The sequence below is a fragment of the Solanum dulcamara genome, chromosome 3 (assembly GCF_947179165.1).
Source record: "Solanum dulcamara chromosome 3, daSolDulc1.2, whole genome shotgun sequence".
In the NCBI taxonomy this organism is placed as follows: Eukaryota; Viridiplantae; Streptophyta; class Magnoliopsida; order Solanales; family Solanaceae; genus Solanum; species Solanum dulcamara.
The window spans coordinates 81,554,119-81,615,066 of NC_077239.1; the positions used below are offsets into that span (position 1 = coordinate 81,554,119).

The window sequence follows — 60,948 nt, forward strand, 5'->3', positions numbered from 1 at the left end:
AGCTTCATACAGTTTAAGAGTTTTGGTAATCAGTGTAAGTGAGAAGTTGCTGGTAGATGTGAAAATGATCACATCATCTGCAAAGCTCAAGTGATTTACTTGAGGACCTCTTCTTTCCATCTGGAATCCTGTGTATAAATGATGGTGATGAAGATTGTTGAGAAGCCTAGACAGAACTTCAGCTCCAATGATGAATAAGGTAGGGGATAGGGGGTCTCCTTGCTTGAGTCCTTTTGTAGAGTGGAAGAAGCCATGCCTTGCACCATTAATGATGACTGAGTACCAATTGTTTGACATAATCCTCCAAACCATATCAATCAACACTTCTCCAAACCCCATTTTCCTCATGACCATACAAATGAATGACCAAGAGACCCTATCATAGGCCTTGGCCATATCCAGCTTTATCACCACATTATCCCCAGCCTTTGGTCTCTTAATATTGTGGATGATTTCTTGAGCTAACATTATGTTCTCAGCAATACTCCTACCTTTAACAAATCCAGATTGGTTATCTGAGATTAGCTGAGGCAATATAGGAGCAATTCTGATGCTTATCAACTTAGAAATGATCTTGTTAGTGAAGTTGCTGAGAGAAATAGGCCTGTATTCTGATAGGCTGTTGGGATGCTCATTCTTAGGAAGTAGAGCTAAGCATGCATGAGAAATAAACTTGGGAATACCATGTCCATTGAAGAAATACTGGACTAATCTCAGTAGGTCTTCACAGATGATATCCCAGCATGAATGAAAGAATTTCCCATTCATTCCATCTGGTCCAGCAGCTGATGTAGGGCTCATAGAAAATACAACTTTCTTCAGCTCATCCATAGTAGGTAAGGCTTGCAGGCTCTCATTCTGCTCCTCTGTAACCATCCTTGGAATGCACTTAAGAACATCTTCCCTGATCAGTCTCTCTTCTCCAGTGAATATTTTTTCAAAGTGTGCTGTGGCAGCTCTTGCAATATTGTCTTCACCTTGAATAGTATTGCCTTGTTCATCACTAATCTGATGGATGAATAACCTTCTTCTTCTTCCTCTGATAATAGCATGAAAATAGCTGGTATTGGCATCTCCATCTTTGAACCAATGAAGTTGACTTTTCTGCTTTAAGATAGCCTTCTCCATCTTCAGATATCTGATGTACTGAGCATTGATCTGATGTAGCTTGGACCTGTTCTCTTCAGTATTGTCACTGATTATTTTCTCTTCAGCTTGTCTCACCTGCTCTTCATATTCTTTTACTGAAGCAAAGATGTCCCCAAACTCATTTCTTGACCACTTACTAAGAGTATTAGAAACTCTTTTCAGCTTTTGTTGGAAGGTTCCCATTGGATTTCCTTCCACAGGATTATCCCAACATGCTTTTACAGTGCTAAGGAAATTGTCATTGTCTGTCCAGCAGTTTAGAAATTTGAAATACTTGATAACATTACCTTGTTTTGCCCTGCTTTCCATCAATAGAGGGCAATGGTCAGATCCTGTGGAGGCTAAGTGACTGACAGTTGTTACAGGCATGACTTCTAACCAAGAATCATTAACCATGGCCCTGTCAAGTCTTTTCCAAATTCTAGCATCTTTGTCCCTATTGTTGCACCAGGTGAACTTCTGCCCACAGAACCCCAGATCAGTGAGTCCGCATGCTTCTATCACACTAATAAATTCAAAGCTCTTGTTCACATTATATGGCTGGCCCCCCATCTTTTCTTCAACATCTGTAATAACATTGAAGTCTCCAATGGTGCACCAAGGCTTCTCCTTACTGGAGAACTGCAACATCTTGTCCCATAAGTCTCTTCTCATGTAATCCTTGCACTTTGCATAGACAAAGGTAATGAGGTAGCTATTAGGACAAGCCACATGATTGATCTCACAAGTGATCTGCTGCTCATCCTGGTCCAAAATGTTGCAGGCAATGTCTTTGTTCCAGAATAACCAGATTTTGCTATTGGAGTTGGACATAACATTATCCATACCTAGCTGAATTCTGTGGAACTGAATTTGAGATTTGTTGGAAAAAGGTTCCAGCACTGCTATGATAGACAGCTTATGAAAGTCTTTCAACCTTTGTAACCTATCAAGGGTCCCCTGAGTATCAATACTCCTTGCATTCCAGCAGATTGTACTAATCATCAGGGTTTCTGAGTTTTGGACCTAGTGTTGATGTTGCTGTTGACAACAACATTAGCAAAACTGCTGATGATACTTTGTTTAGTCTTCTTCTTTGTCTGCTTACTTTTAGAGGGTGGCTCCTTCTTTTCCTTGTCTTGCTGACTTTCCTTCTGCAATACAGCTGTCATTGTAGATCTGAATGCCTCCAGGTGATCTTCTTTTTGTGCCTCTTCCCCATGGTCATGGTCTTCCACATCTTCAGGATGAGTGACCCTATGTGCATCAGATGATCCCTGGGACTTAGCAACCAGTTGGACCTCATCCTCATGCACCTTGTCCCTGGATGGGCTGGAAGCCTTAATTTCACTCACAGCATCCTCATCCTCAGAGTCAGTCATTGGTTGATAATCACTGTCCTCTTCATCTTCCAGAGGCTGGTCATCAGAATCTTCCTCATTCTCAGACTCACACACAGCATACTCATCTTCTTGTATGTTGAGGGTGTAGGTGAGCTGAGGTAGATCAGTAGCTCTCTCAGTGATGCTTTCAGCTGGATTTCTGGGAGATGTAGGAATGCAGTGGGCTTGGAGAGGAATGATATTCATCCCCACCTGGTCATCATCTAAGACAATTTGTTGACACCCCTGCTCCCCTTGCTGTACTATCACACTGTCCATTTTGGGAGTTTGACATTTATCAGTTGAGTTCATTTCTTTTATTTTCTTTTTGATGGCTTCTCTTCTTTTCTTGCTCAGCTTATTCTTCTGAACAGTAGTACTTTTACCACTAGTACTGGGATGAGATCCCAGATCTTTGGCCATGGCACCTTTGCTAGCTTGCATGGTAAGTTCAACAATACTCTCATGCATAGCATGAGGGGGTACCCCTCCCCTATTGGTTTCCCCATCCTGCATGTTAGTGGGGTTCTCCTGTACACTTCCAGCCTTTCCTCCTTCAACTACCAGATCAGCAGCAACAATATTAATCTTTGGGAGGTTCAGGGGTATTGGGAGTGATAAGTCAATACCTGAGTTCCTTGCAACATTGTTCCCTTGAGCAATACCTGTTAAGATAGTACTTGTGCATTCAATATGGGGGGATGGGGTTTGTGGGAGAGATAAGTCAATACCTTGTCTCTGATTTGGAGTGCTTTCCTGCATTGTTGATGAACTCCTCACTATTGAGTTCTTTTGAATGTGTGTGTTCCCTGCAATTTGGTTAGTGGGTTGGTCTTGCATAGCAAGATCAACATGAACATTTGGAATAGAGATAGAAGTAGTAGTTTTACCTGGATTTACTTTGCTTTGCTGCACTGCAACATACTTACCTTTGGTTAATACTCCTGCAGCTCTTATTTCTTGGTTCAGCTGGCCATTAATGTGTCCTTTGTTCTGTTTCCTTCTCTGAGTTTGCCAAGCATTGTCCTCCTTGCTAGTCTTATTGTTCTGTGACTGTTGTGGTATATTGGATGTCAAAGGATTTTGGTGCACCTGTAAGTTGTCAGGTTGAGGTTGGTTGTGCTCTTTGCTCTCTCCCTGAGTTTGACTTGTATTTTTTGTTGTATTTCCAGAACTTTTCTTTTTCATTTGTTCTTCATCTCTTCTCTTGATATTACACACATGCACCTTGTGCCCCTGATGCTTGCAATACATGCAGTACTCAGGTACACTCTCATATAAAAGTTCCTGCCATCTTCCTATTGTAGGATCACTTTTGTCATGCCCAAGCCATACATGATGGGGTCTTTCTTGTGTAAGGTTGACCTGCACTCTTACCTTAGCAGTACTTCCCCTAGTCTTCTGAATAGAGGCTGCATCCATGAAGAGTACTTTCCCCACAGGAGCAAGGAGAGTGGTCAGGAACTCCTTATCATAACAGTGCCAGGGGAGTTCAGGAAGGGCAACCCAGACTGGGACAATGGGAGTCTCCTCCTCAGGCCTAAAGGTTGGAGTCCATGTTTGTATCCTCATGGATTGGCCTTCAATGGTCATTCTTTGCTTGGTCCACACAGTTGTGTAGTCCAATTCATTGTCCAAGTCAATATACACATGTCTGGCATTGAAATGGGCAATTTTAACACCCCCTACCAATTGAGTTTGGAGAATGAAGCTTCTCCTTATTAGCTCCACCTTAGGCATAGTGTTGCTGAATTTTCCAACAAGGGTATATTTACACTTTTCAGCCAATTTCACCATGAAATCCTCTTTGTCATAAATGACAGCTGGTAGGCCTTGTCTGGTGGTGTAAATAGGAGCAGACAAATTAAGAGGGATATCATTTTTTGCTTGGTTCAGCCTCAGTTTGGAAGCAAAGGTTTGGATGACTGTATATGGGGCTGGCTGAGGGACCTGTTCCTTTCTATTAGGGAACTGGTTCTTTGAGGGATTTTTAGTCATGCTTTCTATTGGCTGGGGCTGGTTACTAACAGGTTTGGGGCCCTGGTTAATGGGGTTAAGCCTATCAAAATTGGAGGAGACTTTAGGGAAGCTATTTTGAATACTTACAGGCTTATGCATTTGCATCATGTTGTTGGCCCTGTTTTGAGAGTTGGTATTAGGCTGGGGATTAGTATGCTCAGTAACCTGCATGACCATACTAGGAGCAGTACCAGGGAGTGCACAGGCTCCCCTGGAGTTCAACAAGTTAGCATCAACAATTATAGGATTAGAGGGATGCCCATCTGCACTATGCTTACCAATGTGATGGATAGACTCATTAACATTAGGCACCACATTATTATTCAAACATTGCACAAGATTATTAGGATTCTCAATATGCTTAGACTGTATTTGCATATACTGACCCTGCATATTGAGTTCAAGAGAGTGAGAGGACTTACCTTGTGCTCCTGTGGTTGAGCTGCTGCTGTGGGGGTGGTTCAATCCTTTTGGCATTTGATTCGTTTGATTATTTTGGGATTGAATACCATTGGCAAGGTACTGAGATTGATAATTTGCCAATGTAATCTCCTCAGTTCTAACATCACTGTGACTGTGACTATCTTCCTCAAGCAAGTCTTGACGACTTTTTGGATTTGAACTTTTCGGAGCTAATTTGGGGTCTGTAGTTTGTGTAGGAAGCCTCACAACAGCCTTAGGAACATTTTGATATTGTCCCCTCATCATTTGTCTCGCCGGAACTCCGGCGACCCCACTGTGGTTGTCGTCTTGACGACTTTTCAAATTTGACTCGATTGGTAGTGATTCGAGGCTTGCCACATAGCTAGGAAGCTTCTCAACACTGTCACGAACCTGTTGAACTATGCCTTGAACCAGTTGTCTCGCCGGAGCTCCGGCGCCCTCTTCACGTTCAGAATTCAAATTAAAATTCGAAGCTTTTGGTAGAGAATCGAGCTGGTTTTGGATACCTGATAGGTTCTCCTTATCCAACTTAGTGAGTTGGCATTGATTTTGAGATGAAATTGTTGCCTGAGCTCCGGTGCCAAAATCGCGGTCAGTGGTCAAATTGAAATTTGAGATTCCAAATTGATATTCGAGCTGGTTGTTTATGCCTGTGAGGTGCTCCATGTCCAGCTGAGTATTTTGACATTGAGTTTGGTCCTTTAAGCTTGCCGGAGTTCCGGCGCCGTTATCACCGGCGATAGCTACGCCGGTGAAACTTGTCCCATTATGTGCGCCATCGTCTGGGGAACAATCCCCAGTGCTCATATCCTCTCGAACATGGCCGGAACTAGGTCGAACGAGTGATGGAAACTTCGGCGGCGCAGTTAACTTCGCCTCTTCAGCCGCCAGTGAATATCTCGACCATGGATGATTCAACCGATTTGATTTTTGCATATTGTGTAGTTCTTGCAATGCTGATGATTCCCCAATTGTTTGTTCGATTCGAATCCGCCCAGCTTTCTCCAAATCGTTGATGTGGTGAACCCAGGCGAGTTGCTCCTCCGACAGTGCTACAGTGATCGCCGACTGATTTTGCACTTTGGAGGGGCTACGGGTGGAATTTTCCGATGCTACGACTTGCGTTGCATTCATGTCGTCGTTATCTTCGTTCCTATCTTTCGAACGAAATTTTCCTACGTCGGGAGGTGGTTCCCCTCCCATTTTCGTCTTGATGACAATAGTGCCCTTAGTTGAGAGCTTTGTTTCTAGAGAGATGTTAGAGAGAGAAAATTGTTACCATCACAATATCATTTAATCTTATGAACATGTCATATAAAAAAATAAAATTAAGAAATTATTATAAAAAGTTAATAATTAAAAAAAAGGAAAATATAATTAATTACGTGGCGTGGCGGCTAGGCAAAAATGTAATAGCCTTTGATAATTCAACTGATGAGTAACCGTTTGACATTTTCTACGTGCATTAAATCCTGGGGCCATCAACTCCTGCACGTGGTTAGAATTATGTAAAGATATTTGAAAATATTGTAAAAATAAGTTTCATAAAAATGAGAAAAAATAATTTTTTAATAAAAATAGGATAAAAATAAATTTTATAAAGTGATATTTTAATAAGTTCATTGTTTTCTTTCCGCACCTGACACCTCAATCTTCCTTCCTTGATCATTCTACTCTCTGCCACCTTCAAACCCCATCTCTCCAACCTATCTCATCTCACCCCTTATAGTATTCTGCTAGATTATATTTAAATATATCTATCAAATACTATAAAATAAGGAAGATTTAAACCTACTTATGTTTTAAAATAAAATTTTCATTCATAACAAACACACCCTAAGTCATAACATTTACTTTTTCTTTCAATTTGTTTGTCTGATTTTCACTTGACACTGACTCAACAATCAATAAAGAATTTTGTGGCAACAATATAATTATCGTTATATATCTAGCAATAATAATATAATATAGGTATTTCTAAATCAACACTTTATATAAATATTATAAAAAATTTAACAAGAATACAATAACATTAACTCAACTGCCACTAAAAAAAATATCTCTTTTAGTATAGTAAATGTAGTAGAATAAGAAGTTAGATTAAATTGTTTTTAAATTTATTAAAAGTTTTATTCTTTTTTAATTCGATTTAAATAGAAATGAAGTCACACAAATTGAAATTGAAATATCAATGAGATTAATATATAAAAGAACGTCTGGACTCACAAATGCCAAATTTAACAAAATCACTCACAATATTCTTCGGGTTCTTGTCTGTTACTTTATTTTGTTTCCTGCTCGATAATTAGTATTAGCATATTTATTTTGAACCTCAGATTAAAATTAGATTCATGTCATAAAGTTCTTGGACGGAAAACACTATCTAACAAAGGAAATTTTATATTCAAAGCTTGAATCTAAAATATCTGATTAACGATAATAGTCATTTGTATTTTTGCTCTTATTTTTTGTTGGTCTTTTAGTTATATATCTCGTAATAAATAGTTTCTTCGCGGATCATACAGTTATAGTTTAATGTCATAATTACCCACAAGTCATGCATGGGGCATGACTTTGATTTCTCAAGAACTTATGTTCCATAATTAGGTATAAGTTCAATTGTTAAAAGACAAAATTGAAGACTAATCTATTTGAAAATTAAAATGTGTAATTTTATAGATAGATAAAAAAGTATTAATAAGGTTTTGTAAAAATAGATATTTTATTTTACTTACTTATTTTATTATATCAAGAGAGTTTATTACTTTTTTCATATTACCCTTAGTGTTAAATAATTATATAAAATGATAGCAGTCAAATTTAGAGTTTCAAACCATCATTATTAATAAAGTTTACTAAAATATATCTTTAATTAAAAATTTCATAAAAGCTATGAAACGGGAAAAAATACCTATAGCTCCACCACAACGACGTAACTTGTTAGTGCTTTTACTTATGAAAATGAAATAATAGTTAAAATCAACATTATTTTTACCTACCACTTGTATACCAAGTTGTTCATTTTCTTTGGTCCATACAATAATTGCAACCCCGTACGTGTCCCCTCAATTATTTATGCATTCAAATCACTATAAATACTGCCCAAGAATGTATCAGTTTCTTCATCCCTCAATTTTCATTCTTCATAAGTACTAAGCTTTGAACAAAAAAAAAAGAATGGGTTCCAAGGCAATTCTGTTTCTTGGCCTTTTTTTGGCTATTTTCTTAATGATAAGCTCTGAGGTTGCAGCTAGAGAGTTGGCTGACACCTCCAACTGTAAGCATTTCTTTTCGTTTGCTCACTTTCTACTTTTCACTCTGAAAAAATAAGCCCCTCCTAGGGTGTGTTCGGTAAAAAAAACAAAAAATATTATTCTTAAAATATTTATATATAATTTAGACACGTACAAATACTATGGGTGGTAGGGATTGCATGGTGATGGTGTGGGGTGATGAGGACAGAATCGATATGGAATGTTACTTTCAGAGATTGTTTTTAAAGTTACACCGTCTAAAATTTTATACGTTTATGCAAATGTTAGGTGACAATCTAATGTTTTACTAACGCCATAGCTTGATAGTGACATTTGTTAGACATTCCTTTTGTTTCATTTTATATGTCTCAATTACCATGCATGAAGTTTGAGGATTGATATACCATAAACTTTTCAATCTTGTTAAACTAAATTAAAAATGTGTAAAACATATTATAAATATATTCTAAGAATTTTGTGATCTTATGTCATGTTGGAATTAAAAATTTATATAAAATATAAGAAGATAAATCATTTAGAAATGTAATAAAAAGAAAGTAGGACACATAAATTTGATATTTCAACTCAAAGACCAGTCACGTACGCGATAGTTTTAATTTTCATAATTCATCGATGCAGCGGTGAAATTGGATAACGAGAATGAAGTAGAGGTTGACGGATATCATTATGGCGGAGGCTACGGCAAACGCAAGAAATGTTATAGTTGCTGCAAAAAAACTAAATATGGATGCAAAAAGTATTGCTGCTCCTATGAAGAATATGTGGCTATGGGAAAAGTTAATTAATTAATTAGTGCTTAATTATGTGTATTATTGTTGTAATACTTTGTAATTAAAGTGGCAAGATAATAATAATCTTGCTACTTTTGTTTATGACCTTTTGCTTGTAACAAGTATGAATAAAGCCATTCATTTACTATGGATGGTTGGTCATGTAATGTTTTGTTGTACCATATATATCATATTGTATTTTAAAAAAAAATGTTTCCATAGTGTTTAATTTTCATTACTTATTTTTTAAGTAAATATTTTGTTATTCTTAATCTGGTATTCGGATTCAGACCCTTCTTAGTTATTTTTGTTACATAGCGTTTTACTCTTTCTTTTTTTTTTAAAAAAAAAATCATCATTGTATGGTGGCATGACCTTTATTTTAATAAAAACGAAACTCATCAGTGGGCACCTAAAGTTGGCACCAACTTTCACTTAGACACCTCAATTAAGCTTTGTTTATTTTAGACACCTCAAGTAAGGCTCCGATGTGTCATTTTGACACTTTTTGACAATCACCAAAATATATTAAGTGTGTGTAATGCACTCGCCTGACGTGTCAAAAACAGCAAATTAAATAAAGACATGTGGCATATATATATATAATAATTATCAAATAATGACTTTTAAATAGAAAAAATAACCAATAATTTGATGACACGTGATATTTTTTTTATCCAAATAATAATATTTTTAAAAAATAAAAATTAACAACTATTAACTCCACCCACCCCACCGTCATCTTCTCCAACCCTACCCACCCCAACCCCAACCGCTCCCCCACCCCGCCGTCATCTTCTCCAACCCCACCCACCCCAATCCCAACCCCTTTCCCACCCCATCAGATCTTTTTCTCCTTCAACACCCACCCAACGCTATCCATATCATCTAAAGAGGAAAAAAGGGAGCTATAATGGCAAACAAAAATATAAATCAAATTGGGTCAAAAAATCCGACGAACCTCCATTTTTTTCGATAAGATTAATACAAATCTAAAATTATTTTCTTTTAAATTGTTAAAGAATTTAAAACTTAAAGAATCCACAAACTTGATGAACTCTCACTTATTTTTTCTTATACATTTGAATTTCAAGTTTGATGTTCTTGAAATTTCTGACCACAAAGTAGAATTTAGTGTTTCAAGTAAACAGTGTCTCGTCACTTAGACACACCCTATTCGAAAGTTGGTACATCAATTTTCAAGTTGAATTGCTTCATTCTGACAGTACAAACTGCTGTCACGAATTGGGGGTGAATTCAACTTGTCAATATTAAATGGATTTTGGGCAAATGGGTGTTGAATAAAATGGAGAAAGATTGTGTTTTGTAAAAGAGATTTATAAAAGAAGAACACTCAATGAAGAAGAAAAAGAAAAAGAAGAAGAAATGAAGAAGAAAAAGAAGAAGAAATGATGGCAGAAATGAAGAAGAAGAACAAAATAAAAACTAAAGAAAAAAACGTTTTTCACACGCTTAAAATGAGTGCAGCACACGCAATATGTCAAGTCAACACAAAGTGTCAAAATGACACATCGGAGCTTTACTTGAGGTGTATAAACTAAACAAAGCCTAGTTAAGGTATCTAAGTGAAAATTGGTGCCAACTTTAGATGGTCATCGATGGATTTCGCCTTTAATAAATAAAGTTACAAACTTGAGGGGAGCTTAAGCTTGAACCACCGTTCCATATCGCAGCCAATATATAGTGCTTTATTCTTAATGTGGGATATTTTTCCAGTGCAAATCCAATTAATTATTCTCTTCATTTTAAAATAGTTGTCATGTTTTGTTTTTTTGAGAGTCAATTTAATTAATTTTTAAAGTTAAATTAGATTAGATTAATTTGATATTTTAAAATTTAGATAATCGAAAACTATAAGAAAAAAACTATTAATTGCATTTTTTCAAATATCAATATGTTAAAAAAATATATCTAAAAATATTGATCAAAATTCATATCGTTTGACTTTTAAAAAAAATTATGACAAATATTTTGAAACGAATTGAGTATTTCAGGCCTCACCAAGGATAATATTGAACATCAAAGGAAAAATAAATTTAATTTTCTTGTTATTTAATAAAGTGAGGACGACAAGAAGAAAAGAAAAGAAAAAGAAGAGAAAAGACAAAACAACACAGGTTCAGTTTTCTTCTTTTCGTTGTATAATCTTTTTTAAAACTATAATCACAGAAGAAATAAAATTAAATTAAAGCATGAGTGACAAAAGACTAATAATGTTATTGAGCTGAAAAAGTCAAATTTGTTGACTTGTCAAACGCTCCTCCGCCTAGAGAGTAAAGATAAGAATTCGATTACAAATATCTAGTGCAAAATATTAATATATGCTGCAAACTTTATTTGAAATATCCTATTACATATAATTGACTTGGTTCAGTTTTTTAGTAATTTTTTCCTTAATACCAAAAGTCGAATCAAATTATATCGATTTTAAATTTTAAAATCAAGCGAATGAATATCAGTTTTTTCTTTAATTTGATTCATTTTTTTTATTTTTTTATGAACGCTCTGATCAATGTTGAAACGGATTTTTAAGAAAAACTCAAAACATATAAAAAGGTAACATATAAATAAATTTTAATGATTCAATAGATGATACAGTATTATAGTAGTTTTTTCGACGCATGGGTGCTGGTTAACAGCCTTAGACAAAGATGGTTACATCATTGTTCATAGTCGCCACACCATCTAGCTATTGGTCAAGCATAAAATTTATTTTTTTCTTATGCAATCAACTAAATATCGTATAATTTGATTGAAAAGAATTTTATCTATGCAACCAACTAGCTCACAAGATCATGATTCAAGAAAATAATTCAATAATTCTCGTCTTGTGGTGAAAAAATATTTCTAATCTTATTAATATTAGGTTAGGGGAGAAATGTTTTTGGGGTTATTTATTATTTCTATCTATATTTTATGTATATAATATTTTCTAGAAGACTTTTCTTGAGTTATAAAGCAAATGAAGAGAGTTGTCCCCTCTTATTTAACTTGATATGTAGTACATTAAAAGAGTCATTGAATACGTCATTTAATTCTTTGAGTATTGACCAAATCCAAAGAGTACATATGCACCACTATTTCAAGATACATTTTAAGATAAGGCAGTCCTACAAGTTGAGAAAATTGTAAATACTTTAATGCATAATTATCCAAAAATATTTTAACATTTCAACGTATTATCGAAATAAATTATAATACCTATCTTAGTGTTTTTTTAAATCCACTATAGATCTTTGTTTTTAGTTTGTTTTGTCGGTCGATGTACGTAAGCCGCTTGGTCATATTGATTGATGTGTTATATGGACAAAAATTTTGTTCAAATATCGGGTGTGTTCGGTAGGAAGGTTCATCCCAATTTCCTCAATAAAAAATTATATTATATATATAATTTTTTTTAAAAGCATGAACTTTTTAATTTGAATATTAAATTATTATAATATCCTCAATTAAAAACATTCCCTAACTTAAATATTAAATTAATATAGTACCCCCAACCAAAAAACCTCCTAAATTTAAAAGGTTAAATTACTCAAATATCCTTTAACTAAATCTTCTAAATGAAATAATCCTTCAACTAAATATTCTAATTATTAAAAAAAAGTTCCTAACGTATAGCAACTATTCCAAACACACGCAGATAGGAAGGGATGCATTCTTTCGGATGACTTGCCGTTATCATATGACGAAAGGATGTGTTCTTTCAAATATGCTTCTATCAACTGTTAAATGGTTATATAAATCCGAGATAAATATGCCTTAATTTTCTCAACATTTGAAAAGGCTGGGATTATTGAATATTGAGATATATTCTAAGCAAGCAATAGTAAGTTTTAATGTTCCCAAGTGTACTTGAAAAATTAAAGGTTCTAATTATCCTTCAAGTATTCTTCTACTCTTCTTAATTTATTATTATTAGGTGTGGGCATGGTATGGTAGATACCGAATATCATACCGAAATCAAAATTTTTAATACCGTGATTTGGATTTTATGGTATTTGGTATGCATTTTTAACAAGTTTGGTATTCAGTATGGTATTTGGTATTTATAAAAACAATACTGAATACCATATCGAAGTATATAGTTACATAAAATTCATATATATGTAACTATATAATACTAGCAAACATATAAAATAGTAACTAATTATTTAGATGTTGAAATTTTGATTACTCTATCTTTATTTAAATGTTCTTTTTGGATGATTGTTTAACAAAGATAATTGTTTATACTTTATTTTGAATATTGTTTTACATGTATAAGGTATTACTATGATATAATTGAGACGTTTCTTGAAAGGCCAAAATCATAATTGGTTATTAGACGAATATATGTAAGTTGAAGACTTGAAGTTGATCAAACTATGGTAACCGATTTACCTTACCGTAAAATACTGAAATTGAACTTTAAAATACCGAACCATACCGAATTAATTTGGTATGGTAATGGCATAGTATTTTTAAAAACTGTAAATCAAAATTACCGGACCGAATTTTTCAATACCATACCATATCGTATCATGCCCACCCCTAATTATCATGGTGTTCGTTTTTCTTTTTGTGTTTTATTACGGGGTTTTATTTATCTCTTTCCTCTTGAAGTACCATGAACTTTATCATTTATTCTTTTAAAAATATAAAATAACTATTGTAAAGTATTTGTTGGCTGGAGTATTGCAAAGACAATTAAATTTTTTGTTATTGATGAACATGTAGAACTATAAATTACCTAAAATCAAACTGCATAGTATGAGATTCAAATGAAAACTGTCTCAATCAAATCAGTTCGCTTCTTTTGTTATTTTATGGAGTAATATTTTTTGCTACTTACAAACTGTCATCATTTGGATCAATCGTTGATTGAAAAATACGCCTCCACATTATATTTTTTTGTGGATATCACGTAGGCACAATTTTTACTTTTCTATTCGATTGCTTCTTCTTTTTTCCCTTCTTTGGTTTGAAACAAAGTTGCAATTACTTTATTAAGACATATTTTGTATTATAGATGAATATGTTTAGATACATAGCCTCTAATTTTCGTACAAAATTATAAATTTAAATTAATTTATATATCATGTAGTGGAGTTTATATCATTGATTACGTTATTGGTTAGGAGATCGATTGATAAATATTTTGGATGTAGTTATGAGCCTTTAATTAAAGAAAATAAAAGTTTTTAGCCTTCAAAAAGTTTGAGCAAACAGGCTCTTAATGGATTGTGTAGAATTATAAATAATAACGGTGATCAAAGTAGAAAACAATACTATTAAATAAAAGTTTCTTTTTGACGCAGCTGATAATGGATCTTAAATATATCATGTTTACTCAACTCGACAAACACGTGCAACGCACGTGTCGATAAACTAGTGTGTGTGTGTGTGTATATATATATATATATATATATATATATATATATATATATATATATATATATATATATATATATATATATATATATATAGATTTTGAATCTCCTAAAAGACTAAAAATTGTCTTTGTAGTTTAGCAGGTTCAAAATTCACTTTGAGATTTCAATAGTTCAAATCCTAGACCTTAAATAAAATCTTGAATCCACCAATAAGGAAAAAAACTTAATTATTTTATTGTGTTTGATATACAAGTAAAAAAATATTATCTTAAAAATCAATTATATATGATCTAGACAAATATTATGAAAAGAGTAGGAGTAGGGGTATGGGTGGGGGAAGGGGGAGATGGGGCTATGGTGATGGGATGAAGATGAAATATAGTGTGGGAAGGAGGGGAGCACAAATACGAAATGTCAATTGCGAGACATATTTTCACTTTCATCCGAGAAGTAATTTTTTTTTATTTTTAAGAAATTTATTTTTTTTAAAAAAAAATTCATATAATTTAACAGATCAAATATGTAGAAATTGAAAAATATTTTTCTGATATAATCCATTAATTTCAATCAAAATAAAATTTGAATTTATTATAACTTAATCTATTTTAATTCATTCAAATTTGATATAATCCATTTATTTAATACCCCCAGAAAATATATGTTTAATAGAGTGAAATCAAGACTGAATAATGTTGATAAGTCAACTGATAATAAGTGCCATTTTGACATGTTATGCTGCATTATTATTAGTTCCTATCACCCATTCTTTAATTGGTGGCCTAGAAACCCCATTCACATACGTAATTTTAGACTCTTTCAAACCATCTATGTGTGGTTCTTGCTTATTAGCGTTCCTTATTTATTTTTGGATTGGATTAAGCGGCAATCTTTATTGTGAAAATCAATTCTTGTAAATGTTGTCTTCCAATTAGTTTTATAGGAGCTTTCCAAATGTTGATATTGGCAAATGTCTCTGTGAACCAAGTCATATTCATAAAGATGTTGCATACTCGAGCTCGTCCCTATATATGATTTTGGGCTTGTCCCTATATATGATTTGCTTGCTTCATGATCATTATTATTTTTGCATGATTTGCGTAAATAGCAATTAATTGATCGATAAGAAATTTTTTTGCTTTTTTGTGAAGTTGAATTTCAAAAAATACGTTTGGTATTTCAAAATTTTCAAAAAATTAAAATAACAAAAAATAGTTCACTTTTTTCAAATTTTACAATGAAATATGATCAAATATGCTCACTAAATATATAATAAATTATTTTTAAATTTCAAATCCTAAAATAATATATTTATTTTTCGACGGTTTGCTTTGATAGCTTGAGGGTGGCCGGGTGAGTGGGAAGAAGACTTGGTCAACTGAATTGATAAGTTGAGTGTTCCACATTTTGCCACTTGGAATTATTAATAAGTCAACTAATAAGTCATTCATCCTTTAATTCAGCGACAATAAATAGCAACTAACGTGGCATTAAGAAGCTGTTACACTCTTCCAAACTCTATCTATTATCTACTCCCAGTCACTTTGACCCAAAAAAACAAATCACCTTGTTCTAATATTTTTTAATTCAATTTAACATTAAGGGTGTGTTTGGTATGTAAAAATGTTATACGAATTAATAATTACATATGATTCCTTAATATAAGGATGTAGGTGGGGTGGAGGTGATCGAGTATTTGTGTGGGAGTCATGTTTGAATTAAGGGGACGAGTGATCTGAATCTTCTCCTTTCAGTGAGACGGGGGGGGGGGGGGGGGGGGGTTGGTTGGTTATGGAAGTGGGATTGTTGGGAGTTTCATGTATTAATAAAATAAACAATCATTTACTATAAATAAGTAACATAATAGAACATAATATATTATATTACCGTGATAGTATTACAAATCATTACGTTAATCAATATAAATATATATAACTTAAATGCTTTTTATAAAAAAAAATCAGGATAAGATTTGTCCTACGAGTTGGGCAATATTTTCTATTTTAATTATTGCATGATAATCCGATAATACATCAACATTTAATGTACAATTTCCCCACGAGAGCCGTCATCTACTAATTTGCTGCCAAAAGGATTTTGGAGATCTTATATGATGTGTACAAAATATTTAGAGGAATTTTAGAGATTGGTGGTTAACATAAATTAATCTTAGAATAACGCCTAGGTAGAGGGTCGAAGTGCACTAATATTCGATTTTGAAACTATCAAGTCATATTTATAAAAAAATTGCAAGTTTATCCATTTTAGAATAATTTCAGGTATGCGATGTTAGAAGTTTTACATAGCTGAAGCTTCTTTTTTTTAATCGAATGTCCTCAAAGGGATATATGATTGAAGTTCAGTCATTTTATCTAAACTTTATCTAGTTTCGAAGTTTAGCTAATTTTATCTAAAATTCATAGACATATGATTGAAATTCAACTATTTTGCTAAATTCTAGCTAGAAATGCATAAACTTCATTCATATTTTATCTGAAGTTATTTCAAAGTGAATAAACACGCCAACAATAACACTGATGTGATTATATAAATTATTTTTAGGTTAGAGAAAATATATAACTTAAAACTCGGTAATATTAATGAGCCCAATGTGAATTCTTCACTCTCTAAACCTGCCAACAGCACATCCAATAAATGCACCCCTCACAAATCCAAATAATGTCCTTCCTCTACCATTTGTAATGCATTCAAAGCTTACTATAAATAGAGATCGATTATACATAAGTTTCTCCATCCTATAATTTCAAGTATCATAAGCTAAGTTTTGTGGGAAAAGAAATGGATTCTAAGGCATTTATGTTCCTTGGCCTTTTTTTGGTTATTTATGTAATGATAAGCTCTGAGGTTGTAGCTAAAGAGTTGAGTGAGACTTCAGAAGAGAAGTGTAATAATCATCTCATTACTTGTTCCTTTTATAATTTGGTTGTGTTTGGCCATTAGGAAAATGTTTTTCGTGAGAAATAAATTTTTAGGAAATATTTTTCTCAAAAATAAATGAACTTGTTATGACACTTTTTTTAGTTTCTTTTAAAGAATTATGATAGCTTTATACATTGGAAAACACTATAATTTGAATTTTCGTATATATGTTTTATGTATGTTTTTATAATCATTAAAATGTCATGATATATTTGAGATTACAAATTTAAAAAATAGATTAATGCAAGTACTTAAGGAGTATATACCAAGTATGAATTAGAATAACACTCTTTGTTTACACAATTGATGCAGCAAAGAAATCCAATAACAAAAATGCAGTACATGAAGACCAATTTGGTGGCTACCCTGGCGGCGGATACCCTGGTGGTGGTGGTGGATATCCTGGCGGCGGATACCCCGGTGGTGGATACCCCGGAGGTGGTGGCAGATACCCTGGCGGCGGTCGCGGTGGTGGTGGATACCCTGGCGGCGGTCGCGGGGGTGGTGGATACCCTGGCGGCGGTCGTGGTGGAGGTGGATATCCCGGTGGTGGCCGTGGTGGTGGTGGATATCCCGGGGGCGGTCGCGGTGGTGGTGGATATCCTGGCGGCGGTCGCGGTCGTGGATATCCTGGCGGCGGTCGCGGGGGTGGTGGATACCCTGGTGGTGGTGGTGGTGGAGGAGGATACTGCAGCAATGGTTGTTGCAACGGCAATAACTATGAGTGCTATAGGTGCTGTTAATTATGTGGAGCAATATATATAAAACTTTTGTAATGGCAAAGATGTAATACTAGTGATTAATACTCTTGCTACTTTAATTTCTAGAACTTCTTGTAAGAATTATGAAATAAAAAACCATCATGTATGTAATGTTTGTTAATTATATATACTATAGTGTGTGACAATATTTTTCATAATTTGGTGTTTCTTCTTATTACCTTTTTTTCGATCAAACACATTTCGTTCTCTCTAATGTCACGATTCAAAATGGGCAATGAGTGACACCATACTTAATCTCCTAGGTGGAAGAACCAGCGATACAAACTCCAACTTATAAAGGTACGATAATAATGCGAAATCTTAAGTTATGAACGTAAGAAATAGAAATACACTAGGATCTATTACATATCATTCTCAAAACCTAAAAATCATCACATCAAGGGCATCTAATCTCAAAATATCAAGTCTAAGAGTATCAAACACTAGAATAGATAAATAACATAATGTGTCCGAAAATTAAGGACACCATGCCATGACCGAAAGAATCCAACACAAGCTAGAAGGAGACTGGCTAGAGCTGAGGGCGAGTCGAAGTCGATGATACACTCGCTGCACTCCACAAAATAAAATAAAGAAAAATACAAGTAGGGAACAGTACGGGGCAACATGTACTGAGTAGGTATCATCGGCCGACTCGAAATAGAAATCAATATGCATAAAGTAATAACAGAAAATCAACCATAGCACTTAACAAGTGGCAACCAACAAGATCAATATCAAGTGACAACACGATGAACAATTACATAATCAGTCAATAATATCAAGAGTATATATGAGGACTCAGGCCTCCACACCACAATCTTTTGGGAAATGAGTTATTTGAGATTGAATAGTATTAAGTCATTTTAATATATTTTTCTTTAATATTACCGTGCCGGAACGTGACACCTGATCCAATAATATCGTGTCAGAACGTGACACCTGATCAAAATGTACCGTGTCAAAATATGACACCCAATCCAAATATACCGTGTCGGAACGTGACACTCGATCCAAATGTACCGTGCCGGAACGTGACACCTGATCCAATAATATCGTGTCGGAACGTAACACCTGATCCAAATGTACCATGTCGAAACGTGACACTCGATCCAAATATACCGTGTCGGAACATGACACCTGAATGAAATATACCATGTTGGAACATGTACCTGATCCAAATATACTATGTAAGAACGCGACACCCAATCCAAATGTACCGTGTCGAAACGTGACACCCGATTCAATAATATAATTAATTTTTTATTCTTTATCATGACTTTCCACTTCATTAACAATATTTAATTAAGTCTTCTTTATTCAAAGTAACACTTTGATAGAGCAAGTTCAAGATTATGAATTTCACGGTCTTGAGATTTCAGACCATTCACAACAACATATCAATCAACCAAAACAAAACAAAAAATTCACAATATTACTCAATGACTATCAATCACTATTAAGAATCTCTCTATTATATAGAATAAATCATAACCTACTTCAATCGAAGAACAGAAAGTCAAGCAAGTTAATTCACCAATGGTTTTTCTTTCTTCAATGCCTCACATTTTCAATATATCAAGTATACAATATTCGTAAGCAAACGAATTCATAGACATCAATAATATATATATGTTTAACCTACACCCAATAACTCACCCAACTCTATAATCAATTTCCTAAAACTCAAGCATAGAGTTAAGCCTCAATTCCTCCAATATCATAAATCTAATAATTTTCATATAATACAATACATCTAATGTTTAATTACTTATCTAAATATATTAAAACTTGAATTAAAATGAGATAACCAAAAAGAATAAACTCCAAATTACACGAAACTAGTACCTAACCTAACTATGCAGGACTCTAAACCTAATCTTAAACATATCATCTACACCTAATTATTACTTCATGACTATCCAATTGGCTCATGATGACACCCATATACTATAAGTATTTTGTCGCCCCAAATCCAAAATTCATAACTGTATGTATATCAATTCAATTGTTCTTTTGGTACTTCAACTATCCTTTTCACTCTTTCGCAACAAACATTAATATATTATAATATGACCCATTCATATTCATTCATTAATACTAAAGCTAGCAGAGGTTACCTGAAGCACTCGTTTCGACGCCACAGCCCGCAGTAAGCTTCTGGCCTTACCCTTTTTTTAAAAAAAACTCTTATGTATTAAAAGTGACAAATACTCTTAACTTATTTTAATAAATATGGAATAAGTGGTATAGGGTATTAATTAAATTATCAATTTAGCCCATCAATTAAATTAGTTATCTAAAGTTACCCTTCAACTAAATAATCGTAGTTATCGAATAGTTCAAAATACCCACTGAAAATTTACAGAATAAATTTATTATAAAATAAAAAGCTCTAGTACTCAAAACGACACAATGAGTCATTATAGTAGATACCAATTTATCCACCGTTCGTCCCCGAACGGTCAAAAGAGAAGCGAGAGTACAAAAAAAGGTACCTGACTCGACGAACAGATATAGATATCTTCCATGCATATCCGCCTCAGTCTCCCAAGTGGACTCCTCAACCAGACGATTTTTCCATTGGACCTTTACAAATGCAATTTTTTAGACCTCAACTTGCGAACCTCCCTGTCTAGAATATCTACAGGCTACTCCTCATAGGAAAAAATCTCTTTACATAAGACCGAATCCCAACAACAATGTAGTTTTCATGATCATGATATTTCATCAGTATAGACAGGTGAAATACTGGGTACACTGCAGACAAATCTGGATGTAAAGCCAAATCATAAGCCACATCTCCCATACGCTTAAGAATTTCAAATCGATCAATATACCTCGGGCTAAACTTACCTCTCTTATCAAACCTCACCACACTCTTCATGGATGAAACCTTCAACAACACTTTCTCTCCCTCCATAAAATCCATTGAATCCCACACTCTTAATAGTAACACAACATCATAGGCACGCCGGTCATTTACCTTACTCTCAAACTGTCACCAGTATCAAAGTCTGCTTAGCAACACATTATCGCCTTCAAATATTTCAAACTATGGCTCCCTTTCTTTTCATTTAAGCATTCTATGACAGGCATGGGTCACACCCAAGGCTAATAGCACCAATTTCAAATCTGATATCACTTTTCCATCGAGGTAGAGTATTGAATCACACCTAATGTCAACTTCACGCATTTTTTCACATACCAATTTTCAACTACCATTCAAAGTATTATATACCTCATGCAAAAACTTATAGAGATTTTTGGTCGCCCAAATAATTTTGTATATTATGAGCAGGGAACCTCTATTTACCATCAAGTGTCTATGTAACGCATCATAACAGTCTGTGTAATTCCATCTACAGAGTAGTTTCAATCCCCTCAAAATTCTCAATAACCATGTAGAACTATAGGTCCATCCCGTAGCGCCCCCATAAGTCATCTACCATAATTCAAACAATCCAAACCAACATAAACACACAGCATCTTCCACACATCACTACTTGTCACTCAAATTAAAACCCAAACTTTGTAAAAATCGGTGATAAACCCTTAGTAAGTCTTTGCCGAACTAGTTCACATTGCATGGTCATAGCTGAACTCAAAGGCAAAAATATATACTGCCTTCCACTCCGAACAAAGGGTCTATATGAGATGTCTTATTCCTTCACTTTCTTAAATTCTTCGCATGACGCAAATTTCAAATACCTTGAACTCCTTAATATACCAAACTCTTGTTCCTTTCGCTAACTCGTTTACCAATCTTATTCTTTGACCAACAAACCATGATATTTTACCTCATTCTCTAAACCAAAACTTTAAGTGAAACCCTCTTTTAGGTGTTTTAACAATCAAAAGTAACCAAATTTACGATCCAAGCCATGCACAAGCCTTTCTAAATGCTCAATACCCGATGGAATCAATCATTTCTTACCTTATCAACCCATACCTTGACAAAACATATTACCACAAACATAGACTCACAATGAAAAATTTAAATTCTGATCCCAACTCTATCACCTAATTCCCTTATCTATCAACATTAGCTCATACCTTGAAGATCTTTATGAATTCACGTATCTTAGCTTATCATTGATCGTTTCTCCATCGACCTTACTATATCCCTTGTTAAAAACCCTACTGCACCAGTTACCAAACTCGAAACCACAAAAGAACTTATCACCACACTCAAGTCGAACGTCTATAGACTTCTTTCTCAAATGACACATAACATTATCACCATAACCAGAGAAAAACAAATGGCACCATGTGTCTCTGAATCCAATTCTCCACTCTCTCTGAAGATACATCTTTGGCCTTGCAATTGGAGTAATTATTCTTGTTCTAGCCTCCTTCCAAAGGTTAAACTACATCCCGCTAATTCTTTTCATTTATGATTCTAGTTCCTTTCAATTCTATTTGAGCGGTGTCTCAACACATCCTATAACTTTCCATACGACCGCGCTACTTATCAAATAGTAGCAGACCACAATCTTAGATACTCGCAATTTGTTATTACCATACCGTATCTATTTAACCGAAAATTATTGTCATATAGTTGCATCACAATCACAATCTATCACGAACTCTTGTTACCATCAGTAGCCTTTGCCATCACCACAAGTCAACTTTGTCATCGACATGACATCTCAAACCTAGCTATACCAATCAAATCCAAAGGACTAACCCAATTTTATACGCCTATTTTGACACCCGTGAAGTGTTCGATAAAATGCCCTCTAGAGACACATTGCCAACGGCTTCAAAATCCACTAAACAGGTATTATCTCAAGGTTTTTTTTCTCTGGCTTTCTTTTTCAGATCCAATTTTTACCTCCAGTAATGTAATCGAGATTTAGGTGGGCAATTCTTTAAGACCCTGTAAGTTGAATTACTGAATGTCTTTGTTCAACATATATTTTCATAATTACTCGACACCTTACTTCAATTATGATTTTGTATGAAAATATGATTTTTTTTTCCGATATAGCTATTGATAGAAATGGAACAAACGACCTTGAAAAATCGTGATCATTCAATTGTACAATCTACATTTCTACAGTTAGACAACAATGTCTATCAAATATTGGTTATAGTTTAGTCATTTTGAGTTTAGACTATATTACGTTTAAATCTTTCAGTAATTTGTTCGATTATTATGATCATCTGGACATACTTGTGATTTCGTGATGATATTCTAACACTTTTTCCTAAGCATAATTGAGAGTTTTGTCCAACTATTTCTTTTTTGATTACTGTCTCAGCATTTCATTCGACTTTAAAAGCAGAAGTTAGAGTGTATGCTTGATTATGGGCAATGTTATTTCTCTTGAATGTATTCCTCCTATTTTTATTGAATCCTTACACATTTGAAGTGAAAAACTTAGCTCATCATAGACACAAATCAATGTGTTGGTCTTAGGGGTTGACAAATAAATATTTCCTTGTAAAGATTACTTAGGGCCGCTGCGAGCTGGTGCAAGGTTAGTAAAATCTAAAGCCATCCCACTCACCTCTATGATGTTCTCGATCGTAGCTATATTTTCCTTGAGAAGTTTGTTTTCTTCCCTCAGTGGTTATGTTGCATTCTCTATAGCCAGCAATTGTATTTTTCTTCTTTTTTCCCTCCAAATTTTTGGCTTTTCTCCTATTTTCCCATTTGTTTGCCGTGAAAAATGAAGAACACAAGCCGTTTCTTCTACCTCCCTCTTTTCCACGTCTTTGTCTCTTCAGTAAATTGCATCGCTTTAGAGTTATAGTACCCTCAAAAGTAGAAACAAGTCTCTATGGAGAAACCAATAAGAAAGTGATGAAAACAGGGTTCCATAAGAGCACCTGTCAAAGCATACATCTTAGGCAACATCAATGGAATTTCTCTGGTGTTAGATGTCCTTTCCAGCGATGTTTTGTGTCATTAGACCTTTAACATGTATTCTTCTTCTTCCGTTTCTCCCAATTGTCTTGGGTTTTGTTGGGTAATTTATTGCTGGAATTTATCGAAATTAATTAAGATAATCATTTTGACTTATTTGAAGAAAGTATTGGGCAGAAAAGTGTAGTCTATATATTTCCTCTCATTTATTTAGAGTTGGGTAGTCACACAAGCTGAGTGAACGAGCATCCTCTGATTCACAATATTCACAGGGTAAACACTCTTACCTTCTGATAGCAATTTATTTTTTCCTTTACTTGCATGAAAGTGAATGTTGTATCTGGTTCACATTGGATGCATATTATTTTATGTGAATAGTAATATTTTATATGTTCTTGAATGTGATATGGTATTAGTGAGTGATCTGTTTCAGTTGGAATTAGCGTAACAACGGTATAGTCCTTTTTGTGTTTTGTGTTTAATTTATCGTCCCCCTTTTTGTAGTTGTTTCATGCGCACTTAAACTGTTTATCAGATTCTTTTGGGAAAGAAAGATTCCTAATGTTGGTTATTACTATATCTTATGGCTAAGATATCTTGGTTCTCCAGGCCGACTTCTACTTTAGATGTTCCCTAATGTTTAATTTTGTCTACGTTTAGTATTTCTTTTGAGTGAATTTAAAAGTATTAGTAATACACCATTTCTCATATATCTAATCATTGCTTCTGTGAATTTCACTAAAATGTCGTTTCATTTTAGTAAACTTTACCTAAATCCCATAATGGAAAAGTCTAATTACTATACATCCCTCATTGTATCAAAATTACCCGATATTCCCTTTTTTTTTAACTTTTCTGATACATTAGTTTTGTATCTGATACATCAATTATCTAATGAGTAATTAATGAAGATCATCTATTTATGGATAATATCTTAATATAATGGATGATTGGTTCTTTAAATCAATTATTAATCTAATTAATGGGATTAATTTGGTTAAAAAAATAACGGTTGTGAAGTTGAAGATTCAAGCCAAAAAAACAGAGCATAAATTCAAACCAACTTCGATTTCAATTTTTTTCAGTTTTGGTGATACATAAGTTATGTATCTGATACATCAATTGTTAAAAAAATCAATTGTTATGTTCATGAAGATTCAAGCCAAAAAATAGAGCGTCGTCTCGAATGGAAAAAACAGAGCATCAATTCATACCGAATTTGATTTCAGTTATTTTTTCACTTTTGCTGATACATAAGTTATGTATCTGATACATAACTTTAGCTATAAAATAGTTAATGCACATCAGCTATTTATGGATAAAAGATTGGCTCTTTATATCAATTATTGATCTATTAAAGAAGGCGACAGTTATGTACGTGAATTTTAAAAATTAATGTATCGGAATCATTAAATATTGAGAAATGAGAATCTGATACATGTGCATGATGTATCATAATAAATAAAACTTGATTCATGTATCAGAATTCACAAAATGTGACACTTATGAATATTATACTCGATACAAGTTTGATACAGTAGAAATATAAAACATAAACTTTGATTTTATATTCGATTTTGACACCAGAGAAAAACATAGTAAATCTGATGTATGAAAATATTAAAACATATTAAATCTGATACATTACAGTTTATGTATCAGATACATTAAAAGAATCAGAATCACCTAAAATGTTTACTATAAAAAAAAACTACTGGACATCAATCAGTTCTCCTTGGTTTGGAGAGATGTCTCTCCTAGTTTTTTTTGGATCGTCGTTATCGCTAACATAACCATCCATGGCCTTCTGACAACAATATCTCCACCTATTGATGATTCAAAATCATCAAGAAAATTAGCCCTATATGCCGTTCCGAATCTCAATGGGTGGGACGAGATCTTCTTGATGACGTATTTCATTCCCTGCATTGACATAAAAATGCTTAAATACAACTTGAACTTTATACATAAATACGATGTATCATATGCATTAAAATATCTGATGCATGAGATGAGAATCTGATACATACAGAAGATGTATCAAAAACAATTATATATTATATTCTGATACATAAATGTAGAAGTATCAGAATCATTAAAACTTGAAACATCAAAAAATGACACTTACACATGATGTATCAGAAATAGTAAATCTCCAAAAAATTGCATTTGAAAAAAACATTATGTATCTGATACATAAATGTATATGTATCAAAATCATTAAAACTTGAAAATAACAAATACTGAGACTTAAAGATGATGTATCAGAAATAATAATTCTCAAAAAAATTGCATATGAAACAGACATTATGTATCTGATACATAAATGTAGATGTATCAGAATCATTAAACTTGAAATAACAGAAACTGGGACTTAAACATAATGTATCAGAAATAGTAAATCTCAAATAATTGCATTTGAAAAAGACATTATGTATCTGATACATAAATGATATGTATCAGCTTCGTTAAAACTTGAAACAACATAAAATGACACTTAAACATGATGTATCAGAAATAGAAAATCTCCAAAAAAATACATTTGAAAAAGATATTATGTATCTGATACATAAATGTATATGTATCAGAATCATTAAAAATTAAAACAACAGAAACTGACACTTAAACATGATGTATCAGAAATAGAAAATCTCCAAAAAAAATACATTTGAAAAAGACATTATGTATCTGATACATAAATGTATATGTATCAGAATCATTAAAAATTAAAACAACAGAAACTGACACTTAAACATGATGTATCAGAAATATAAAATCTCCAAAAAAAATTCCTTTTAAAAATACATTATGAATCTGATACATAAATGATATGTATCAGAATCATTAAAACCTTCACAAAATTTTCATTCTAAAACAAAAAACTTAATTGACCACATACCTTTGGGAGATTAGGGCGTGTTGTAACCCTTCAATCTTGTTGTTTATTTCTTTGGGTGCATGTTTAACTGTAACTTTCGACTTCAATTTCTCACGTAGCTTATTCATCACTGTTGGATCGTTACGATGTTTGGATCTAACTTCGTCGTAACCTTCCCAAGACGAATCAGAACCAGGAGAAACAAGAATTCGTTGATTTTTAGTGGACTGTTTGAGACCATGAACAGATTCCATTGAAGGTATGAGAAACAAAAACAGAAAGATTTACAGAAGAAAACAAATGATAAAAATTTAGAAGATTTTTCAAAGATTTTCAGAAGAAATCAAAATATACAAATTTTAGGAGAAATCAGATTGAATGAGGATGAAGTAAAATTCCATATAAGGAAAGATTGAAATATACCTTATTTGGAACCTTGAAGAGTAACAAATTAACTAGAGCAAATTAGGGCAAGAATAAAGGAATAGGCGGATGTATCAGAGAGGTATAGAGAGAGAAAGGAAAAAGAGGGAATTTGAAAAATTTTTGGTATATATGGGAATAAAAGTAAATATATTAGGGGAATATGTGTAAAAGGGTAATTTTACCTTCATTTTATCCTTCACATCTATTACTATCATCTATGTTCTTTTAGCCATTTAAACTTGGGTGTTGTTGGATTAGTGGGCTCAAATTTTATTATGAGGAGTATAAAATATCAAATGTCACCAATCTTTTGACAAACAATAGTAGAACTCAATTGCTCCATTTACTTGATATCTTAAAGTAAAGTCGAGAACAAAAATCAAGAGCCATATACTTTTGTGTGAGTTTAATCGGCTTACGTATGACCTTTGCTAATTGGATTTTTGAGAGCCCTAAAAAGATTTCCATTCCTTGGTCTGCAGAAAGTTTTTTATTTTGCTTTGTACTTACATTAAAAATAAGAAAATTTGAATGCTTCAAGGCTATCTTGATAGGAGTTTCAGCTATAATTAAGTTATATCCCTCCAATGTTATACAACAAGGGACACACTAGAAGCACTATTACAAGTTAGTTTTTGGATATATAAAAACCTTGAGATAAATTTGTTGGTGCCACATGCTTTATTTCTGCTATGTAGATGTATTTTATTTTATTTTAGAAATGATGTAATTATAACGTTTATTACTAATATAACGAATTTCTGAGACAAGTGTTCATTTCTGTCTAATTGTCTTTGGTTCTTCCTAAATATGGTCTGACTGCATCCTTTGGTTCTTCCTAAATATGGTCTGAATGCAGCCCGGTGATACAAATTGTCCAAAGTCATGTACATTTAAAAAATGTAAACTTTACCTAAATCCCATAATGAAAAAGTCTAATTACTATACATCCCTGATTGGTTCAAAATTACCCGATATCCCCTTTTTTTTCAACTTTTCTGATACATTAGATTTGTATCTGATACATCAATTATCTAATGAGTAATTAATGAAGATCATCTATTTATGGATAGTATCTTAATATAAGGGATGATTGGTTCTTTAAATCAATTATTGATCTAATTAATGGGATTAATTTGTTTAAAAAAAGAACGGTTGTGCAGTTGAAGATTTAAGCCAAAAAAACAGAGCATAAATTCAAACCAACTTCGATTTCAAATTTTTTTTCAGTTTGGGTGATACATAAGTTATGTATCTGATACATCAATTGTTAAAAAAATCAATTGTTATGTCCATGAAGATTCAAGCCAAAAAACATAGCGTCGTCTCGAATGGAAAAAACAGAGCATCAATTCATACCGAATTTGATTTCAATTATTTTTCCACTTTTGCTGATACATAAGTTATGTATCTGATACATAACTTTAGCTATAGAATAGTTAATGCACATCAGCTATTTATGGATAAAAGATTGACTCTTTATATCAATTATTGATCTATTAAAGAAGGCGACAGTTATGTACATGAATTTTGAAGCCAAAAGTCAGAGCATCGACTCCAAGGAAAACAACAGAGCATCAATTCAAAGCAAACTTCGCGTTTCATCAATTAATCGATATGAATATCCCGATACTATTGAGATATTCTGGAGTTTGGCAATCCGATATTACTTATGAACAATACAAAAGTGATGGAATCGTTGTCGGTGACAATGTATCTTACTCAAATCTAAAAGCAGCAATCGCTGCTGAATTGAGTGTGGATGAATCAGAGAAAGAACTTGAAATCTGATACATAGTTGAAGGTAACTCGTCGCCAATATATATTCGTAATGATATGGGTGTTAATCTTTACATAGAGTTGAAGAAGAAAGAGCCTGGTTTCGTGAATTATCCCCTGTGCATATCAAGCTTTGATATAAAAAGATGTGAGATAAAATCATTCGACAGTACATCTGGAGCAATCGTTTGTGCCGAATCAAATGCGAATGAGTCCCACAATTTTGGTTTAGAAGAATCTGGTAATGTTGCAAATTGTTATATAGCAGAATTGGAGTTGACGAACTACATAGATGATACAAATGGTGCGGAAGTGAAGGAGAATCAATTCTATAAGGATAAAGCAACTCCTTTGGGATACAAACAGACAAAAAACTTAATTGAACACATACCTTTGGGAGATTAGGGCGTGTTGTAACCCCTTCAATCTTTTTGTCTGTTTCATTGGGTGCATGTTTAACTGTAGCTTTCGACTTCAAATTCTCACGTAGCTTATTCATCACTGCTGGATCGTTACGATGTTTGGATCTAACTTCGTCGTAACCTTCCCAAGACGAATCAGAACCAGGAGAAACAAGAATTCGTTGATTTTTAGTGGACTGTTTGAGACCATGAACAGATTCCATATGTATAATTGAAGGTATGAGAAACAAAAATAGAAAGATTTACAGAAGAAAGCAAATGATAAACATTAAGAAGATTTTTCAAAGATTTTCAGAAGAAATCAAAATATACAAATTTTAGGAGAAATCAGATTGAATGAGGATGAATTAAAATTCCATATAAGGAAAGATTGAAACAGTACCTTATTTGGAACCTTGAAATTGATTAACAGTTGAAGAGTAACTAATTAACTAGAGCAAATTAGGGCAAGAATGAAGGAATAGGGCGGATGTATCAGTGAGGTTTAGAGAGAGAAAGGAAAATGAGGGAATTTGGAAATTTTTTGATGTATATGGGAGTAAAAGTAAATATATTAGGGGAATATGTGTAAAAGGGTAATTTACCCTTAAAAAATTGATACTATATTGTGCATGGAATTTCTAATTACATATTATGTAAATATAGCCTCAATAACTTTTAATTAGATATACTACAGGCTACAGCACAATCTAATTGTAAGGATAGTAATGCGGATGCCACATCAAAACGAGAAAACACAAGCATAAAAGACTTGATATGATCGTAAATAATGAACATATCTTTTTAGTTAGAAAACTTTGCATTCTCTATATGTAATTTTTTATTTATTTATCTATTTCCTTATTCCTATTTCATGACTTATTATTCTCCATAATTGTCATCTCTTTCTTTCTTTTATAAATTTGTGCGAAATTAATTTCTCAAACCAATTTTTCCTTCTTATTGTGTAGTACAACATATGTTTTTTAATGTTTAAATTGTTATTTAAAGTGTGCTCCATTTTTTATATAGTACTATAATGCACTTTATTAAAAAAGGTATTGGATCGGATGTTTCATCTTTCATTTTCAAGTGAGTAAAGGTTGAAATATTTTCATTTATTAAGGGTGTAAAAGAATTTTCATTGCCAACGTAGTTTTGCAAATTTTAATAGGTCATATTTCCATAGTAATAATTTATGTTCGAATCAATAAGAATCTTTTTAGTAAAGATTGATTTTTTTATATTCCATTAATTATATAGTCATATTGTTTTTAAATGATATTTTTCTACTTATTAATAAGTCAACTAATAAGTCATCCATATTCTATCCTTTAATTCGCGACAATAAATAGCAACTAACGTGGCATTAAGAAGCTGTTAGACTCTTCCAAACTCTATCGATTATCTACTCTATTCACTATGACCCCCCCCCCCCCCCCCAAAAAAAAAAAAAAATCACCTTGTTCTAATTTTTTTTAATTCAATTTTACATTAAGGGTGTGGTTGGTATCTAAAAATGGTATACCAATAATAATTATTATATATGATTCCTTAATATAAGGATGTAGGTGGGGTGAAGGTGATTGAGTGTTTCTGTGGGAGTCATGTTTGAATTAAGGGGACGAGTGATCTGAACCTTCTTCCTACAGTAAGAGGGGGAGGGAGGAAGGTTGGTTATGAAAGTGGGATTGTTGGGAGTCGGGGGTCAATGTGGGGTGTCTGGGGGTAATGGGATGCAACGTGCTATAAACGAGAGAAGTCATTTAAGTATAAGTTTCATGTACTGCTAAAATAAACAATCATTTACTATAAATAAATCACATAATAGAAGATAATATATTATATTACCTTGATAGTATTAAAAATTGTTATGTTAATCAATATATATAACTTAAATGCTTTCTATCAGATTTTTTAAGGTAAGGTTTGTCGTACGAATTGAGCAATAATTCTATTGTAATTATTTCATGATAATCCGATAATACCTCAACATTTAATGTACAATTTCCCCACAAGAGCCGTCATCTACTAATTTGCTGCCAAAAGGATTTTGGAGATCTTATATGATGTGTACAAAATATTGAGAGGAATTTTAGAGATTGGTGGTTAACATAAATTAATCTTAGAATAAAAGTTAACTATTTAGCAAGCCTAAGCCTAGATAGAGGGTTGAAGTGCACTAATATTCGATTTTGAAATTATCATTTAAGTCATATTTATAAAAAAAATTGTAAGTTTATCCATTTTAGAATAATTTCAGATATGCAATGTTTGAAGTTAGGCTTGACAAAATCTAACTTCAAACAAAATGTTTGAAGTTTTACATGGTGGAAGCTTCTTTTTTTTTAATCAGATGTCCTTGAAGGGATATATGATTGAGGTTCAATCATTTTATCTGAACTTTAGCCATTTTCAGTCTGAAATTTAGATAATTTTGCCTAAAATTCATATACATATGATTGAAATTCAACTATTTTGCTAAATTTTAGATAGAAATTCCTGAACTTCGTCCATATTTTATTTGAAATTATTTCAAAGTGAATAAACACGCCAACAATAACACTGATGTGATTATATAAATTATTTTTAGATTGATGAAATATATAACTTAAAACTCGGTAATATTAATGAGCCCAATGTGAATTCTTCACTCTCTAAACCTGCCAACAGCACATCCAAAAATGCACCCCTCACACATCCAAATAATGTCCTTCCTCTACCATTTGTAATGCATTCAAATCTTACTATAAATAGAGACCGATTATACATAAGTTTCTCCATCCTATAATTTCAAGTATCATAAGCTAAGTTTTGTGGGAAAAGAAATGGGTTCTAAGGCATTTATGTTCCTTGGCCTTTTTTTGATCATTTATGTAATGATAAGCTCTGAGGTTGTAGCTAAAGAGTTGAGTGAGACTTCAGAAGAGAAGTGTAATAATCATCTCATTACTTGTTCCTTTTTTAATTTGGTTGCGTTTGGCAGGAAGGAAAATGTTTTTCGTGAAAATAAATTTTTAGGAAATATTTTTTTGAAAAATAAATGAACTAGTTATGACACTTTTTTTAGTACGTTTGTTCTAAAGAATTATAATGGCTTTATACATTGGAAAACTCTATAATTTGAATCTTCATATATATGCTTTATATATGTTTTTATAATCATAAAAATGTCATGATATATTTGAAATCACAAATTTAAAAATTAAATAGATTAATGTAAGTACTTAAGAAGGAGTATATACCAAGTATGAATTAGAATAACACTCTTTGTTTACACAATTGATGCAGAAAAGAAATCCAATAACAAAAATGTAGTACATGAAGACCAATTTGGTGGCTACCCTGGCATCGGATACCCTGGTGGTGGTGGTGGTGGTGGTGGAGGAGGAGGAGGAGGAGGAGGATACTGCAGCAATGGTTGTTGCAACGGCAATAACTATTGAGTGCTATAGGTGCTGTTAATTATGTGGAGCAATATATATAAAACTTTTGTAATGGCAAAGATGTAATACTAGTGATTAATACTCTTGCTACTTTAATTTCTAGAACTTCTTGTAAGAATTATGAAATAAAAAACCATCATGTATGTAATGTTTGTTAATTATATATATTATAGTGTGTGACAATATTTTTCATAATTTGGTGTTTCTTCTCATAACCTTTTTTTCAATCAAACACCTTTCCTTATCTCTAATTAATTAAGTATAAGTGGAAACATAAAAATAGACGATTATAATCAAATATTAATTAAATCGTTCAATTTAAAGAATAATGAGTCAAGATCATGTTATTAATTGAAAATTTTATATAAAAAAAAAAGAGAAGTCACACACATAGAACTTAGATTTACTTCACTACCCTATATTAGTTATTCTTCCGTCACTCAATAAATCCAAAATCATTGATGAAAACTAATCGAATAACTTGATTTTTGTGAGGGAATAACAGGGTGATAAAGATCGAAACAGGGTGTGTATACTTTGGTATATATCAAAATCAAAAATTTCAACACTTCAAGACTGCTAAAATGCAGATCAATTAGTTGTACGTGTAAAATGTTAATGTGATATATAACTAAAAAATTCTTAAAAAATTGAAGTCATAAGTTTCTATTATTGGCAAGTTGAAATTAACAAAGTATAAATACCAATTTTCTATAGCATATTTTATCGAAATCAAACTTAAAAATATCGAATTATACCAAATTAGTTAATTTGATATGGTAATGTATATAATATTTTTGAAAATCAAGAATAGAAATTTTTAATACCGTAATTGGTATATCCAATTTTGACTATAATCTAAATCCTTAGTAATATAAAATGTCACCATATATTAAAGTAGGTAATCCCACATTACATTAATTCTCAGTAACGCGTGAAAATTTTCATGTTATTACTCACGGTATAATAAAAATGTAGTGAACGACTATATAATAATGTTAAAACTTAGAACAATCATTACAACTTTACAAGTAAAATAATGCAATCTTAAGCACATTACAAATCAGATACCTCCCAGAGAGTTCAAATTCTTATAATAATGTTTTTTTTTTCAATGAGTCACAATTTTAGGAGATTCACAGGTTTTTCACTGAGAAAGTGAATCTACCATTCAGAGAATACCAGTTGTCCAGCTTAGATACTATTGATATAGCTGTCGGAGAAGGGGAACTTCAACTAAGAAAGAAAGAACAAGGATTGCTTAAGTATGGCCATTGTGTTCGAATTCTAAACCAATGATGCACTGCGAAGGAGTGTCAAATCAAAATATCCAACAAGTATTAACCCTTCATGAAAAGGAGGTGATCCAGCCGCAACTTTTAGTATGGCTACCTTGTTACAATCTCACTCAAGGGACGGACTATTAGACAAAATACGAAGCCGTTTTCTTTTTACAATTCTATCGTTTCTGCTTCAGCTTTTGATTCGGCTTTAGCTGCTTCATCTATATCTTCACACATATTCAAATGATCCTAATTCTGTTTGAGGATAACTGTAGTGTGATGGTTACATAAAGGAACTCCAATTCGATCCGCCCCACACAGCGACCGAGAGGCATCTACCTCATCTCGATCACAAGAAAAGGTTCACTATGATGGATGTAACCATGATTCATATTATCGATCGTATGAATTATCACAAAATAGATTAATCCTTTATTTAAACTGTCTAGATATCCTTTAAAAAACACTTGAAATTCTCCCCTTAAACGTTAATCGTCATCTCTTAACAAAAAACATCAAATTTCTCCAAAACTCATATTGCGTATTTTGTATCGTAAATAAGAGTGGACCAGTTAATATATATGTTAACAGGCTAATTAGCAGTACTCTTATGGATGAATCCGACTCAATAGTAATTTTTTTAACAAAATAAAAAGAATGTTTTATATTGTGCAGTATTAATGGTGGTTGGTTGGGTGGTGAGTGTGATTAATACATTTTGTGATAAGCAGAGCTAACAAACAAGACTTTTTGTCAACTCAATTGATAAGTGACTGTTTTACATTTTCCACTAGCATTTATTCGTCGGCTTTAGCAAAACTATGTACGTGGCTATTAGAGGCTGTTAGTCTTTTCCAAATTTTCTACATCTATTTATTTTTTTCTTTTTTTTTCACGTGATACTCTTTTTTTTAATTCAATTCTACATTAAAAATATGTTCGATTCGAAAAAAAATTAGTGTTCCAAGAATACTTAATATATATAATTAGGCAAACACTTCGAGGTTGGAAGGGGGGTGGATGAGGACGAGGGGATAAAAGGAGGGGGGTGTTGAGAGCCAGTCGGAGCATAGGTTTTGAGGGCGGGGTAGGGTAGGATAGGGGCTAGGGGTGTTCATGATTCGGTTTGGGCCGGTTATTGATTAAAATCATAACCAAACCAATTTAATCGGTTTTTAAATGTCTAAAACCATAACCAAATCAAGTAAAATAATAACCACCGGTTTGGTTATTGTCATTTTGATTCGGTTTTTCGATTTATGACTAGCCGGGACAATTCAAATATTCTCTCTCTACATTCTTCAAATTTCTTATGAAACTCTTTTTTCTCACGACCCACAAGGACGAATTTTGTTGCATATTGAGAGAAAGATATGCTGATGACAAATCAGGTGGACTTGGACATATTCTTTTAAGATATGGACCTTAAAAATAAGTAGATCAAAATTAAATTAATAATTAATAGGTATAAAATATTTTTAATTATTTATGAAAAGCTAATATTATACATATAAATAATTATAAATTTTATGTATATAATTATCGGTTTGGTTCGGTTATTTATTCGGTTATTTTTTACTATAACCATAACCAAACCAAATATTATCGGTTTTTTAAATTTAAAACCAAACTAAATCAAATGTCGATTTTTTTATTCGATTTGATTAAATTTTCGATTTAATTTTGATTTTATCAAAACTGTGAACAACCCTAGTAGAGGCGAAGGTGGATATCCGAAGGAGACAATCAACATAAAATGACACTTATGAAGTTTGATTTTTTTTTCGAGGTAAGTCATTTTGTAAAAGAATTTAATAAACTTGCTTTTCTTTGATAAAATATTTTCTGAAAACTCTGACTATCTAGGTACACTTAAGAGTCACATGCTTATGCCTATTTCAATGCAAGATGGTATTTTAATTATTGTATGCTATAAATCCAATAATACATCAACATTTATTATACAATATCCCCACAAGAGCCGTCGACTACTTTGCTAACAAAAAGATTTTGTAGTCTTATAATGTGTAAATTTTAGAAACTGTTGGTTAACCATTAAAAGATAACTAATCTAGGTTGAGAATACACTGAATATGTTATTATTATTATTGATATTAGAAGATTGGACATCAAATTTAAAGTCATATGGACTAATTTGAATTAATTTTAAAGTGAAAACGGGTTTGTAAAAATTTGCAAATCCTTGTGATCTATCAATCATTTATACACTAACGTAATGTCCTAATAATTCGTCAAAACTTGTGACAAGATCTACTTTATGTAGAGAAATATCAGTTTGTTACATGTCAGTTTAACTTAGATATAATGCAACAACTATATACTAATTGTCACGTGTATGAACTCAAGTGTGAAATCTTCACTAGATTTTCTTCAGCTGCCGACTGAATATTGGTCCACACTCTACGCATTTCATAAATGCATGTCTAGGGCACGGATCTAGAATACTGGATGTGAATTCTCGAAAATTAAATAATTTTTACGTAAACATGTTGTCATAAAAAAAAAACATCAAGTACAAAAAAAATTACTTATTGGACACTTAATAACAAAAAAGTTATTGATTCAGTAGCAGAATTGGAACCTATTTATTAAAGTTTTTTATTATTATTTGAAATCATTAAAAATTCATAAAATTTAAATGTTGAATACGTCTATGCCCTCACACCTACAAATAATACTCTTTCTTCAATTATTTTATCCATTCAAATCTTTCTATAAATAGAACCCAAGAATCTCTCAATTCCTTCATCCTTTAATTAACTCAATTGTCATAATTAGAGAAAGAAAAAAATGGGTTCCAAGGCATTTCTGATTCTTGGCCTTTTTTTGGCCATATTTGTAATGATAAGTTCTGAGGTTTTAGCTAGGGAGTTGGCTGAGACTTCCACCACTACATCAGAAGAGGACTGTAAGTATATCCATTCATAATAATTTGCTCATTTTATTACGAAATTTCACATATATTTACGTGAATTATTACTTGTGCTCTAGATGCTAGCCTGACCAACTTTTACTAAGTTTTAAATTTTATATAATCTGGGATAACCGGTCATACAAGTAAAACCTCCTTTAAATTAACTTTGAATATAGAAGGAAAATACAGTAATAAGTAGCCCATGCTGAACATGATGAAATTTTGTATGTAAATTATATAGTACTCCATTTTTATCTTCTGAACGACTTTGATAAGAAATTCTCCACATAAGTTATGGATTACAGAATTTTATAATGCACAGTTGGTATTAAACAGAAATACTCCTTCCGTTTAATTTGTTTGTTTAATTTTGATTTAACACGAATTTTAAAAAAATATTGAATTTGTTGTGGTCTTCAACTAAAAATATGCAAAATGTACCAAAATATCTTTTATTCTTCTAGTCTTAAACTTACCAGCAAAAAGGCTAAAATCATAAAATTGCCATTTTAAATAGACTAAAAAAAGAAGAAAAACAAATTAAAACACATGCATGCATTGCAGGGAGTAATATATAGTTTTTGAAAAAAAAAAGAAGTTAAAAAATAACATTCTTGTTTACGTAATTGACGCAGCCAAGAAATCCAGTAACAAAAATGAAGTTCATGAAGTCCAATTTGGCGGATACCCCGGTGGTGGCGGCGGATACCCAGGTGGTGGTGGCGGTGGATACCCTGGTGGCGGATATCCTGGAGGCGGCCATGGTGGTGGTGGTGGATATCCTGGTGGCGGCCATGGTGGTGGTGGATACCCAGGCGGTGGCCGTGGTGGTGGCGGATACCCTGGCGGTGGACGTGGTGGTGGCGGATACCCTGGCGGTGGACATGGTGGTGGCGGATACCCTGGCGGTGGACATGGTGGTGGTGGTAGATATTCAGGAGGTGGTGGACATGGAGGCCACGGTGGACGTGGTGGTGGTGGCCGAAAGTGCTGTTCTTAGATACTTAAAGGTGAATAGTAATATATAATCACCTTGTACTTAGTGGCAAGATGTAATAGTAATATATAATCACCTTGTACTTAGTGGCAAGATGTAATAGTAATATTCTTGCTGCTTTTTCGATAGAGCTTATTGTAAGAATTATGAAATAAAAGCTATCATGTTATGTTTGTTAATTATACTATGGTAGTGATAATACTTTCCCTTATGATGTTTTTTCTCATTGCCACAATTTAAACAAACTCCTCCCCTTTTAATTTCCTTCACTTATGGACGGAATTCATTTTCCATACAATTATTTTAACTTTAAACTTTATATTACTTATACTTCAACTAATCAATCATCATTATTATCAGTATCTAATACTCAAAAATTTGATCATAAAATAAAAATATGAAAATATTGTTATTAAGGGATCTCTATTGTTAATTTTATAATTTTTTGTAAAAGCTTTTTGTTATTCATCGATTAATCGTCAGAAAATATTTTTTAGGATATTGCCTCATGGCAACCTGCCTAGCCTCTTTTAAATCCGAAGCCAACTCCGGGCAAAATCCGCCTCCATTAAATTTGAATTCATTGGAATCTTGTCATTCCACCAATTAATTCTACTTCAAATTCTGAAAATTTAGTGCCCATTAATTAGCTTTTTTTTGTCTCGATATATATATTTCTTTATATTGACCACTTTAATATGCGCATATTCTTTCTTCATTTTTATTACTATATTTATTAGGTCTGACTTTTAGAATGACTCTCCATCCTAACTTACTTTCATCTGTTTGGACGATTAAATAATCTGATTTTAAGGATATTTTTAAATCTGGTATATTTTTAACCTTTTCTTTAATTTGTTGTACTAATTTAATATCTTCTATATTAAAATGTTTTTGACCCTTACTTCCTGTTTTTGCATATAAGGATCCGGTTATCTTCCCTAAGTCTTGGATAAAACTTTTAGCATAATTTACAAGACCTAAGAATTTTTGAAAATCCTTTGTATTATCTAACTTCAGCCAATTCCGTTAGGATAATAGTATTTATGCCATTAGAATACATAAATAGAATAAGATTAAGACAAAATTGGATATACGAAGAAATACAGTATAGAGGTGAGCTTAGACAATCTCTGAAAAAGTTAAGCAACACTTGAACTGGATAGAAGGACAGTTGACCAAACCAATATTCCAAATACCACCTTTTGTCTCATACGTATTTGTATCCAATTTATTCGACTATCACAATATCCTATGTCACTCTCTTGACTTTGTATTTCACACCTTAACGCACTAAGTAATTCTGGGTTTACCATTCGTTCTTGTCTAAAGAAATTATATTTTTTATCAAAGCTATCTAGTATTCTTCTAATTTCTTTTTTAGTTTTACAGTTGTTCGTCTGGAAGTATATTTTCGATATAGGTGTTAATGTCTAGATCTTATGTCGTGAAACGATGGATGTCTCTTCATGAATAATTTTTTGCTCTTGCTTTAAGCTGTATAACGAATTTATATTCTAATCTAGCTATTATATTGATTAACTGGTCTAATCTACAGTTATCTTCTTTAGTATGATTTAATTTTTTTATATTCCTAATAAAAAATTTATAATTTATTTTTAGTCTCTTTAAAAGCCTTAATATTTTTTAAAGGTCTTCTCATATCGTGTTCCCAAAAACTTCTCGCTCTGATACCAATATAAAATTGTTTAGATAAACATGATGATTTAGATGTAAAACAGAATGATTTAGATGGAAATTATCAAATATGTTTCAAATCCTACTTAGTACTCCCTCTCTCGTTAGTCTTATCATGTTTTATCTGTGATGTATATCTCGAATTTTCTGACTTAGGGAAGATAGTCGGACCCTTATATGCAAAAACAGAAAGTAATGGTCAAAAACATTTTAATATAGAAGATATTAAATTAGTACAAGAAATTAAGAAAAAGGTTAAAAATATACCAGATTTAAAAATACCCTTAGAATCAAACTATCTAATCGTCCAAACGGATGGAAGTAAGTTAGGATGGGGATCCATTTTAAAAGTCAGACCTAATAAATATAGTAATAAAAATGAAGAAAGAATATGTGCATACCAAAGTGGTCAATATAAAGAAAAGGGAAATATGAGTAGTATAGGCGCCGAAGTATTAGCAATAATATATGGGTTAAATAGCTTTAAATTATATATCTTAAATAAAGATGAAGTATTAGTAAGAACAGACTGTGAAGCCATAGTTAAATTTCATTAGACAATAAATAGTAAAGCTAGTAGTAAAAAAAGATGGCTTAACTTTGTGGATATAATATCAATATATAATAATATTGTGTTTGAATCTATTAAAGGAAATGATAAAGATTTAGCTGATAAATTAATTAGATTACAACTTAAAACTAACTAATGTAATGTTATTTCAGCATGAGACCAATTGGCCAATCGTCATCCGACAAAGGCAAGGGCATAGTCCCACCAGACTCGCACACTTAGACTCTATTAGGTAAGATAATTTTTAGGCCTCAAGGTTCAGTTAAGATGATGAAAAGAATTTACTTTGGTAAGTTCAATTTAATTTTCTATCCTCAGTGTAATCTATCATTTAGAATAATGCCAGATTGTACCTTGGACAAATCCCATAAATGTTTAGTAGACAATTTATGGATAGCCTATAACAAGAAAGACACTAAATATTTTATTGCAGCTACTAATACTTTATGTCAATACTTTTCTGATAAAAGTAGAGAGAATAAATTTAAATATTATATTGTTATACATGAAAAGACAAATGATGTTTTTCAAACTTGGATCGAAGTAGTAGACTCCATAAATGGAATTAAAAATCCACTTATTAAAGGTTTCATAATTTTAATGAAGTTTTAGACTATGCCAGAGGAATGTTTGGGCCAAACTACTATATTTCTCCAGCCCTCAGACAAAGCCCAAACCAAACTCTTCAATACAATATCCAGAAAGATTCAGACAAAATAATTTTCTGCGATCACTATTTTACTATGACTGAGGCCTTCAAAAGACTCAATGCAAAAAATGAGACCCTCATTCAAGAAAATATGAGATTAATGAAACAACTCGAGACATTCAAAAGTAAGACTGATACAAGCACTCGGACCTAAGACTGATACAAGCACTCAGACCCCAGAAATGAGTTCTCTATCTCACTCAAAAATGGATGAGAAGGGTGTGCATTTCTCTCTAAATGCTAAGAAATCTACTGTATCATATAACAATACAACTATTCTGGCTCAAACGGTAGCCGATAAAGACTCATCAAACCCGTTAATGGCTGTCACTTTACCAAAAAGTGAAGACGAGGGGTGTTCTTCCTCACGAAGAAGACTACCTAAATCCTTTCAAAGAGACAATTTTAGAAAAAGTGTGGTTTTAAAAAAGAAAAAAAAATGATGATAAATAGAAGCTATAATTAAACAGACTTTAGAACAATTCTTTCAAAATCAAGGACAAGATAAACATGTTATAAAAGAAAAATCCAAGTCCCAATGCAGATAGAGTAGTTCCCAATTCAGACGAAGGTAATAGTCCTATTAGAGTTTCAAATTCAAACGAAATTAAGCATTACGGACCGACTACAAGAAAAGCAAAGCAGTCCAATTAGGACTCCAAGCTCAGAAGAAGGTGAATATGGAAGCAATATTTATTTCCAAGATGCTCACGACCCATATGAGGACGATGACTTTAGAATGAGTTTTGACTCCATTGCTCTACACAATTTGGATACTTAAGACAAGAGATAAAATGATATCAGAAATAACAAAAGAAGACAAAGACAAAGATGATAAGATGATAAGATCAACTAAAGTTGCGATAGAAAGAAGAAGAGACATATGTGGCTATGCTATTATGTAAAAAAGTAATGTATATAGTTCGAATGTATATAGTTTGCCATGTGGGTATGCCCACTAATGTCTTGTAAGAAGTGCTGTCAACTTTATCACTATCCTCCAAAAAAGGAAAAAACTATTGAAGTACGTGTCTGTAGATAGATCAAAAAGATATTAATAATGCATGTGGTGATGGGGCCCGCAGACCACCCGACTTGCATTATTAAGAATCTTATCTTAAGTGTGTCGGCCATCAATAGCTGGGCCACGTAGCTTGCTTTAAAACCTTTTGTTTCTCATCTCTTATGCCTATATAAAAGATAGTTGTGTGAGTTAGAAAGACGGAAGATTAGAGAAAAACACTTAGAGAAAAAATAAGCCTACAACCTTCGACCTTCATCACCTCCTTTCCCTCTATGTCCATTACTCCTATACCCTATTTCCTTTGATGTGTAATAAAGCTTGTATAAAAATAATAAGAGTATGTTATTTATAAGCTTCAAGTTTTCTGCAAAGTTCTTTGGGGGTTTTCGAAAGAGCAACCTCTCTCAGTTAAATCATGTAAGTTTTATGATATTTTATATCCAAATTTCTCCCCAAAATATGTTGTTACTTTAATTTACTATTTTCTTATGAAGCTACTGTACAGTTTAATTACTCTACCCTTAGTATATATTTAACTTCTTAATAACAATCATGGATTAACCTGTAAATTCCTAAGATTCTTGACTTTGAAAGTCCGCCTAATGAATAAAGGATGAATTTGTTGCCAGATATATATCTGGGGTATAGTTAAAGAAGAAGTTGTTAAGAACATGGGTTTAGAGGAAGAGATGAACAGGATAAGTTTTAAAAAAATAGTTAAAACGGAGAAATTCGGGATATACATCACGGAAGCAATACTTATTTTCAAGATGCTCAGGACCCATATGAGGACGATGACTCTTATATGGATAATTATTGAAATACTTAATTGTTCTAATTTTATTACTGCACTTCTTTGTAGTGCTACTAAACCACTATTTGGATCTTCTCCAGTTAATAGGACATTATTTTATTTGTAAAATTATATGGGTTTGGTCCTAGGTTTATTAAGCCTTGAAATTCTTGGGGTAGGTCTGTTTATATGCTTCACATACTACTTTAGATGATTCTCCTAGAAAAGTTTCAAAGTATTTATACATTGTCTCTACGTCTGTTTCATGGTAATTTTTTATAAAGTCTGCTACTACTATTCCCTTCCATAAATCAATTACTGTATTTCACATTTGTGGATCATGGGCAGCTATAATTAGTATTTTTCCTTTATTTCCTCCTTCTTGTAGTCTAATGGGTTTTTCTATTGGCATTCTTCTACTTGCTGGTTTAATATTTTTATTTATTTCCGTATCAGGTCTAGACCATGCTTTTCGGGGTAGATTTTCTGTATTATAACTTATAGTTTGAGCTGGAGTAGTTCTTTGAAAAAGGCTAGCACTAGTCGAACTAGCTGTGTCCATTAATTATGTACGACTAATTGTTATATCGAAAAAAGACGATTTAAAATTAATTTCATCTTTATAAGAAAAAATCAATTTTAGTAAAAAAAGAGTCGCCACTTAATTTTTTAAAGAAATTAAGAAAACTTAATTTAAAAGACTCTAACAGATTTAAGTCTTAAAAATTTAGAGAAAAAGGGTACGAGGTTCATATTACTATTTTAAGAAGGTTTTAGCACTTAAAATAGCCGCTAACATGCGGTTATCCAACGATTTGAAATTTATTTGACTAACTTTGGGAAATATTAATTTAAAAGAAAACGAAGACTTTGAAATTATTTTTATATATAAAAAAAAAATAACAAAATTGATAAAACTTAAATATTTGATTATAATATACATGTATATATATATATATATATAAAGAAGTAAAAGTTTATCAATGACTAAGTAAATATAGAAAATTATTTTAAGAATAAATTAACATGAATTGGTTTATCTTTAGGGGAATCTAATTAGGTTAAAACAAATTAAAATTAATAGCTAAGAAAATCATGAACGACATGAATTAATTAATTGTTACAAACCGAATCAATAAAATAATAAATAAAAATAAGTAATGAACATATAAAAATATGGCCCGACACTTAGTTTCTGTACGTCTGGACTAAGCTGTTGGGCCACCTGCGTTTTGGGCTTTGGGGCCAATTCTGATGTATATCACAACTGTATATACACTGTATATTAGTGCATACAACCAACAGTTTTCTTGTATATCAGATATACATAAAATTGCATATCAGTAAATTTTGCTCCAGCGCCTGTAGAAATACTTAGTAAATATGTTAATAATAAATAATATAAATAGTAATAATAAAAATAAAAATAATAACAATAATAATAATAATACTAATACAAAAATAAAAAACCGTCTTATGAACATGGGAGGCCTTGGAAAGCAACGGTAATTTCTTCATCGGCCATTTCAACTTGTAATATATAATATATAATGTAAACTTAAATTAAAATTTTCGTCTTTAAAATGGAGAGGCCTCGAAACCCGACGGAGAGATTTTTCATTGGCCAAAATAAAGTCTGTTACATAAGTAGTAGGCATGTAATCATCCCTCCAAATAATAAAAAAAACTATTTAAAACTTATTTTAAAGAAGTGGGTACTAACTTTATTTAAAGTAGTAGTAAAATAACTTTATTTAAAGTAGTAGGGTAATGACTTTATTTAAAGTAATAGAGTAATGACTTTATTTAAAGTAGTGGTGAAATAACTTTATTTAAAGTAGTAGGGTAATAACTTTATTTAAAGTAGTAGGGTAACAACTTTATTTAAAGTAGTAGGGTAACAACTTTATTTAAAGTAGTAGGGTAATAACTTTATTTAAAGTAGTGGGGTAATAACTTTATTTAAAGTAGTAGGGTAATAATTTTATTTAAAGTAGTGGTGAAATAACTTTATTTAAAGTAGTAGGGTAATAACTTTATTTAAAGTAGTAGGATAACAACTTTATTTCAAATTTAATAAAGGGAGACAAAATTAATTGTGATAAATGCCAAAATAATTACTACATGCTAGCAAATTTTGTAAAAAAAATACTATAATTATTTCCTAACAGTCAAATATTTCAATCAACAAATTATGCCTGATTAGCAAAATATTAAACATTTCCCAAATCTAAATCAAGAAAATAAAATATCGGTTATCAATTAGCTAATCAAATAGATACCCAAATTAAAAGATATGCATTTAGACAATAACAAATAATAACAATCTCACCGTAAAAAAAAAACTTAATTAAATACAAGAATATACACATGAACATAATTAAAATGTAAGAACATGAATATGAACACGAAACCTTAATTAAATACAAGAATATAAACATGAACATAATTAAAATGTAAGAACATGAAACCTTAATTAAATACAAGAATATAAACATGAACATAATTAAAATGTAAGAACATGAAACCTTAATTAAATACAAGAATATAAACATGAACATAATTAAAGTGTAAGAACATAAATATGAACATGAACATAAACATAAACATGAAAATGAAAATGAATATGAACATGAACATGAACATGAACATGAACATGAACATAAACAACAACAACAACAACAACAAAAATAACATAAATATGCTTTGCAATCTTAATCAATTATGAATGAACAAAAAATCTTTGAATCTCGAGTTTAGCAAATCATTTGGAGCAAAAAATAAAGAATTAAAGTGATGTAGTAACATGTGAACAATATGAATCTTATAAGCAAGAAAATAACAATAATGGTTAGAGTAATTAATCAGCCCAACATTTGTTATGAAAACAAAATCAGTAAAAAGAATCTAACATGAGAAAGATCTAAATCTTCCAAGCAAGAAAACTTATCAAGAACACCAAACACAAGATGTAATCAACCCAACATATACACAATAATCATAAAAAAAAAGAATGAACTTTTAGATCTAAAAGAACACAACATATACAGAAAAATAAAGTTAAACGAAACCATACCAAAACGGATTTGTAAAGATCCGTCTTAAACCTCTCGTCTTGTTAGTCTAGCGGCGGCTTGGTGGCTTTTCCTGCGTGTTTCGTCGGAGCTCTCGCCGGAGACGAGTGGAAGAGAAGTATTCGGTGGTATGTAAGAGGAGAGAGATTGAGAGATAATGGGAGAGCATGGTGAGGAGGGTAACTTGTCTTGTTTTCTCTTCTTTTTTTTTTTTGAGAAGATGAAGAGAGTGTAGAGAGAGAGAGATAGTGAAGAAGTGAGTTTTTTGAGATAGAGAGAGAGATAGTCAAGAAGTGAGTTTTTTTTTAGAGAGAGAGAGATAGTGAAGAAGTGAGTTTAGAGAGATGGATAGTTGTTTGATAATGGAAAAAGAAAAGAAAGGATATTTTTTATTTATTTATTTATTTTTTTAGAAAAAACTAAAATTTTCAAAAATACAAACCATAATTAAACTAACCTAACTAAAATTTATTTAGTAGTAAAAAAAAAATCTTTTGAGATAATTTTCGAATAATAACATAAATAGTAATCAAAGATATAGTTATATAGAAATATGTATGTTATACTAAAATTTATATAAAGATAAAAATAGTTAAGAATAATATGAAAAATATATATATATACATATATTATTATTTTTTTATTTTTTTTTATAAAAGCTAATTATTTCAAAATGTTCGAATTCAAAAAAACTCGATAGCTAATTTGCGTTGTGGATGGTCAAAATTGGGTGTCAACACTAATTATTAATAAGTTGTCTTCGTTTTCAGAGGTTATGTATAGGAATTCTGATTCTCCTGTTCTGTGTGCTAAATTATCATCTCTATCTTTACATATTCTAAAATGTTCTATAATTTCGATTATATCCATTTGCCCTTTTTGGAGACAACTTATTATATACGGATACATATATATACATATATTTTCAATTATTGATCTTAAAAATTTCTACAATAGATTCAATAAGTCACTAGTGACGTGATACTTTTTTTTCCATGGTAAAAGACGCATTGAGCCAATTGAATTTGTAACCTAACCTATGTCAGAATTATTCAATGTCTTCTCAATATATTAATTATTTAAATAGCATTTTAAATTTTTAATAGAAGTGTTGAGTCCCTAGTACATCGTTGAAATGTGTAATCATCCTAAAACTTCAATTGCCAGAGATAATATATTTTTTATTATACTTAGTTATAAAATTTTAACACATTCTCACATAAAAAATTGATTATTTCTTTTGTTGATGAAAAATATGGATTTTTAATTTTTTTGGATGATGGGTGGTTACAGTAAGACTCAAACACGATATTTTTGCTTGATTTGATATTATATATGTGATAATTTCATCTAAAAATATAAATTATTAGAGATAATAAATTTTATTTACTTAATTATAACCTCGATTAACATTAACAATTTACACAATATAATTTTACACGTATAACAATCTCGTATTATTAACGCGCTATTAGAAATAACACAATTTCGAATTCTTCTATCACATTTTCTTTTGAAAAATGAAAAAGAATTTTTTTTTAATAGCTTTAGCAGTAATGAGAGGTGGTTGGGGTGGAAGGTCTAAGATGACTTTTTCAACTCAATAGATAATTAAATAGTATTTATCTTGATTTTAATTCGTAGGCCAGCTGCTGTACTAGGCTCTTTCATTTCAATAAAAGTTTATCTCTATCCGATATTTATATTAATTTAATAAAAATATTGAATTCTCTAGTTAAATTATTGTTTATACTAAATGAATTTTGTTTTAGTCAAAATTATTGAGTTCTAGTGAATTTATAAGTGTCACTATGCCTTCACCACCAATTATTTGATATTATTTTGAAGCTTGACTACTTTAATTTTATGTCAAAAAATTTTACTTTAAAAATTAAAATATTAAAATATATCTATCAAAATCGATTTTATCTCAAGACTCGAACCTAAAAGTACTATTAATTAATTAAGTAGGATGAGGTACATATCCTCCCATCGCATATTCTTTTGGTGTTTTTTTTCCTACTTATATGTACTAAGGAACAACATATAATCACATTATAAAATAGATAAATAGAGTAAAAAAATGAAAAGAAGAAAATAAGAAAGACAAAAAGGAATAGCTAGGATATCGCGTTATTTAGTCCTCATATTTGACGGTAACAAATATTAATTTTTTTTGTGATTCACGATATTATATTTATCTTCTTTATTTTAAATTTTTTGTAACAATTCTTATAACTTAATTATTATTAATATAAATTTTATGTTCGATCAAATTTCCCTTCCTAATATTTGTCATGTTTTATTTTCTCGAGAGTCAATAACTTGATTAATCATTAAAGCTAGATTAAATTAATTATTTTAATATTTTAAATTTTAAAATTAGATATTTGAAAACTATACAAAATATGATATACGTTATATATCAATATGGTTAAAATATATATATATATATATATTTTAAAATATTGATCAAAATTTATATAGTTTGAATTTCGAGAAGCGAAAAGGCAATAAATAATTTGTAACCGAGGGAGTAGCAAATTATCTAAATATTTTTTGTCAACTCAATTGTGAATTCAAAAGTAGTGGAGACTCTTCATGGCTCTCAATACTTGCCAACCAAGCACTCCATAAATGCATATCTTTCTATTCAACCAATTTATGCATTAAAATCTTTCTATAAATAGTACCCAAGAATCTCTCCATTTCTTCATCCTTTTATTTTCAAGTAACATAAAATGGGTTCCAAGGCATTTCTAATTCTTGGCCTTTTTTTGGCTATATTTGTAATGATAAGCTCTGAGGTTTTTGCTGGAGAGTTGGCTAAGACTTCAACCACTTTAGAAGAGGACTGTAAGATTATTTTCTCCTTATATTCTTTCTCTTTGAAATATATTGAATTTCTAATAATTAAAATTATTCAACCTTTCTAATTAGTGGTCTATTAACTATATTCACTAATGCTAGTTTGATCATAACTTACCAAGGTTGTCATTTCATGTGTCCTAAACCTATCAAATATTATATATAATTGTGCTTGTATCACTTTTTTCAGTTTTCAATCTAATATCTGATACTCATATTGGATTCGACTAAGTTATATACAATACTATATATACAATCAATCATAAGGAAGCACCATCGGGTCATATTTATCTGTTGTACTAGATAAAATATCTTATTTTCAAATTATATATATATCCCACAATTTAAGGATGTTTATGTAGATATCATTTGAGTAATTAATAGTGTAAAAATCTCATTACCACAGTGTATATATTTAAATATATTACTACTAATATAATTGTTTTACAAAATTAATTGATGCAGCAAAGAAATCTGATAACAAGAATGCATTAGTACATGAAGCACAATATGGCGGGTACCCCGGTGGCGGATACCCTGGCGGCGGTCATGGTGGTGGTGGATACCCCGGTGGTGGGTACCCTGGTGGCGGACGTGGTGGTGGTGGATACCCTGGTGGCGGACGTGGTGGTGGTGGATACCCTGGTGGCGGACGTGGTGGTGGTGGACGACATGGAGGATACTGCCGGTACGGTTGCTGCCGCCGTGATTACTACGGTTGCTATAGGTGTTGCTCCTACAAAGGTGAGGCCATGGACAAAGTGACTGAAGGCAAGCCACATAATTGATTATATTAATTATGTGGAGCAATATATATGTATTTTAAACTTTTGTAATGGCAATTATGTAATATATAGTAATGCTCTTTCTACTTTAGAGCTTGCTATAACTAGTAAAAATGTATGAATAAAAGTCATCTTGTAGTAATGTTTGTTATGCAATGGAATTACTCTTTCAGTTTCTTTTTACTTATTTAGTCTGAATAGAAACAATAATTGATATAGGTGTTTGTATGTTTTTCTTTTGAATTAGTAAAAATTAATATATTTTTAATATAGTAAACAAGTAATGATGAATGAGAAAATATAAAAACCACGTTATCATCAATCCAAGATCGAGCCAACACTTATATTAGCCCCTGTATTTTTCAGTAAATTAAACTTTAATATATGTTATATTGCTTTTTTATTGACTTGACCACAATTTATAGCTAATTGGTGGTTAAAATTTATCCTTTAGCTAGAAAGCTTTAGCTTTTGTAGTCTTAATTTCTTCTTAATATCAAATTATTAATAAAGTGGGTTTTATTTTTAATTATAATATAGTGGGAATCTTTTAAGAGGTTCAACAAAAAGGCCAAAGTTTAATTTGAAGTCTTTGGTTGTTAAAATTGGCATATATATATCTCCCATTTACATGATATGATATGAACTCGAATTCGAAATATATGATTAAGGATCAACGGATTCCAACCACTGATAGCGATGAATATAACATGTTAGTTACGCTTTATGAGTTTATTGAAATTCAATAGCCTTGGCTTGGAACCTCAGACAATGTATATGTGTTAAAAAATTACTTTCTATGTCTCAATTTATGTGCATAGTTTAACTTGACATAAAGTTTTAAAAAAAAGAATTTTTGAAATTTGAGGTCTAAAACAAACCTTAGACATTTATGTAATTATAAATTATTTTATTGAGGGTAAAATGAGAATTATAAAGTTGCATTCTTTCTAGTTATGAAAAGGTTTTATTCTTTTAATTTTCAGATGAATTAAAAAGAAAAATATGCCACATAAATTAGGACAGATGGAATATAAATATGTACAAATAATTGTTTACATCAGTAAATCAAATGAATTGTGATAAAATTCGAACTCGAACCATAAAGTTTAAATCCTAAATTCTGAAAAGTATTTACCTCTTATAATTCAAATATTTTTCAAAAAGTATTCTTTAGAAAAAGACATATAATATTGTACGTAAATAAAAATGTACTATTTTGATAATATACAATAACAACAATATATATATTTAGTGATCTCACAATTGGGGTTGAGAAAGGGTAGCATACACCACAATCTTATTCCTACCTTTTGAATAGCGAAATTGCGTCCGATAGACCCTCGAATCAAGTAAAACATATCCACATCAAATATGAAATAAAATATAGTGAAGAGAAGTAATGCTAAAAACAAAGTAGAAAAGAACAGTAGGAACAACAAATAATGTGATAACCAAAACAAAGAAAACAAAATGTAACAATAGAATCATGAATAAGATAGTAGAAGAGTAATAATAATAACTATACTAATAAAGGAAACTAAACGACACTCGACTAAGTACTAATTTTTTATCCCAATATTCTTCGACCTTCTTAACCTCCTAATAATGCTATAGGTTGATACGTATCCTCCGTGAATTACGTTTATTTAAAAGCAAGTCTAATGATGCATATTAAGTGATATAATATTTCCATCTTTTTGACCCCAAAAGAAGAAGGTCTTTCATGAAATCTTTCTTTATATCTTGAAGAATTCAAAGTAAGTCCTCAATATTTTCCCCTTCTTTTCTGATTGTCGCATGGAAGTATTATTGAGTTCTACAAATAGGGGAGAAATGCATGTCTTTTCTCATCAGCAAAAAAAAAAAGAAAAAAATTGAAATTCCAAATAGCTTGATTTGTTAATCAAAATGGTTTCAAAAAATAATATTTTCGTTTGCCTTTCTTTGGTTATTCTACTAATAATATCCTCCCAAATTGTTGCAAGGGAGATGAATTCTGAGGCCCCTGCTCCACTTACCCAAGGTTAATTCACTGTCTCCATATACTAATTATTTTCAAATTTCTAGGAAAGTTATTTAAAGAAATTAAGTGTTTACTTTCTTTAAAAAAAAAAATCTCTTCTCTGAAAAATATCAGCAATCTCTTCCCTCTAGCAAATTAGTTGTGTTTTGTTTTGTCAAGTCTTTATAATTGTTGCAACTTGCAATAAGTCTTGGTCAACATGTTTGTTCTCTTTTTAGTCTTTTAATCAACTTTGTAGTACTGTATGTACTTTTAATTGTTGAAATGATCAATAGTGTTTATGTACGGCTATTCATGTTGGGCTTGGTTTAAAATTTAAAAAATCATCTTAGTTACCTTTTACTAAAAAAAAAAAAGTAATATTCAACCTATATGCACAGTACAATTTTCTGGCGAAAGACGTTTAACTGGCCTGTCTCAAGCCTACGGGAGAAAGTATAACCAATTTACAAGGAGTTGTTAGTGTACAAATGACTCCACAAAATTTCCAAACCAGAATGAGGCTGCCAAGGAGCATCCAAGAAAATTGTGCATATCATTGAGGAATAGAACTATGCAGCTGCTTCTGGTAAAAGTGTGGTGCAGCCTCCGTTAGCCAAGAAGGATCGATAGTAATGACATTTCGCATTTACTGACGATCCGTTGAAACGAGAGAATGGTACACAATAAACTTCGGGTTGACCCTGTTAATTATGAGAAAAACACGTTATAAAACTAGACATGTAAGTGATGTAATACACTTGTACTCAACTAATTAAGTTTTATATCCTCCCTATTTTTATTTGAGACTAACAACGGAAATGTGAAAATGTTAATACAAGATCCATGTTGAGTAGAAGTTGTCATCGAGTAGGGGCATGAAACGAATTCAGCCGTGCTCTTGTTGAGCAAAGTTTAAAAAGATGTTCAGTGTACACGCACGCAGGCACATATAGCAGGAAAGATGGTGACGAGAAAGACCCTGCCCACACCATGCTACAATAGGATGCAAAAAAAGGGAATGTTTTTCACAATTATGCATTTGACTCGACAATCATAGATCTTCCTAGCTCCTAGGGTGTTGGTTTAGTGGTAAGGACAAAGTACGGGATGTGTGGGTCAGCCATACTCCCTGGAGTTCTAAACTTGTGCCCCAACTGAAGTTGGGCCAGGAGCCCACATGGGATTTCTCCAACTTGACCAACAGACATGCCTAGTATTCTTAATAACTTAGATACTTGGACTACCGAAACCAGTTATAGAAATATTGATAGCTATAAAATGGCAATAAATTGCACACATGAACGTAATTTCCTCATCTTATGACTACTAAGGGAAAATAATTCTGATGTCTCGGTAATATCAGCAAACCAATCAAGCTATCATAGTTTAATCGAGACATTAAAATAGATAAATACCTGAACAACACAGATGAAGGATGAATATACACTTCTTGAGAAGTTCTAACAGTCTTGTACATCCCATTGTGACTGAATGGCTGTTTCAAAGATCAGCAACAGAAGTTATCAAATATGCTCATATCAGAAAAATAAGGCAGAAACGGAAAGACTGTGCCTTTTAAGACAAAAATAGCTACATGTATCAAACTTCATACTCACTTCTAAACGGGCAGCATTGGCAAAAAAACCTGCCGTAATTGCCTTCCTAACTGCCTGCGAAATGACTAAATTTAGTTACGCCTATTACATCAACCAATGGCGTTGCTCCTAGACTTTTTGTCTTTCTTATAAAGAGAACATTGTAAGAAAAAATATCAAGCTTTTGCAAATCAGGTCTATACACAAAGCAAAAGTCATTTCAAGAAAGAACATTGCTCATATTCAGTTGGAACTTGTTCTAGCATTGCAACATCTTCAGCTGGGTTTTGAGTTTTGTGTCGTTTGCTCTTATATTGTAAATCTACTCCTAAGTTATAAAGGATAGTAGATCATTCACTTGCCTAAGTCTTTAGCTTGAGTCGGATTCTAGAGTTAATTAGTCGAATCATCTATGTTTTAATCAAACTTCTTTTCACCATTTGTTTGGTGTTCTTTTGGGTAGAGTTGCCTAGGAGTGTCAACTAGAGTTAGTTGATGTTGGACGTATTAGAATTACTGCTTGTTTCTTCTCTTATCTCTGAGATCTGAGTTGGTGGCTAGAGTTAGCCATGGGGTACTGTTGAAGTCTATATCAGGTCGTGTTAGTTGGTGTAGTGAGCAATAAAGTTATTATTTTGAGTCTTGTAATAGGGGTGTTACAAGGGAGAAGGGATTAAGAGTTTAATTTGTAGGTTGCAAGAGTTTGTAATATGAAGTTTTTCTCCGTTGATGATAATTGAGTTGCATTGAAATTCTGTGAGATAAGTCATGATTTTTCCTCCCTTGAGGAAGGTGATTTTCATGTAAAATACCCGTACTTTTATTTACTGTTCTTATTATAGTAAAGAATTAGATCGAATGTTAGTTGTCAGAAAGTACAAGCCATCACTTTGTACTAGTCAACCATTTTCTTCTCTCTTTTTCCATACCTAGAAAAAACTGAGGATGCCTAATTAGGAAGGGTAAGAGAAAAATATAATAATTGGTAAAGGAAAAGAAAGATACTAATTCCATCTACTATTTGTTTTATTGTTGGAGTCTACGGCCAAGTCTCCTAATAATGTCAAGTAAATGACAAACGAAAGAAAGAACCACGAAAGATGAAAAGGGACAACACGTGCAGTGGATAAGATACAAGTAGAATAGTTCAAAGAATTTAAGTCAATTGATTTGGAATGCAGCCGTAGAATAGTCAAAAGAATTTAAGTGTCATTCAATTGATTTGGAATGCAGCAGTAGAATAGTCAAAAGAACTTAAGTGTCATTCAATTGATTTGGAACGCAGCCGTGCAAGTAAACAATGGGAGCCTTTTAAATTTTCTGCTCTTAATTAAAAATATGTATCACGTAAAATGTTTAAAATAAATTATTTATATATAAAATTAATATAATTTTTAGTTGATAATTTAAAAATTCACATAATTAATATATGTATAAATTCCGCAAGAAATATATTATTTTATGTAGAATAGAAGATAGAATAACTAATACGTATAACTAATACATGAATAACTAATCCGTATAAAAATAATACGTAAATTTTCTCATAACTGACTAATTAATCCATATATTATTAATATCTTCATAATTCTAACCCGCTACTAAACAACTCCTAATATTAAAATGCTTAATAACACCAACAATAGATTTAATTAGAAAAAGAAATATTCTCGTGAAAGCCATTCAACTACTAGAACTATTCAATAGACACAGAATTATTCTAGTGAAACCATTCAAGAAAAGTAATTAATTATATTATAGTAAGAATAAAAAAATCCATTTACTGGCCTTAATCATCTCACTCTAAAAATTCTTTATTAATGCTTGAAAATGAAATACCATATAACACGATGAAGTGAAGATTTAACAATTGTGTTTCAATTGGTACCAATTTGCCTATGATGTATCATTTATTGTGTTTATTATGAACAGAGTATTTGTTCTTTCTTTTTCATTTACTTGACATTATTTATTAGTAATTAGAAGACTTGGCCGCTGACTCCAACTAAACCAAATAATTGATCATCTTTTTCTCTTACTTTTCCTTACTCATCCTCAGATTTAGAAAAAAAAGGTGGCTGATATTCTTCTAACTGCATGTTAGAAACTGTATTGTAAAATATTAAAATAGTAATAATAATCTCTGAAAATAAAAAATAGAAACTGAACAGAAACTGAAAATAAGAACAATATTTGAAAAAATTATGTAAGAACAAATATCGAGCCCACTGAATGCACAGTGTGTCCTTAAGGAAATTATTCCCCTCAACGTATCCGATGTATTGGAATCTTTCTTCCCAGGATAGAACGATTTACTCACTAAAATAGCGGTACAGCAAATTATGGTGACTGCAAACCACTCGAAGGCAGTATATCACACGGGATTTTAGAATGTGTAGAAAAGAAGAATAAGAAGATTGTTTGTCAGAAAATTTCGTTCAGAACAATTCTGAGGATCAACAGAAATATATAGCATGTTTGCAACTTTTCAAAAAAGGTACCTGTTGGGAAAAAGTCGCAACTTTAAGGTTTGCAACTTTTCAGAAAAAGTTGCAACCTTTTTTCAAAAAAACCATTGAAACGAAAAATGGTAGGAAATGTTTTAAATTAATCTGGGAAAGAAAGAAACTGGTCGGGTCACGGGTCAGAATTTTTCAAATAATTAATTAACTAAATTATAATAATTAATTAAAAAAATTAAAAGAAATTTGGTCCAAAAAGATTATCAATCAAATCATTTGACTGAAGCCGAGCCGAGCAAGCAACGACGACACGAGGGGAGACCCTCTTCTTGACCCTTTAGAAAAATGAAGGAGTGCTTCTACTTGTAAGTAGGAGACTTTTTCTTTTCACCACTTATGTGGGACAAATGCTTATTTCATAAAGTAAGAAGTAACAACTCATTTTTCCCTCCACTGTTTTTTCCTCCATTTCCCATTCAACTTATCAATTTAATCCAACACTGCAGTCATCAATAAATCTGTAGAAATTGTTGGAAATCTACTCGTTCAAGAAGGAACGCGCTTATATTGGTTGAAACTGGACATCGATTGGCTCCAGAGAGAAATGAGACACATAGACGATGCAAAGGCCAAGGAAGTTGAAGGCGATTCAAGGATGAAAAACTTAATAAAATATATTCAAGAACTGGCAGGTGTTGTGGAGGATCTCTTAGATGACTTCCTTCGAAAAATCATTTCATTGAGGTTAAAACGACAATTATAAAGTTGCATTATTTCTAGTTATGAAAAGGTTTTATTCTTTTTTTAGATGAATTAAAAAAAATATGTCACATAAATTAGAACAGATGAAATATAAATATTTACAAATAATTGTTTACATCAATAAATCAAATGAATTGTGATAAAACTCGAACTCGAACCATAAAGTTCAAATCCTAAATTATGAAAATTTCTCTCCTCTTGTAATTCAAATATTTTTTAAAAGGTATTTTTTTAGAAAAAGACATTCATTATTGTACCAAAATAAAAATGTACTATTTTAATAATATACAATAACAACAATATATATATATATATATTCCGTGATTTCATAATTGGAGTCTGAGAAAGGGTGGCATACACCACAATCTTATTGAGTAGCGAAATTGTGTTCGATAGATCTTCGGTTCAAGTAAAACATATCCACATCAAATATGAAATAAAATACAGTGAAGAGAAGTCATGTTATAACAAAGTAGAAAAAAACAGTAGGAACAACAAATAATATGATAATCAAAACAAAATGTAAGAATAGAATCATGGATAAAATAGTAGGAGAGTAATAATAATAAAAACGATATAAGAAAAACTAGACAATACTTGACTACTTATTAATTTTTTATCCCAATATTCTTATTCGACCTTCGTACCTCCTAATAATAGTATAGGTTGATACGTATCCTCCGTGAATTACGTTCGTTTAAAAGCAAGAGTACCAAAATGTAACCAAAAAAAAAAAAAGCCCAATGATGCATATTAAGTGATGTAATATTTCCTTCTTTTTTTACCCCAAAAGAAGAAGGTCTTAATTTCATGAAATCTTTCTTTATTTGTTGAAGAATTCAAAGTCCTCAATATGGTTTCAAAAAATAATATTTAATATGCATCAATAGGGGATGGATGGAAGTATTATTGAGTTCTATAAATAGGGGAGAAATGCATGTCTTTTCTCATCAGCAAAAAACAAAAGAAAAAATTTGAAATTCCAAATAGTTTAATTTGTTAATCAAAATGGTTTCAAAAAATAATATTTTTGTTTGCCTTTCTTTGGTTATTCTACTAATAACATCCTCCCAAATTGTTGCAAGGGAGATGAATTCTGAGGCCACTGCTCCACTTACCCAAGGTTAATTTACTGTCTCCATATACTAATTATTTTCAAATTTCTAGGAAAGTTATTTAAAGAAATTAAGTGTTTACTTTCTTTAAAAAAAAATTCTCTTCTCTGAAAAATATCAGCAATATACAAATTTCCTCCTTTATTTTAGGTTAATCTATAAATAAATTTTAAAAAATAGCATTGATAAGAGTCAAAATATTCACTAATTATAGGAGTCAAAATATAAGGAAAAGAATATGCGAAGAACTCAAGGGTATTCAAAATATATAGTATAGTACATTAAAAAAATATTTGTCTTATACAATTTAATTTCCCTGCGAAGTAGGGATATCAACTAACACACCTTAGACAAGGGTGGATCCACCACTAAATACAAGTGGTTGATCTAAAGAGAGGTGAGGAGAATCCTGCGCCAGAAAATTGCATTGTATAAATAGAAAAAATATAATTTTTTCTGTTATATAAGAACAATTTGAATAATCGTGACACAAAAAAAGACTTTAGTATAGATAAAGTGGTAAAGGTGGTTTAAAAATTGTTATATTTCATGTCCAAATACTATATAGGGTTGCATGCCTTATATAAATTTATGATTCCGCTACTGACTAATATGAAGCGCTACATACACTTTTTTGATGCAGCAATGAATGGAAACTACACTAGTGAGGCCAAGGGAGTGCGCCATTTAGTGAAGAGACTTGGTAAAATTTTCAAAGTTGGCAAAGAGATATATTGTAATCGTTGCTCATCTTGTGATGGCCTTTGTCACTATTGTTGTCGCTAAAGCTAAGATTAGAAATTCGCAGCCTCCTCTTTAACCTCCCTACTAGGAGACGGGGGTGTCTGAAAATACCTTTTTAAGTCTATATGAAAGTCCATAATTAAGACTTATGTACTTGTATTGGTGTGAAAATAGAGGAAAGTTATGAATAGAGTCCCTATTCACTCTCCCTCTAGTAAATTAGTTGTGTTTTGTTTTGTCTAGTCTTTATAATTGTTGCAACTTGCAATAAGTCTTGGTCAACATGTTTGTTCTCTTTTTAGTCTTTTAATCAACTTTGTAGTACTGTATGTACTTTTAATTGTTGAAATGATCAATAGTGTTTATGTACGGCTATTCATGTTGGGCTTGGTTTAAAATTTAAAAAATCATCTTAGTTACCTTTTACTAAAAAAAAAAAAGTAATATTCAACCTATATGCACAGTACAATTTTCTGGCGAAAGGCGTTTAACTGGCCTGTCTCAAGCCTACGGGAGAAAGTATAACCAATTTACAAGGAGTTGTTAGTGTACAAATGACTCCACAAAATTTCCAAACCAGAATGAGGCTGCCAAGGAGCATCCAAGAAAATTGTGCATATCATTGAGGAATAGAACTATGCAGCTGCTTCTGGTAAAAGTGTGGTGCAGCCTCCGTTAGCCAAGAAGGATCGATAGTAATGACATTTCGCATTTACTGACGATCCGTTGAAACGAGAGAATGGTACACAATAAACTTCGGGTTGACCCTGTTAATTATGAGAAAAACACGTTATAAAACTAGACATGTAAGTGATGTAATACACTTGTACTCAACTAATTAAGTTTTATATCCTCCCTATTTTTATTTGAGACTAACAACGGAAATGTGAAAATGTTAATACAAGATCCATGTTGAGTAGAAGTTGTCATCGAGTAGGGGCATGAAACGAATTCAGCCGTGCTCTTGTTGAGCAAAGTTTAAAAAGATGTTCAGTGTACACGCACGCAGGCACATATAGCAGGAAAGATGGTGACGAGAAAGACCCTGCCCACACCATGCTACAATAGGATGCAAAAAAAGGGAATGTTTTTCACAATTATGCATTTGACTCGACAATCATAGATCTTCCTAGCTCCTAGGGTGTTGGTTTAGTGGTAAGGACAAAGTACGGGATGTGTGGGTCAGCCATACTCCCTGGAGTTCTAAACTTGTGCCCCAACTGAAGTTGGGCCAGGAGCCCACATGGGATTTCTCCAACTTGACCAACAGACATGCCTAGTATTCTTAATAACTTAGATACTTGGACTACCGAAACCAGTTATAGAAATATTGATAGCTATAAAATGGCAATAAATTGCACACATGAACGTAATTTCCTCATCTTATGACTACTAAGGGAAAATAATTCTGATGTCTCGGTAATATCAGCAAACCAATCAAGCTATCATAGTTTAATCGAGACATTAAAATAGATAAATACCTGAACAACACAGATGAAGGATGAATATACACTTCTTGAGAAGTTCTAACAGTCTTGTACATCCCATTGTGACTGAATGGCTGTTTCAAAGATCAGCAACAGAAGTTATCAAATATGCTCATATCAGAAAAATAAGGCAGAAACGGAAAGACTGTGCCTTTTAAGACAAAAATAGCTACATGTATCAAACTTCATACTCACTTCTAAACGGGCAGCATTGGCAAAAAAACCTGCCGTAATTGCCTTCCTAACTGCCTGCGAAATGACTAAATTTAGTTACGCCTATTACATCAACCAATGGCGTTGCTCCTAGACTTTTTGTCTTTCTTATAAAGAGAACATTGTAAGAAAAAATATCAAGCTTTTGCAAATCAGGTCTATACACAAAGCAAAAGTCATTTCAAGAAAGAACATTGCTCATATTCAGTTGGAACTTGTTCTAGCATTGCAACATCTTCAGCTGGGTTTTGAGTTTTGTGTCGTTTGCTCTTATATTGTAAATCTACTCCTAAGTTATAAAGGATAGTAGATCATTCACTTGCCTAAGTCTTTAGCTTGAGTCGGATTCTAGAGTTAATTAGTCGAATCATCTATGTTTTAATCAAACTTCTTTTCACCATTTGTTTGGTGTTCTTTTGGGTAGAGTTGCCTAGGAGTGTCAACTAGAGTTAGTTGATGTTGGACGTATTAGAATTACTGCTTGTTTCTTCTCTTATCTCTGAGATCTGAGTTGGTGGCTAGAGTTAGCCATGGGGTACTGTTGAAGTCTATATCAGGTCGTGTTAGTTGGTGTAGTGAGCAATAAAGTTATTATTTTGAGTCTTGTAATAGGGGTGTTACAAGGGAGAAGGGATTAAGAGTTTAATTTGTAGGTTGCAAGAGTTTGTAATATGAAGTTTTTCTCCGTTGATGATAATTGAGTTGCATTGAAATTCTGTGAGATAAGTCATGATTTTTCCTCCCTTGAGGAAGGTGATTTTCATGTAAAATACCCGTACTTTTATTTACTGTTCTTATTATAGTAAAGAATTAGATCGAATGTTAGTTGTCAGAAAGTACAAGCCATCACTTTGTACTAGTCAACCATTTTCTTCTCTCTTTTTCCATACCTAGAAAAAACTGAGGATGCC

At 31.9% G+C, this 60,948-nt stretch overlaps 3 protein-coding genes and 3 long non-coding RNA genes across 6 annotated transcripts; 4 read left to right on the plus strand and 2 right to left on the minus strand.

The window, feature by feature from the left end:
* Positions 1-8,082: 8,082 nt before the first annotated feature.
* On the plus strand, positions 8,083-18,267 carry LOC129883743 (glycine-rich cell wall structural protein-like). Its single transcript, XM_055958345.1, has 4 exons — positions 8,083-8,250; positions 8,867-9,028; positions 17,155-17,313; positions 17,661-18,267. The coding sequence occupies exons 1-4, from the start codon at positions 8,151-8,153 to the stop codon at positions 18,089-18,091; spliced, it is 852 nt and encodes a 283-aa protein (XP_055814320.1). The 5' UTR covers positions 8,083-8,150; the 3' UTR covers positions 18,092-18,267.
* Positions 18,268-32,173: 13,906 nt separating this feature from the next.
* LOC129883333 (uncharacterized) lies at positions 32,174-33,109 on the plus strand. Its single transcript, XR_008765902.1, has 2 exons — positions 32,174-32,402; positions 32,760-33,109. It is a non-coding gene; the product is annotated as an uncharacterized LOC129883333 (long non-coding RNA).
* A 3,848-nt stretch (positions 33,110-36,957) lies between these two features.
* On the plus strand, positions 36,958-38,308 carry LOC129883331 (glycine-rich cell wall structural protein-like). Its single transcript, XM_055957979.1, has 2 exons — positions 36,958-37,126; positions 37,768-38,308. Exons 1-2 carry the CDS (start codon positions 37,009-37,011, stop codon positions 38,130-38,132), a joined length of 483 nt encoding a protein of 160 aa, XP_055813954.1. The 5' UTR covers positions 36,958-37,008; the 3' UTR covers positions 38,133-38,308.
* A 10,395-nt stretch (positions 38,309-48,703) lies between these two features.
* Positions 48,704-49,840, plus strand: LOC129883332 (glycine-rich protein-like). The gene is made up of 2 exons (XM_055957980.1): positions 48,704-48,854; positions 49,332-49,840. Exons 1-2 carry the CDS (start codon positions 48,740-48,742, stop codon positions 49,652-49,654), a joined length of 438 nt encoding a protein of 145 aa, XP_055813955.1. The 5' UTR covers positions 48,704-48,739; the 3' UTR covers positions 49,655-49,840.
* Positions 49,841-52,223: 2,383 nt separating this feature from the next.
* Positions 52,224-53,402, minus strand: LOC129881945 (uncharacterized). The gene is made up of 3 exons (XR_008765706.1): positions 53,276-53,402; positions 53,075-53,154; positions 52,224-52,360 (listed from the first exon to the last, which is right to left on the minus strand). It is a non-coding gene; the product is annotated as an uncharacterized LOC129881945 (long non-coding RNA).
* Positions 53,403-59,019: 5,617 nt separating this feature from the next.
* LOC129883334 (uncharacterized) lies at positions 59,020-60,146 on the minus strand. Its single transcript, XR_008765903.1, has 3 exons — positions 60,020-60,146; positions 59,819-59,898; positions 59,020-59,104 (listed from the first exon to the last, which is right to left on the minus strand). It is a non-coding gene; the product is annotated as an uncharacterized LOC129883334 (long non-coding RNA).
* Between the last annotated feature and the right edge of the window lie 802 nt (positions 60,147-60,948).

Bases quoted from the DNA above. Each gene is read 5' to 3' on its own strand.
- LOC129883332 (XM_055957980.1), top strand. From the start codon at position 48,740: ATGGGTTCCAAGGCATTTCTAATTCTTGGCCTTTTTTTGGCTATATTT. The intron at 48,855-49,331 runs GTAAGATTATTT...TAATTGATGCAG, and splicing joins AACCACTTTAGAAGAGGACT to CAAAGAAATCTGATAACAAG.
- LOC129883331 (XM_055957979.1), top strand. From the start codon at position 37,009: ATGGGTTCCAAGGCATTTCTGATTCTTGGCCTTTTTTTGGCCATATTT. The intron at 37,127-37,767 runs GTAAGTATATCC...TAATTGACGCAG, and splicing joins CACTACATCAGAAGAGGACT to CCAAGAAATCCAGTAACAAA.
- LOC129883743 (XM_055958345.1), top strand. From the start codon at position 8,151: ATGGGTTCCAAGGCAATTCTGTTTCTTGGCCTTTTTTTGGCTATTTTC. The intron at 8,251-8,866 runs GTAAGCATTTCT...TCATCGATGCAG, and splicing joins GTTGGCTGACACCTCCAACT to CGGTGAAATTGGATAACGAG. The intron at 17,314-17,660 runs GTAATAATCATC...CAATTGATGCAG, and splicing joins TGAGACTTCAGAAGAGAAGT to CAAAGAAATCCAATAACAAA.